Here is a 72,089-nt window from a genome sequence, read left to right on the forward strand (position 1 = left end):
GTCTGAAAGTCTCGCGCCCGGACTTGAGTTTACTCCAGGGCTTCGGGTTGCGCAGGAGATCCGACAGAGTTCCCTGGGACCGACACAAGATCCTCTGCGCGAAGATGGCTTGAGGTATGCTGTATCGCTTGAGCTCGGCCGTGATCCTCTGCGCTACCTCTTTGGTGTTGATCTCGTCCACCTGCCCCGTGCCTCCGGCGTGCGCGCTCCCGCCGCCGCCGTGCCGCTCTCTGTCCGCCAGCATGGATCCGTTCCCCTGCGAGTGCAGGTGGCTGTGTGGGTGCATCCCGTTGAGATTAGAGATCATGCCGTGCCCGTGTCCGCCTAAACTCCGCGCGAGATGCTCCTCGCTCCGGGAAAGCATCGCCGCGTGCGACTCGAAGCCGCTTGGAGAGAGCATCTTGTCGTTGGGGAGGTGCGCGCCGGGCCCGTAGGCAGACAGCGCTTGTTGGGAGTTGTGCAGAGGACCGAGGCCGTTGGAGAGCGGGGTTAACGGCTGGCCCATGCCGGACATCTCTTTGGGATAGTGGCTGTATAAGTTGCTCATGGACGCCAGGCCGCGCTCGTCGCGCATGAGGGTGAAACTCCCGCTGACGTTCCCGGTGGCGAGGCGCTGGTGCGCGGCGTGGTGGTGATGCGGGTGCGTGTGCGGATGCGCGTGGTGGAACTTATCTGAGACTGTAGAGATCGGTGGCAGGTGCTGAAGCGGCGTGAGGGTGGTGTACGTATTGGACAAACTCATGCCCGACTCGCACATGGTCATAGCGGGATGCAGGTGGCCCGACAGCGCGGGGTCGCTCCGGTACTCACCGGCGCCCTCCAGGATCGAAGCCATGCTGGACACCATCGCCGAGCGCCCGTGGGACACCAAGCCCCGATGGGACGCCGACGAGGGTCTGCCGTGCGAGGAATTCATCATGTCCCCCGCGTGCGACGCAACGCCGTGCATGTTCTCCATCGTGAGTTCCATCGCGAGAGCTGCGCCAAAAGACCGTGTTTTCCCCAAAACGATTTCAAAACCAATCCATCGATCTCAAAGCTGGTCTCTCCAACATGACGCGCCGAAGCTTCTGTCCTGGTTAAATCGCGTCCAGCTCGCTCGCAGCACAACAGCGCTTCTACCGAGAGGCGGGACTCGAGTCTGTCTTTGAACTAGAGAGAGCGTGTGTGTGTGTGTGTGTGTGTGTGTGAGAGAGAGAGAGAGAGAGAGAGAGAGTGTGTGTGTGTGTGTGTGAGAGAGAGCGTGTGTGTGTGTGTGTGTGAGAGAGAGAGAGAGAGAGACGTGCGCTGTCCGCGGTGCTGAAGTCTCGTCTGTTCTGTCATTGTATGTGAGTGTTTTCGCTTTCTCTCTATAGAAAGAAAACAACTAAATGAGAACAAATATCTGCCACATTTATAGCATGTTTAATTATTTTAGTTTAGGATATACTTAGCCTATGAATACTATTATATATACTTAAAAAAATAATAATATTGTATGATAAAATATCGGATTAATAATATATATATCTGTATGCGTGTGTGTTCATGTGACCCTGGACCACAAAACCAGTCATAAGGGTGTTATTTATTTATTTTTTATTTATTTATTTTTTATACATCATCTGAAAGATTAATAAATAACAGGACAATATTTGCCCGAGGTATAACTATTTGAAAATCTGGAATCTGATGGTGCAAAATAATAATAATAATAATAATAAAGAAATTCGCTTTTAAAGTTGTCCAAATTATGTTCTTAGCAATGTAATTTACTAATCAAATATAAAGTTTTAATATAGTAACCATACATTATATCCTAATGATTTTTGGCATAAAAGAAAAATGTATAATTTTGCCCCATACTATGTATTGTTGTCTATTTCTACAAATACACCTGTGATGTATATGACTGCTTTTGTGCTGCATAATTCAATTCCCGTTTATTTGTTACTCCTTTCGTGATCCAAATCGTTGTAAAGCAGCTTCACAGAAAAGGATAGACTACTGTGAAAGTCGTCTTATATTTAGGAGCATCTTATCAGTGGTCACTCTGTGAGGTGAGGACTATACCGCGTAAATGTAGAGTCAAAATCATGTATTTAACACTATCAACAGCAATGATTGGATGTTGCGATCGGATTTATGGCAAAATTTGGTAGTTTTGTATGTTGGTTGAATGTTTTTTTTTTATTTATTATTTGTATTATTAACTGCAGGACAATATGCTTGTACATTACCAGAGTATTACCCAAACAGAGTGTGGCCTCTTTCATAATATAATATTACTACAACAGCAAATATGTGGCCTGCTATCCTCTCATATATGTTAATAACCATAAATATAGGCTTGCATAATTGCCTACCTCTCTAACAAGAATTGTTTTATTCTTTTTGAAAATGCAAATATCTTGATGCTTGATTATTGTATTGAAAACTCTCGCGTGACCATATACAAACATATAATTGGTCAAAATATATTTTTTATTTAAAATATCATATTAAATTGATATTTTCTATTATAATTGTCCATGCAAACTAAAGCATGTTTTAGATTTATAACATAAGTGGTGATGCTCATGTCGCGTAACTGTTCAGCTCTCCTGCGTTGGCACGAAATGCATGTAGTTCCTTTTGGGTGGTCATTGATAAATCGGATCGATATATCGACTGACACTGATTAATTATGTTTTCTGACCCGGGGTGAGGGGGGGGCACATAGGTCAGAAAGTTTTGGTGCAGAGAAGAATGAACGCAAAGCGAGCAGCAGCAGGTTCGGCGAGACGCAGTCGACGCTTTCCTAAAAACACAGGTATTTTCTGTAATAATTACAAATAAAATAATTATGATATCATATAAAAATAATATTGCTGTAAAAATCTTGTTACTTGCAGGAACTGCAGAAATATTCTTCGGTGTGTAGCCTATTAATATTTTTGTTATTAGCTTTTTACTTGATTTTACAATAGCTTGTTTAATTTTAATTTCTCCTAATATAAGCTTAATATTTTGGATATCTAAAATTCCCCGAATTGCTTAATTATGGGCCTTCGGTAATTTATCATGCTGTAAAAATTTGCAATTTATTTTAAGCGGTTATTTCTTCCTGATATGGCTTTTTAGTATTTTTCAACATTATGCATAAGGTTAATTAATATGAAATAATATTTGATATATGATTTTATTTAGATGTAACCAAACGAAACACATTTTTTTAACTTGCATGAATAAACATGAAATAATACCAATAATATTAGATAAACATCATGATAGTTGCCTCGTTTTCGAAAGTTGCGGTAGTTAGATTATTATTAATTATTTTAATTCTTATCATCGGTGTTGTTGTGTTTAGGATGCTTCTAATGTGAGCACATCTTTGAGAGAGGTCTGCAGAAGTAATGGCCTCACTTTAGACTGTCTTAGTCAACGTTACACAAATGAGCTCTGTGTCTTCTCGCTTTAATGTCCCTCTATTGATGAGCACTTCTATTGGAAATGAATTAGGCTTCTGCAGCCGGCAGTGAATGTGTTTCTGTGCGCGCGCTGCGGCTCTGGAGCTTCAGTATCGGCTGCCTGTGCACCGGCGTGATGGATGCGCGAGCGCTCGCCGGTAATTCACCCGTGCACCGGCACAGACTCTGACAGGACACCCGTGTGTGACTCTCTTATGCACTGCAGCTATGTGCAATTTGTTTGAATTTACAAATGTATAAAATGTTAAATGCATAAAATGTGTATGCCAAAACAGTAAAGCGTCTTTATCTGCACGAGTGTGTAAAACTTCACTAGTTTTTCATGCATTTAAATGCATGTGGTTTTTTGATCCAGTAAAAAGTCAAAATGTCCTAAGTTTATTATTTGCTGAAGATTTATTTGATATGACCACAATTAGCCTATTATTATAAACCTATAATGTGCAAATCATCAGCATCAATCTGTAACCTATTTTATGTAGTCTGTTGTTAGTAGTTAATTACTTACAATATGATTTTCAGCCTTTGCTATTATATTTTGTAGAAATGTAGCCTGATGTAAAGCATGTTTCGGATATTTTTTCTTTTGCATTTTACAGATTTACTCCATTAGTAAATGATTAACATTAACACCCAGTTTTATTTTCTTTTAATATTTGTTTTTAAATGTAAAGCGACGTGGCTTTAAATTGCGTCGCACTATTTCTGCTCATTTAATCTTGTGTGGTTTAAATGTTACACCTAATGGTTTATTTATCAAATAAACGTTTGAGTTAACCGAGAAAAGTTATGTTAGACCCAAATTTCCTGCAGTTTGTCTTTTCCTTTATCGGATCTTTGTTGCAAATCTTGTTTGAAGGGAACTTTGTCTATTTTTATGTGATAAAAGAGAGTTTATCCCGGTTATTGATGAAATTGATCAGACATCAGCGGGAGACACACACAACCAGAGAAAGTCAAAGAATGACATTCACAGTCTTATTTCAATCGCTCAAAACGGAATTATGTGTAAACATCGAGTAATTATTATTAGCCTATATTATATTGTAAAAAATAGCAATGCTAAATATTGGTTTCATTATTATTAATAAAAAACTATTTTAATAGGGCCGTCGGATGAACATGATTATTTCATTTAAAACATTATTATTATTTTTTTATTCATGATTTACATTTTAAAAACGTTTTACGAAGTTTTTGACATTGACCAAAATATATATTTTTCGAGTTTGAACACGTGAAAAAAATATTAAATCAAAGCTTTAAAATACTACGGGAAGTTATTGTCAGATGTTTATAACAATATTTGATTAATGCCTATTTCAGCTTCTGTTAAATTAATTCACATTTATTTTCAAGTAATTGTTTTTTTGTTTTTTTGTGGAAGTTAATATTTCCGGCGATATGCTTTTGATAAAGTTTTATTTTCATGTTGTCGCATTCCACTTTTTTCTCTCTGTCAGAATCGCGCGCCGCAGATGTGCGTGTTTTCAGATCTTCTGTGTGCAAGTATCGATGTGATCGGAAATCAATAGTCTTTAGATCAATGGAAATACACAGATTTGGGTCTTTTTGGGTCTACGCTGCAAATGCAGCTCTTGAAACACGAAATCAGGCGAAAGCTGCTCGACGCGAGCGCGCGCTTCTCTCGGAAACACAAGATAAAGGACATTTATCACTCTCCTGTAACTCATTAGCATTGATGTGTGAACGCTAATCTAAACAGATGCCATCTCTAATTTAGTTTTTCACGAAGAACGCTTTAAAACCATCCTTGCATGTAAACATTTGCAAAACATATACTATAAACCTACAGGCCTATATATATTATTGGAGAATAAAGGAAAATGAACAGGCGTAATTCCTTTTAGATAATTACGTTTTATTTGTTATAAAATATTTAGGCTATAAAAATAGCTGGTTTGTGCTGCACGTAGGCTACGGAGGAGTCCTGTGCTCATGCTACGATTTTCATTAAAAGGCTATTCTTTAACTATTTTAATTGAACTCCAATCGAAATATTTCTATTGGCCTAGTAGAACTCTCAAAGAGGACTTCATGAAATCCAATAATTGATATTAAAACTAAGTTAGTTTCAGCAGATCGAATTCGGGAATGTGTAATAATACTAACAGGCCTAATAATAGTAGGTACTTATTATCATTTATCTAAAAAAAAAAATCAAATATACATTATTAATAGGCCTACTTTTTATTTTATATTCGTCAAAATATTAGGTTTGCATTTAAATGCAATTTATTTGCATGCTTGCTTTTTTGCATGTTCCGTGCATTTGAGAATGTGATTTTATTTTATGTCAAGGCCTGATGAATTTTATAAGCTGTAAATAAAATGCAAAGTGTTTTCCACTGTATGCGAATCTTGTGCTTTCGTAATGAAAACAGCATCATGTGTCTTCAGGCCTAAAGACGAATCTGCATCTGGATAAATTCATAATTCAAACACGACTGTGGCAGCAATCGATGAGACAAATGCCTTCAACTCTCACAGGAGCTGTACCTGCAGGATATATGCACATGACATGCATCAGAATACTTCATTATGAATGAGCTCAGGAATTATTATTTCCACGCAGTATGCTAAAAGTATATTGCTGCATTTGAAAAGATACATGCACGCGTTTACACACACCAAATATATATATATATAACGGATCCAGTATAAATACATAAATATGCCTATGTGTTTTTGTTTGTTTGTTTTGATTTGTGTTATTGTCGCATGCTCAATGCATGCATGCAACGTGATTGTTATGTATTTTTATATGATTTTACATTTTCGGTCATGATGCTCTTCAGTAGTGTGACATCTGTCGAACAGGTGCTGATGAAGAACGACACTGGATAGCTTTTCCTCTGCAGATGATGACGTATGTTTGGGGATCGATGACTTTGTCCTGAACTGCACCTAAAGCTGCTGCACAGAAGTCCAAACATGCTCCGTTTATAATTATCACCAGATCAACTCTAACACATGCAGGACGCATCTTTTATAAAAATATATATAAATAAATGAAATAATAAAACATCTCGGGCCTTAAATTCATTGGAGCACCGGTTGCTAGGAAACAGACAGAGAGATGGATTGAAAAGGAGAAGTCGATAAATTCTACACAGAGAGAGAGAGAGAGAGAGAGAGAGAGTGGCATTTTTAGCATTTTTCCCCTTTTCGTTTCTTTCTTTCTTTTTTCAAAGTGTGTGTGTGTGTGTGTATACATACGTATAAAATATGAGCTATATATATTTGCATGAATATTATTTAAGCGAAGAGATTCACACTTTTTCATTATGCATCTACTAATTAAACATTAATATTTATGCTTTTATGGGCTGTATATTTCCTTACACACACACACACATCCCCACAATATTTTCATTTAAATAGTCTATACACAGCATCATCCCCAAAAAGATAAAGATATTTATCTGAATCCGATAGAAATGAAGTAAAGTATAATAAAAATGAAATGTTATTGTCTATTGTTTGTGCAAACTAGCCTATAGTTATGTGAGCATGTAGTGGGTCAACATTTATGATTCAGATTCAGGATACAGGATATATTTTTAATTCTGTCTTAAATCATAAATCATGAATTTGACCTCTCATGTGCCAACACAACTACTAGTTTGCACAAAACAACACCAAAATAAAACACACACACACACACACACACATACATTGTGTTATGGCTGTGCAGAGCATATTAAGAACAGATATTGATCTCCTCGTGCAGTCAGCTCGGTCTCATCTCTATTCTGTGCTGGACTCTACAGTAGCGCTGAATGCCAAACTCTCTGTTTTTCTCTTCCTCCAGCAGAGGAGATGCGTTTCGATCATTGACAGAGGAGAGAAGGAATTTGTTAAGACAAAGAAATCTGAAATCTCTCTGGGAACACAATGAAGTCAGAAGCTCTGGCCCAGTTTCACACAGAGCAGCATCTTTCTGCACATGCAGGGTTTATGATGTATCAATACAGCACTCTGTGAATACTGTATCCCACAATGCAATGCACTTGACTTGACCTTACCTTGTTTTGCAACACAAAGTAAGATGTTTTCTGAGAATGTGTGAGACTTTTGATTCATTAGCCGCTAAAGGCAAGCACTCAGCTAACAGAGAATGTTCTGGCAACGTTCTCCCAACGTTATGAACCAACATTCCTCCAGTATTGTTAAAAAACATTTGTTCAAAGTTCTCTGGTCTTTAATAATGTTCTAAAACACAAAATACTATTTATACATCACTCAAGGAATGTTTTTATTCTAAAACATTTTGATGTTTGTCTAACTTTTTAAAAAATGTTACTTTTTGTTTCAGAACGTTCAGAGAACATTCAAAAGTAACGTTCCCACAATGTCTGCTAAATGACACAACAGAATGTTCCCAAGAAACAGTTTTAAAGCATACCGTTAAACGCATGTTTGTAGAGTGTTATCTGGACTTTAATAATGTTCTCAAAATGTTATTGATACATCGCTCATGGAACATTTTGCTTTTAAAATGTTTTAGTTGGATGTTCACTGTAACATTTTTTTTTTTAAATGTTACTTGTTTCAGAACTTCCAGGGAACATTTAAAAGTAACATTCCCGTGTGTGTAAGATGGAATGTTCATATAACCAAGAAAAGGTTAATAGACATTTTGAACTTTACTACATGATCTAATGAATAGTGATGAATGCACTAATGAAATGTCAACATTCATTCAACTCTCCCTTTTCATTATTTAAGAACTGAAAAAAGAAAAAACCCAGTTGAGCTTTTTTAAACAGGAACTAAGTATAAAAACTTGAATCATCTTTTCTGAAGTTTGAGCAGGTGAATGTTAAAGTCTGCTGAGGTCGAGGGTCACTCAGTGTCCACTGCAGGCCCGAGGCTGATTTGATCGGGTCGGGTCGGTCCGGTCAGTTTGAGGGATGATACGGTGCTCTTATCTTGTGTTGACAGAGCTGTACGTAATCAGAGCTGGATTACTGCGGGGATTAATTGATCGCTTAATATCAGCTGATTAACCCTGAATGTGGACCAATGAGAGGCTCTCATCACACACCGCCAGCCAATGGGAGCAGAGAACAGAGGAGCGAGGAGGCAGTGAGTCAATCAGAATAACATTAGTCAAGAGTTCAGGAGCTTCATCCTTATCTGGTAAAAATGCTTTCTGTTCAGTTCAGGTGCTTAGATGCAGCAAAGTAAATCTTTGCATTACTACAGTGAACCCACTGGCATACTAACATCCTATTTCTGCTGTATGTGAATTTAAATATATTTTATGTGTGTGTATTCAGCAATTGTATTTAATCAGATATTTTAAAATGTTTTATCTTATTATTAATATTTTATTTAATTTTTTAAATATTTTTCTGAGTAGCTTTTGTTTGCATATTTTAAATATTCATATTAAAATATTTAACTTTTTTGCATGTTATTTTAATAAAAATAAGCATTCACAATTTTCAGTACAACAGCGCTCTTGCTTTTGCAATATTACTTTAATTAAGAGAGCTCAGTGTCATGAAAGAAGAACTATGATTAATTGTTGCCACAGACAAAATATTGTATAAAATATTTCATTTATTTCTATTTTATGCCACAATGACGTTGACATGGGTGAATTTCATTGCATTTTGTTTTATGTGGCAGATTAACTTCTGCACCTGAAAATCTATTAAAACATTTTTATACTAAATATATTTAATTGTGAATAATATTGTAGTTAGTGATCATCGCGCATGTCCTCAATATCTTTATGCATCCGAATAGACATTTGTACAATTCTTTTACCCAAAGGAAGTCATTTCTATAATCAGGAAGTGGAAATCGGCACCACGAAAATCAACAATGATCTGATGAATTCTGTATTTAAAGCATATTAATTTAGCATATTAAACTGGATGCTTGCATTCAAAGATGCCCTAGTTCTTCTCATCTGCACCTGGATCCTTTCAAACCTCCGATCATAACCAGAGGAGAAATATGGCAGCCTCATTTTTCCCCTTCCACAGGAATATTGATTTTGCGAGGGAACAAAGGAGGATGGAAAACGCTGGAGATAGAGTGTGAGGAAAGCATGTCATTTATTCTGGAAACGGAGATTCTGCTTCACAATAAGCAAATCGAGATGAAAACAGCACACTGGATGCATCTATAATAAATCTTATGCATAACGTTTAACATTAAATGAGCATAGTAGCATTATGAGACTTCAGATTGCACACTGAGCATGCAAAGAAGAAGAAAGTGCGTGATGAAGTGTGTGTGATGCTGAGTGTGTGTGTGTTGCTCAGGTTTACTGTATGTGAGAGTGTTGAGCTTGTGTTTGGGTGATTAGTCTGGTTGGCCAGCGATAGAGAGAGTTGATCAATACTGCATCGATCGAAGCCGCAGAGCATCAGGGGGATTGAGAGAGAGAGAGAGAGAAGGGCTGCAGGTTGACTTTTAAAAATCCTTTACTCTGGAGATGACAAATAATCCTCGGAATTGGAAGCAACATGAAAACACTCTGATTTCCAGTGAGACAGTGAAGCTGGTTTTCACATGTTCAGGTGGTTTATAGAGACTTGTGAATGATGTTACACTCTCAAAACAAAACAGACAACAACATCAAATCTACAAAAGCCGTCACTGGGGCAGTGTTGCTAAATATGGAAGGCAAACAGGGCCAAAAGTGTTCAAACTAAACATGTAAAATTTAACATGGCCAGAATGTGCTTGTCTACACATACAAAACAAACGTGTTCAAAACTGATGCATTAATGTGGACAAACAGTGCGTGATGACAGGGTAAAAGTTCACACGTTCGGTTTAAACACTTTTGGCCCTGTCCACCTTCCATAGTCAAAGCCTGTCGCTAAACGTCATTAGATGATGTCACATCCTAATTAGCATATCAGTTTCCTCATATCAGTTTCCTTTTTATACAGCCTATTGCTTTTTTAATACAGCCAAATTACCAATACAGCTGCTCTCGTTTGCATTATCTTTCTATTTCTGTTGTCAATAAACTATTTTAGAAACCACAGATATTTTTTTATTATTATTTTGGTTTTAAATCACACAAAAAATAGGTAAATGTAAACTATTTAAGTATTGCAAAAGCATTACTAAAAGTTCCAGCAACAATAAGAAAATCGCTAAATTGCTAACAATGAGGCATTTGCCTTTCAAAAGGGACTCTTTTGTACCTTGTTTACCCTCAAAGGGTGCAACCCTAAAGTGTACATATTAGTTCAGTAATGATGCATATTTGTGCTGTTAGAAAAGGTACCAGCCCAGAGATGGACAGGAATACTATTCAACTCATTGTTTTGAATGCAACACATGCTTTTTTCCTCGTACAGACTCGTCAGGTTTTCTGCATTTGTTGCTTGCAGGCATTTTGCACTGAAGTGCATTAGAAATCTTCATTGTGTTTCGTCACGGCTTGCGGCGCCGATGCGACGAGTGCAATCAGGCTTTATAAAAACACACCGTGGATGAGAGTTGAGAAACTGATTGGAGAGCCCTTACAGAAGAGAGGGTGTGTGTGTGTGTGTGTGTGTGTGTGTGTGTGTGTGTGTGCTCGCAGCCCCTGAACGCTGCAACGCTGCATTGTTATTAGTATTGATCCATATCCTTGACTTAGGTGGTAAAAATGTGCTCTATTATTAGGCCTGTGTGCTTTGTTTTCACTATTTGAGAGCTGTCCTCTCCGGGATGAGATGTGTGGAAGCCTCTAAATCTTGTCTCAAATACACAATGAAGACCTTTTAAAGGTCAGGTTACCTTAATATGGACCGCGGGTCTAATGGAAATTGCATATTGTTATTGGTTTTTCCGAATATTGTGAAAAAAAATAAAAAAATAAAGACTAAATTAATGCATATGACATGCAAACAAACTGTTTTACATGATTTACTAATTTTATTATAATTGAGATATGATTCTAGAGTATATATATATATAATTATATATATATTTTTTTTCTTTTTAATTTAAGCAATTAGTAATTTATTTAATGTTTGGGTTGTTTTTAGTTTATCATGTTAAACTAAATGTAAATGAGAAAAGTTGTTTTTGTAAGTTTTCATTTTTATTTCAGTTCATTTATTTATTTCAGGGTAATATTTTAGTTTAAATAATGGATATGTTTTTAGTGATTTTCACTTACCATTGAGATATTGTTATTGTTTTTATAAATATTTTGAATAGGTTTTTATATTTATTCTTAACATTTTCATTTCAGTTAATGTTTTAGTTAATTTATGTTTTGTAATAGCAATTATTATTATTTTTAAACATCTATGGTTTTATATATTTGTTTGTTTTATATATTCTATGTTTATTTCAGTTAAAATGTATTCATTTAAATAATTTTATTTCAAGTAATATTTTTATGGTTTTAGTTTAGTTAATTATAATACCCCTGGTTTTCTTAAACAATACATTTACTAGCTTCTTTGTATACAATCTATCTTTATCATACAATACATGCATATAAAACGTGTTTATGTGTTTTTTACAGGAGGACGTCAGTGTGTCTTTATGTCAGGTCAAATTTTACTGAGCACATTTTTAGTGCACTTTGTTGCCATATGTCAGAGGTCAAAGGTCAGCAGAGGTGACCCCTCATGTGCAGTAGCTCTGATCACCATAATCAGATCTATAAAGGCACTTGAGTGACCAGAAACATTTACTGAGATGCAAAACAATGTTGCATGTTTGCAAATGATTTAGCATCTGCGGCAGGTTTTATGGGTGCATGAATATCTACAGAAGATTTTATTGGACAATTTTTTGGACAAGTCTTACCCATATTTAATGCAGTGAAGGAGTCCGTTTGTTCGTCTGGTTTTCCTGTCCTGCTTTTCTCTTCCACAAACAGACATCAGAGCATTAAAAAAGATTGACTTATTAAAAATCTAAAGAGACTTTTCACTAAATCAATGGCTGAACTGAACCAGTTCACTTTCAGCCTCCTTCAGAAAGGTTCAGGGGGTTCAGAGAAGGTCAAAGGTCAGCTGTTTGTGTTAATTCTCCAGGAGAGATGTTATGTAACGGGGCACCGTTTATGACGTGTCACGTGGTGGAAACGTTTAATTGGCATTCAAAGGAAGAAGCTCAGAGGTCAAGAGAGTTCAGATGCCATTAACCGCCTTTAAAATAACAGGTGCTTATCAAGAACTCTCATGTGCTTCATGTCTAGTGCTTAAAATGCATGAGAGTTTCACAGCAAAATCAGCCGGACTCCACCAGATATACAGAGAACTCAAAGCACCTGACTGGAAAACTGACCACTTACAAATAGAGAGTCTCCTCTGTTCACCCAGCCTTAGTGAGCAGAAGAGAAAAAAATCTTTATCAAATAGAAAAGTGAAGAATATGGAGGTCATGGCAGGTCTGTTTTATATGGTAACAATATTACAAATATCATTGTGAGCGAAGGGAATGGGATTGTAGCTTTTTCATAACCTGGTGTTTCTCATTACAGATCATTGATGTAAAACTCTGCAGCTTTATTGTCAATGCTTTACTGTTGTTCAGTTTAATCAGACTGAATCCTCCCCTGATAGCTTTACATTTTCATTTGATCTGCAGGAGATTCTTTATTTCTCACTGTAATCTCTGCTAGTGTTTCTCCTTTCTTTGCCCTTGTTCTCTTGCAGCGACCCCAGGACTCTAACAAACAGCTGTCCTGATCGTGCCGCTGCTTCTAAATTAATATATTGATATTGACAAGCCATCTGCTGCAGGGCATAAATTATTGGGAGAAAGAAGACTTTGATCACGTGTCATGAAGACATATACACCCCCTCTGGGAGGAACGCCTCTGGTGCCATTTTGAAATGTGTTCAATAGCAGGCGCGTTAACAATCTACATTTACATTAGTACATTTCGCACATGCTTTTATGCAAAGTGACTTGAATTTATGCAAGTAACACTGTGATCGTAAATTTTACACTGAAAAAAATATTTAAATTCTATATAAAGATTAAAAGATTACGTTTTACAAAAAACACTACTTCAGGCTACATATCACAAATTTCTAGCAGTTTCTGAGTAAAAATCTTTGAAATCCTACACCAATGTTTTTTAGTTTCTGCAAACCGTTTCAGGTTAGACTTCACTTAAACATCAAAAGAAACTATACTAGACTATATTACACTAAGGACTATACTTTACCATGGGACTAAACTGTACTGTATACTGTATTGTACTGTACTATTCTATAATATACCATGCTATGCCATAGGAATATACTGTACTATACTATACTGTACAAATCTATATTATAGGACTATTCTGTACTATACTATACCATAGGACTATACGGTACTGTACCATACTATACTATACCTTAGGACTCTCCTGTGCTATACTATAACATAGGACTATACTATACTACAATATAACATAGGACTCTAATCTACTATACTATACTATATTAAATTATATTATAGGACTATACTGTATTGTACTGTACTATACTATACCATGACATAGGACTATAATTTACTGTACTATACTTTACTAATTCATATTATAGGACTATACTGTACTATACTATACCATAGGACTATACTGTACCTTACTATACTATAACATCGGAATATAATGTACTATACTATAACCTAGGATTATACTGTACTATACTATACCATAGGACTATACTGTACTGTACCATACTATACTATAACATGGGACTCTAATGTACTATACTATACTATATTAAATTATATTATAGGACTATACTGAACTGTACCGTACTATACTATACCTTGGGACTATACTGTCCTATACTATACTATAACATAGGACTATACTGTATTGTACTGTACTATACTATACCATGACATAGGACTATACTTTACTGTACTATACTATACTAATTCATATTATAGGACCATACAGTACTATACTATACCATAGGACTATCCTGTACTATACTATACTATACTATAACATCGGACTATAATGTACTATACTATAACCTAGGATTATACTGTACTATACTATACCATAGGACTATACTGTACTGTACCATACTATTCTATACTAAAACATAGGACTATACTATAAGACTATACTTTACTATTCTATATGGTACTATACAGTACTATACCGTAGGACTATACTGTACTATACTATAATATAGGACTATACTGTACTATACTAATCTATATTATAGGACTATACTGTATTATATTATACTATAACATAGGACTATACTGTATTATAATTTACTATACCATAGGACTAGACTGTTCTATACTGTAGGACTATACTATACTATAACATAGAACTATACTATATTATAACATAAGACTATACTGTATTATACTAATCTATATTATAGGACTATACTGTACTATACTATACCATACTATAACATAGGACTATACTGTATTATAATATACTATACCATAAGACTATACTATGCTATACAATGCTATACTACATTATAGGACTATACTGTACTCTACTTCAATATACTATACTATATGGTTAGGCTATACTATACTTTACTTAATAAAATATGACTATACTATGCCAGAAATATAAAAACATAGTTATTGTTACTGAAATGTAAAAAAGGGGAAAAACAATAATATATTATTTAAATTGTAAAGTATTTGCACATAATGGTGCTTATGTACGAATCAGTGTTTTACTGTTTTTATGCTGATTTAATAAAAAAACACTATACTACGTCTACATGCAATATTCACTGTACAAAAAATACTATACAGTACCTAACTAATGAGACTAAATCATTATTAATAATTGAATGAATGTCATAATAACACGTGATATAATATAAAAATAAATAAAACAATACTAAGCACAAATTATATATTAGAATTAGAATTTGAGAGAAAATTTTCTTAATTTTTGTGCATTGCAATCTTTTTTCAGTAGGAACTATTTTAAACCAATTAACCTAGAACCTGTTTCAATATTTTTAGATATATATTATTATAATCTATATGTATTTTTGTATGTACTATAGTTCCCTGTGATGTACATGTCCAGCTGATTGGTCAATATTCTAATCATCCTGATGAAGGTTGTGTTGGTTAAAAGGACGCCCAATCAGTGTGAGTGCTGTCCAGCCCTCCGGCCACTGCTGACCACCCGACCCCCTGAGTGACCCTCAGGTCAAAGGTCAGCTCCTAAGGTCAACCATCTCCGGCCACTGCACTGGACAGAGTCGTCTCCTTGGAAACGCAGGCCATAGAGAGACAGTGGGAGTCATGGAGACGACCCCTGGTTCCTGAGAAGTCCTTCCACTCCCTCTGCTGGAGCTCAACAAACAGACGCTGTCATCTCCAATGCAAGAAAAACAAGTCAAGTGAATGAATGTCTTTGTGTTTTCCTTCAGAGTTTTCTGCTCAGCTGAGATCTGCAGTGTTCAGATTCATCATCGTGGTGAGTTATGGCCCTCTAGTGATGTAACAGTATACAACACTTCATCCTAATCTTCTGCTCATGCACAATGGTATATTTTTATTTTAATATATTAAGTTATTTAATTTTAAAATGCAGTAAAATAGTGAAATATAAATTATAACAATTTAAAATAAATGTAAATATCTTTTAAAGTGTAATGTATTTCTGTGATGCGCAGCTGTATTTTCAGCATCATTCCTCCAGTCTTCAGTGTCACATGATCTTCAGAAATCATTCTAATATGATAATTAACTGCTCAATTATTATTATTATTATTATTATTGAAATGATCATTATTATTGAATACAGTTTTAATGCCAAAATGTTTTTGTGGAAACCTTTATTTGAACCCTGGGGCAAGTTCAAGGTCAAACAGGTGTGCAGCGTTGTGCTACAGTTTCCGTTTTGAACGACATGTTTCCTGGAAACAGTGTGCAACGGGGTTTGAGATGAGTTTTCTCTTGTTTGGTGACTGTGTCAAACATGTCAGCACAATCAGCAGCAACATGTATATAAACCATGTGGTATTAAAGAGACAGCTCGCTCAGAAAGTGACACTTTCATTAACTTTTATTACATAATGGAAAATATTATAAATCATAGCACAACAACAGTGATCAGCAATAATGATAAGCCTAATACTCACAATAAAAATAATAAGGTCATTCATACCACAGTGCGAGGGGAAAAGTGGACAATCCTTCATCTGAAATGTTTGTCTTTTCATCCTGAAATGCGAGGCAAGTGTTGTATAACAATAATTAGGAACCACAGTTTCCATCAATCCCTTCACTTGATTAAGATGTTCTCTTTTATTCTGGACACAAGGGCAGAGACTGTAACATCGAGCATATTTTGCAGTATTACACATGTATTTATAAAGATATCATCACGCTCCAAAAATTCTTCCAAAGAACACAAAGAATGGCCTTCTCAGCTGCCATAGTCTTAACTCTTGCGTCATCAAAACAGGGTTTCAACGCACCACCATTTCCGTTTAAAAAACATTTCGCACAGTTTTTGTTGGGGCTGAACACAGGCCTGTGTCTGGTCATGTGACTCTTTGATTTGATGATGACGTATGATCACAGCTGAGAGGGTTATCAAAGGCTTGTCACTGTATTCAGGCGTTTCTGTGAACTTTACTCTAAACATGTTATTTATGTTTGTTGATTCTGCGTGATTATGTCCTCAGATGTTATGGCAGCCACAGTAAGTTTAATTAGTAAGATTAATTTTCCTCTTTATATTGAGGTGACTGTATTGTTGGTCGTTGTTACATTTTGCTGCTGTGTTTGGTAAAAGACTGGAAACATTAAAATTCACTTATATAATCTTATATAATAATATTTTATACACTATAAAAAAAAAGTAAAAATGCTACAGTACAAACTTGTTAAAGCGGTAATTTCCTGTAAAATTTACAAGGAAAACCCGTTTACTGACGTTCCCAGAATTCTCTGCATTGCTTTACAAATTTTGTTTGAATTTGATGTTTTTTTTTCCTTTGAAATAACTTTCTTCTTTTTTTCTTATGTTATGTTTATTAGGGTTGTATGTTATATAGCATGTTGTTTAGTGTTTAATGTAGTTTAATGAGTCTCACCATGATGGTGTTTAGTGCTTGTGTGAATCACACTGTGCACCTTCTCTGAATGTTGTTATTTAAAAGCTGTATGTGATTTTTTCATCACATTTGTGACTTTCTCATCACCTGCTGCCGTTGGTGGTTATCCGTGTATTAACAAAGTACAAAACAGAGTAAAGTACTTCAATAGGTTGTAAAATTATATCAGTTAATGCAGTTGCAGTATTTAACTGTAAATTAAAGGTAAAACCGTAAAAACCTTAAATGTTGTTACTGTATTTTTTACGGTAGAATTCTGGCAACCACAGCTGCCGTTTTCTTACTGTAAATTTAGCGGATTTGTTTTAACCGTGTAAAAATCATAATAATTAAATCAGACTGCCGTATTGGCCTGGTCAGAGTCCAGATTTAAAGAGAACATTTTGTCTTGCATTAAATTCGAACTAGATCAGGAGATTGCATTTATTTGGCCACATACGTTATTGTGGATGTCTTCTTAATTGTTGGTATAGGCATGATTACTGTAAATTCTTTCTTTGCAATGATGATTACTTTTATGAAATGCAACCTCTGTAGAGCATATAGCCTTCTAAATAGATTGCATCTTGATGGATTAAATGGGATTAAACACTAAAAAGTAAAAAAAAAAAACTATATAATCCTCATCTTCATATAAATAAGATTTCATTAAGATTAATGAATATCACTAGAGACGACAATAGTGTAATTGTTTAGTCAGTTCGAATCAACTTGAGTTGATTAAGTTCAATAACAGTGTTGATGTTGAGTTTATGAATGGATAACAAGAAACATTTCCATTCACACCTTAATTTTTGTAGTTTTAGTAGTTAATATCACAGGCTCACATTAAACAACTAGAAATGTGATTTTTACACCTGGATTTTAATGTGGTCGAGCAATCTGTGATTCGATTTAAATCATTAATACCAGGCGTGTTCTGTATGTGATCTGTAATAAGGCAAACAATGCACTTGAAAGAATTTAAATCTAATGTTTATTCAGAATCATGAAATACATTTGTTACATCTTAAGTGTCTAGGGATTTAAAGGTAACGTAACCATATTAAGGTTTAGGAAGAGCATTTGCCCAAGCACCTGCCACAGCATAACAACAACTACAACGAGAACGCTTTAACAGGTTTTATTAACAGCTCTGAGAATATACATAATTCTCCAACAAAAGAATGTAAAATTGGTGTAGCTGGAAAGGGCAATCAGCCAGAGTGGGAGGAGCCAGAGAGAGAGAGAGAGAGAGAGAGAGACATACCACAATACACAATAGAGGTAACACAAAAGTGATTACGCCACTGGACCTCCAACACATTGGAGTGTTATTTTATATCATAAGTGAAATAAGACATGCAATAATATTTAGTCCTTAATGTTAGGCATAACAGTCATAATAAAGTGGCAAAATAATCTTACTCAGAAACTTCCAGACCTGTACTGCATGTAATTAATAGCTGAATATAAAAAGCCAGAGATGACTCGTTTACTGCAGTTTTTAACACGTATGTGACCCTGGAGCACAAAACCAGTCTTAAGTCGCTGGGGCATGTTTGTAGCAATAGCCAAATATATATATATTGTATTGGTCAAAATTATTGGATATAAATCATTAGGATATTAAGATCATGTTCCATGAAGATATTTTCTAAATATCCTATTGCTAATATATAAAACGTAATTATTGGTTAGTAATATGCATTGCAAAGAACTTCATTTGAACAACTTTAAAGATGATTTTCTCAATATTTAGATTTTTTTGCTCCCTCAGATTCCATGATATTAAAATATTGTCCTCTTAAGAAACCATACATCAACTTATTTATTCAACTTCCAGATGATTTATAAATCTAAATTTCGACAAATTTACCCTTATGACTGGTTTGTGGTCCAGGGTCAAGTATTTTGTATAAATTTTAATCATTATTGCTAATAACAATGAGATAAGAAAAAGATCCTCTCGAAGTTTCAAATAAGTGAAAACATTTCCATTGTTTTCAAAAGCAAAAATTAAAATGTTATGTATTAATAAAGAAGTTACTTGCATATAATAAAGTGGGGTTAAGTTAAAGGGGGGGTGAAATGCTATTTCATGCATACTGAGTTTTTTAAAGTTGTACGTTTGAGGGAGTATTTCTGTTCCAAAAATACTCCTTCCAGTTTGTCACAAGTTTCTGAAAGTTTTTTTCGAGTATGGCTCTGTGTGACGTTAGATGGAGCAGAATTTCCTTATATGGGTCCTGAAAAATCGGTACAGACTATCTTTCTCTTATGAATATAATAAAACTAAAGACTTTTTGGAGTTATGAAGGATGCAGTACTACTCTATAGGTACTCAAGATGAACAGGATATTGATTGAAAACGAGCATTTCACCCCCCCCTTTAAACTTTTATATTACAGAGTATATAGTTCAAACTTGTTAGCTTTCATGACCTAAAACTAACAGTCAAGATTTTCTGGAACTAAACTATTATTCATAAGACTAAAAAGAATCATTAATTTGTTTATTATGCTTGTTCAGAAGTATTTGTCCAAACTCTCAATAGCGTCCTGTTTTGTGTGGTTTCTCCATTCATTCGGGATCTCACCCCGATCCTGAAACTTCATCTCGTAGTATTCTTCCAGCTCTTCCTGGAATCTGCAGACAAACCACTTCCAGTACGACAGCTCGGAGAGGTCAGGGGTGATGCTCCATTCAGCATGAACACCTCCAGCTGATCTGTAATCTTTATATGGAATGGATTCTTCTCCAGATTTATGAGATGAGTGAAAACTCTTAGTACTTGCCACTAGAGTTGTGCAAAAGTCTGGAGTGAGAGTTTGTGTTCCTCTATAATGCCACCCACTCAGTCCATCAGGACGATGGAAAGGGACGATGTGTTTTGTGTCGTGGTCTTCTGCTGTGTTGGTGCAGATGGCTTTACAGAACGGACACTGAACCCAACAACATGTACAGAGGTGTTCATATAGAATCTCATTGGGCCTGTTTTTATATTCCAGCTTCTTTAGAAAAGATTTTGTACTGAATTCACTGCTAATGTCAGATATTATAGAAGGAAGTTGTTTTGTTATGACATCTGCTAGGAGTTTTACATCGACATCATCACGACTCACTCCTCTAAGGTCATTTTCAGAGAATATCAGCACATCTGATAAACTCTGTGTGAATTTCTTCAACCACAGATCAGAATCTCCTCTGTTTTCATCGACTTCTTCAGATGCTCGGTTCACTGCTGCTATGATCTGATTCTCTTTCTGTCTTAAATCATCTTTCATCTTGGGCAGGACACTGATGTTGAAGATATTTATGTACCATCTGATTTCATCTCTGATGAAACTCTTGAAGTGTTTTTTGGGATCATGAATGTAGGTTATGAATGCCTTAAAGTCCTCCTTTTGGGCCAGTCTCTTCAGGATGTGTTTCTCAAGTTTGGATCTGTTTCCATTCAGTGATTCACAGTTTGATCTCATGTCATCTGCCAAATCCCGGGCAGTTTTTTTGTAGACGCTCTGCTGAATGGGATCTTTGAGTTTGTTACAGATGATCTCTCCTATAATGGTTGCTGATGTTGCCCCCTGACAGTATTTCTGGAAAATTCTGTAATATTCTTCTCTCTTTCTTGCAAGATACAGAACAGGGTCATTGGCTTCCTTGAAAATGTTGTGTTGTTTCACAAAAGTCTTTTGTTCTTTATTAAATATGGCAAATACCAAATCACTAAAGAAGTGTTTCTTGAACGTATACCTCGTAGTTTCTTTTTCCTCATGGTCTGCTATCTTTGCTCTGATGAAACCAGTGAGTTCTTGAATGTAAGTTTTATTGTAGCCCATCTTTGCAATGTTATATGACATTATCATTTTATATACTTGCTCAACAATGTCTGTAATGAGTTTGTAGATTTGGGCATCATATTCGTTAGAATAACCAAAAATTTGAAATACTTTTTCAACTATATAAAGCTGAATATACTCTGAAAAGCTTGACAATTTTAAAATATTGCACTTTTTGCTTTTTGTCTCGAGGTCTGAAAAACATTCATTGTCACTGAGGACCTCCTTCATGTCTTTTAAGATGTCAATGTCTTGGACTCGAGGTGTGTCTTTGGTAATCTCACTGACACAACGATTCCAAAATGAATCAAACTCTGTTTGCAGAATTTGATCATCATTTGCTTTGTCTTTGAGAGTTAAGGCAAGATCTTTGGCTTTCTCAAGGAGAGTGTTTTCATTTTGTGTCTTCTGAGCGTCAATCTTTTTCTTCAGGTCTCGCTGCTGAAGCACCACATTCAGTTTCTTCAGCGCTTCTCTAACAATGTGTTCCTGTATGTGTGAAACCTTTATTTCGAACGATGTTTTCCACTGAATCAGTATATTGGCATTGGTGTCTCTCTCAAAGAATTCTGTCATTGATTTTTTAACTTCTGCACTTTTTACATTTAGTTTTTCTTGAAGATCTGTTTCCTCAACCTCACTGATTGCTTCATTTTCTATTTGGTTCTGTAGTGTGTTTTCAATTTCCAGCATGGTCTTCCGAAGACTCCAGGTCCACTTACTGTATTCTGTCTCCAGTTTCCTGTATGTGGCGATCTCCAGGGCATTTTTGAAGCTGAACACAAAGCGCTCCTTCAGCAAAGCCTCCCAGAGATTTGTAATGTGACTCTTTATGTCTGTCAGCATCATGCCATTTGTTTCTGAGACATGAGAGAGAATAGTTTTCTTGAAGTCTTGAATGTTTTCACAATATGAAGGGTTTGGTGGTGCCATTGGTGGACTGCCTTCCCAGAGTTTCACATCTTTCTGTACATCGAATGCAATGACGTCACTAAATCGCTCAGCATCACAGACTTCATTTTCAGCAGCGAGTTTTGTCATCTTATCCAGTGTCTCCTCCAGTCGTCTCCTTCCCTCCATGTTTTTCTCTCCAGCTGTGACGTCTGAAACGTTCTGATGCACAAACACACAGCTGGGAGTCAGTCTGACCTCCTTCATCCTCAGGAAGGCCTGAACCACAATCTGGAGAATGTCCTGCATCTCAGATGGGTTTTCTCCAAAGATGTTGACTAATGTCAGATTTCCAAGACCAACAACAAATGTAGCCAATTCATTGTCATGATCTCTTGTTGATTCTCCAGACAGTTCTAGAGCACGAAGACCTTCAGTATCAACGACCAGAATGTATTCAATGTCCTTCTGTGTTTTCATCTCGTCTGACCCACTGTTTATCGGTGCTTTCATCTCATCTGACACTTTGACCAGCTGCATGAAAGCTCCTCTGGTTGTTCTTCCAGCACTGAAGGCAAACTGGAGTCCAAACATGGCATTCATCATGGTGGATTTCCCAGAGCTCTGGAGCCCTAAAACCGACAGCACAAAGACTCTCTGGTCTCCCAGTATCTTGATGAGTTGATCTAGAACAGCAGAGATCCAGACCAGAGGAACATGAGCAGCATCTCCATCCATCAGCTCCAGTGGAAATCCAGAGATCATCATCTCTGCTGCGAGACTCGGGAGAGAAGAGAAGTGAATCTGCAGGTCTTTCTTGTTCTTCTTCACAGATGAACATGATTCATAGATCTGACCGATCTCCCTCATGATGTGCTCCAAACCAAAGGTTGCATCTTGAAGTTTCTTAGATAAATCCAAAAGTTCTGTTTGTTTAGGCAACAGTTCCACAGATTTATTACTGCTACTGCTCTTACTTAGTTTAGAGACTTCTGTCCATGTTTTATTGTAGTCGTGAAGTAGATCAGAAAGATCGGCTGAGGTATGTTCATCCAGGAGGATTCTGAGCCACTTGAGGAAAAACATTGACTTATTTGTAACATGTGAGTTCATTTCTTTCATGAATACATTTATAAACTCACTGATGGGAGCTTCATGCTGCTCTTCACGGATTTTCATCATCTCATCTTTTTTTTTACTAATTTCCATTTCTGGGTGATCTCCTTGAGGTCGATTTAGCTCTTTATTCATCTTACACCACTGATGCCACAGTTTGCCCTGATGAGGCAGTAAGGATTCTTTGATTTCTGTCAGATCTTTCTTCTCTAGTAAACCGATCATTTGTTGTGCTGCATCCTTCGCTGTCCTGCAGTCATCATCATCTTCCTCATCTACTCTAATGTCTGAGTGTTTGGACACATCTTCAAGTCTGAAAGTGGAAGATGATTCTGAGAGACAATTTGTAATAGTTTCTCTGAGATCTTCAGACACCTCTGCATCACCTCTGTCTTTCAAACCAATTCTATATTTTCCGCTTCCCATCTCGGTGAGAGCTGAATCATTCTCAGGAAGAAGGCAAATCAGTGGCTTTGGATCCTTGTAGAGGTTTTGGATTTTTGTCATTCTTTTGTCATTCCTGTCCAGTGTTGGTAAAACAACCACATTGACTGACGCCATGTTAGTCATTATATCCAGCTGTTTCTCATGTTCTCCTGCATCACCGTGTAGATTACAGAAGGCAACACGGTTGGTGAATTTATCATCTTGTGTCCCAGAAGGACAGAACCAGGCGATCTCCACCACTCCGTCCATCAGGACTCTGGTTCTGCTGCTGCCAGGGCTGTGTCTGTGGAAGAACGTGTGGTGTTTCTCATTGATCAGATTGTTGATCAGCTGAGACTTGGATGAGGACACAGAGCCAAACCTGAAGAGGAACACCATTGGAGTTTCTGCCTTCCAGACCGGTTGGTTTTGACTGATGGTCTCGTTGTTGTTTTTTATCTTCCAGCTCTGGTTAATGTCTCTGAATGTCCAGAGAGGAAACTCAATCTGTTGTGTGAATGGATCAGGAACAAGCAAAGGCAGAGCGTATCTGCACTGAGATAGTTTAGTGACCATCAACTGCTTCAGGAAACCATCAGCACAATGAAACACAGCCATCTGAACATCCATCGGGTGAATCGGGTCTGTGCTGCTCTTTCTTTCTTCAGACAAAGATGGACAATCAAAAAGTTCACTAAACACATCAGCATTTTCCGCAGATGATTGTTTGGATTTTTGTTGATTCTTTTTGTGATGCTCACTAGTCTTTGTAACAGTGATACTTCTTGCTTTATAGTTCATCATCAGTAGCTTCTGTAAGAACATATGTACCAGCTGATCCTCAGCACAAGACCCATAGGACTGTAATGAATGTGCAGTTATCTGAAGAACATCAGAAGCTCTCAGTTTATTGTTGAACTTGGCTTCAAGTTGAAGTCTGTGAAAAAGTTCCTCTACTTCTGTTTTCATTTCTTTTCCTCTTGTTCCAAGGACTGTGGCTGTTTTGGCCTGTAAAATAAGCTAACAGTCATTTGTCTAACAGGACATTTTATGCAAACAGAATACCAGACACCATATATCTTTATCCTTCAGTAAGAAATGATCAAGAACTTACACTTGGATACTTTTTTAAAATAACTTAAATTTAGAGGTGTAGATGTGCATCAGTATTTCCTGTAATTTGTTCTTCCTCTGGGCAATGAATTTGTTCCCATTAGTTTATCATAAAACTGATGAGTATAGTGAGAATAAAATATTTTTATAGAATTCAACTGTTATATGTGCTGGAGTGTAAATATAGCGCACATTGAAGGAGATAACAAATAAGGCTTTTTAAAATACACGGGAGAAAAACAGCACATCCAAGCATAAATCCAAATCGGGTTGTCATACAACAATAGCGGACAAACAGGAACTAAACAGACAGGGTATTTAAACAAATGAAAAGTAATCTGAAGAATGGGAACAGGTGGGGTCAATTAACTAAACTAGGAAGGTGACCAAATAGGGAAAACACAAAAGGAACAGAAGTCCATGAATTTGACAGTTCGCCCCCTCCCAGAACTGTGTGTCCTCACCATGAGATATAGTCCAGGAGGTAGGGTGGGGCAGACAAGGGGCAGGCAATGGAGAAGAAGCATGGAGCATAATACCAGGGTGGAGCCCAGAGCAGGAGGAGCCAGATGGTGCTCCAGATGCCAGCCAGGATGTTGACCCACGGATGTCGACGGAGAGATAAGCCATGGTGGAGGAGCTGACAACACCAGGGGGGTGACTGACGAAGACTGCGCCAGTGGATGAGGAGCCCAAGATGGAGCAGAGCAGCCGCAGGGCCAGGGTGATGCTGAGGATCCAGAGGGCCAAGGCGGAGCAGAAGGCTCAGGCCACCAAGGTGGAGGCGGGCACCGGAAGACAGCTGCGGAGCCAGAGTGACTGAGGATGGAGGTGGAGCCAGAGGGAAGGAGGAGTCTGACAGAGCCGGAGGGATGTACAGGGCGAAGGCAGAGGAATGGAGTCCTGAGGCGGCAGATGGTCAATGACTGACAAAGGTGGAGCCGGAGGGACAAGGATACCCGGTGATGCTGGTGGGATGGTGGAGACGAGGGAGCTAAGAGCCAAGGCGGAGTTGATGGGTCGGAGATCTGAGGTGGAGTCCTGGGCTCACAGGCTGGAAGCGGAGACAGGGGATCCTCACGCCAAGGTGGAGCTGAAGACTGGAAGTCCCGAGGAGGACCAGACCGCCCAGATGGCACTGACTGAGGGTGAGCCAAAGGGCTAACAGGCACCAGCAGAGATGGAGCAGAGGAACTGACTGGTCTAGGAGGAGGCAGGAGATGGAGGCTGGGAGGGAACACAGGAGGATTAGGGGTGACACAGGAGATTCAGGACTAAATGTCCATTAATTCTTCCATATAATTTCCAGAAACCAGTTGCAGCTCACCCTCAGTCACAGGAGTGTGGGCAGGGCTTTTCTCCATGCCCTCGATCTCCACCAGTACTCCCACAATGCACGGTGTTGTCAGCTCACACACCTGGGCAGTCGCGCTCTCCAGTCCAAGCTCAGGGGCGATGATTGGCTCTGTCGCTTTGAAAAGCACTGGCTCTTTAATCATGGCCGGCTTGGGCTGCGGTGCAGCTGCGATGGGGTCTGGCATTTGCTCTGGGCAGCGGGATGACAGCTAGCTGGTCTCTGGTTCGGGAGTGGGGCTGGAGATATCCTCTTCAGCAGGGGCAATGGTGAATGGAGATCCATTTTTCTCCAGCACCCACTCCATGAAAGCAGCAAAATCCTCTCTGGGACCGTTCGCTGGCAGGCGTCTCTTACACCGCTCGATCTGTGCATTTTTTATCACTGCCTGAGCGAGAGGTGTGAGAAGTAGGTAAGGCATGCCAGATCGAAAAAGTCCCTAGTGTGGTCCTCCAGCGAACGGTCCGCTGATTCTGTAATACGATTCTGTATGATTCTGTAACTCACTTTTTCGGTCCGATATTCTGTAATACGTGCTGGAGTGTAAATCAAGCCCACAACAAAGGAGATAACAAATAAGACTTTTTAATAATACACAGGAGAAAAAGGGCACATCCAAACACAAATCCAAATCGGGGTGTCATACATCAATAGCGGAAAACCGGGAACTAAACAGACAGGGTATTTAAACACAAGGAAAGTAATGAGAAAAATGGGAACAGGTGGGGATTAATCAATTAATGGAACATGACCAAAAAGGGAAAACACAAAAGGAACAGAAGTCCATGAATGTAACATCAACAGACTTTTGAATGACCACTATTTTCAACGTCTGCACCCTTCATCCCTTTGTCATTATGGGGTTTGTACTGTAGGTTGGTTTGAACAAAATATTTAGCATTAGCTTGCAACAATTTAAAAAAAAGATTCCCACCAATCACACTTATAGCTATATATCCCATATAACCAAGTGTTTTCAGTTACTCTGGTTGGTTTACACTTCACACAGAACTTACCCCGTCTCTCTCTCTGTTTTCTTTTGTGATTGTGTTGTCCATGTTGTCTTCAACAGTTCTGGTTTGATCTAGTAGGAAAAAAGAAAAAAGTGAATGGTCATTCTACATTATTATTGCAGAGTTGGTAGACTTTGTGTTGGTTAGTTTGTAATCACCTTTACCTTTATCAGTTTTTATCTGCTATTTACAGAGCTATTCATATGGCATAATGAATATTAAATGACTCCTTTAATGGACAAAATTAATTGACTACTATATTATTTACATTTATTTTATTTTTTATTTTTTTGCTTTTGTTAATTGTATATTAAATGAAAAGAAAACCTTAGAATAGATTAGAACCTTGGAATGTTTTTTTTTTTTAAAGAATAGAAGTAGAATAGTGAGTGTTAAAGTTAGAGGGTCAAATAAAGATGGAAGAGATGGGTTTTAAGCTGATTCTTGAAGATGGCTAAGGACTCAGCTGCTCGGATTGAGTTGGGGAGTTCATTCCACCAGGAGGGAACATTTAATTTAAAAGTCTGTAAAAGTGACTTTGTGCTTCTTTGGGATGGGACAATCAAGCGACGTTCACTTGCAGAACGCAAGCTTCTAGAGGCACATGAGTCTGAAGTCATACATTTAGGTAAATGGGTGCAGAGCCAGTGGTAGTTTTGTAGGCAAACATCAATGCCTTGAATTTTATGCGAGCAGCTATTGGAAGCCAGTGCAAATTGATAAACAGAGCTGTGATGTGTATTCTTTTCAGCTCATTAAAAATTAATCTTGCTGCCACGTTCTGGATTAACTGTAAAGGTTTGATAGAATTGGCTGGAAGACCTGTCAAGAGGGCATTGCAATAGTCCAGCCACAGAACAAGAGCTTGAACAAGGAGTTGTGCAGCGTGTTCCTAAAGAAAGGGCTTGATCTTCTTGATGTTGAATAAAGCAAATCTGCAGGATCGGACAGTTTTAGCAATGTGGTCTGAGAAAGTCAGCTGATCATCAATCATAACTCCAAGGCTTCTAGCTGTTTTTAAAGGAGTTTTGGTTGATGTGTCTAACTTGATGGTGAAATTGTGATGAAACGATGGGTTTGCTGGAATCACAAGCAGTTCTGTCTTGGCAAGGTTGAGTTGAAGGTGATGGTCCATCATCCAGGAAGAAATGTCAAAGTAAATAACAGCATTCACCATCACCCAAACACCTGAGTGTCTCATCTGAGATACATGTTAAGTGTTGCTGAAGGATGGAGTACACATTCAAGAATCCAGTAAAGAACCTGAAAACGACTGAAATAATAATTCTTTAGGGTAGGTTAAGATGAAATGTAAAATTGTGCCCCCCTAAAAGCACAAGTGGCCCCTGTCTCAAGTTATATGGTCTAGAACCGCCCCTGATTAAAAAAAAAAAAAAAAAAAAAAACAGTGTAAATAGCTGCTGCCAGGCCTTTAATAGGCCATTAAATATCCATTTTCAACCACTTCCTGTCACCAATTCAACCGTATCAGGTCTCCACCTTCTTACATCAAATTAAGGAGCTCTCTGTCTGAATCTCCTTTTGACCCTCTCTTCATCGATGACTCTTACCACCCCGTTACAGGTTTTTAGCTCCAAAAGAACTATTCCTCACTCAATCAGGCAAACCTCCAGAACAATATTCCAGCCACTCCTTTCACATCTGAAAACAGCCTTCAAGAGCTACATCAGGTTTACACTGTAAAAAATAGATTGAGCTATCTGCTTAAAAAAATTATGGTAACAATATAACATGATATTTTATGTTAATTTTTAAATGGAATCTACCTGAATAAATCATGTAAAATCTCCAAAATTAATTAATCTATGACATAATGAATTTAATATAATTAGTGAAATGTACTCTTGAAATAAATAAGTAGCCTTCTTTCCTTGAATTCAGTTTAATCAGTTCCTCAATTCAAGCCATAAAACTGCTTAAATTTCCTTTTAAAACCACATCTCTTGGTTTTATTAGTGAAAAATCCTCAATATTTTCTATACAACACTGTACCACAATTTCTTTCATGAAATATGCTCTACATACTATTTTTAATTATGCCCTTAACTTTTTTTAAATGAAAACTAGCTACCAGACCCATGATTAATTTTTTACAGGTTAGGCTAATCATTTCCGTATAAACCCATCTAGTCCTGATCAGCTGACTGATTTAATAATAATAAATAAATAAAAACTTTAATTGTACCTCCTTCTGATGTTTGTGTGAGTTCATCCATCATTTCCATTGGCACTGTTATTCAGCTTCTGGAGCAGTGAGCGGCCGCTCCTTCCGTCTCAGTGTCCTCTCTCTCTCTCTCTGGAGATTTGAGTTCAGCTGTTACGTCTGTTTCACACGGACTCCATCTAAAGTGCGTATTGTTCTACATCCATGGCACGGGTGCGGTCCAGCAGTGATTCAGCAGCCAGTAGCGCCGCTCCCTTTGAAGTACGCAGAGTACGCAGTTTGCGTAGGGCACCAACTCCCAGGCGGGAACCATCCCAGCTGTTAAAAAAAAAAAAAGTAATAAAAAAAAAAACCTTACCATGTTCGCAAACGCTCGTAACTAAACTTTGCAGGTGCAATGCTCATAATTGATGAATGGACATCTGTGACCATGGAAAAGACATAAAAACAAACAAACAAACAAACAAACAAACACTTGCTTGATGTTGCGCGTTCGATTTTCGCAAATTAAGGGACCGTCTCTAAAGTTACATGCAATACTGGTATACACTTTTCTATAGTCAATAGCATTTGAGGAGAATGATTAACTGTGATAAAACAACTGTAAACTGTTCATCTAGGTGTCAACTATAATGCACACCTTTTACATGTTTTATATTTATTAAAATAAACTGTAAATCATATGTAAATGGATGCTACTTTTTCACAACCGAATGGGCTCAAACTTAAATTTAAAGCTCATTTGAGGAGAAAGACTTAAAGTCACAACTGTAATGTGGTCATTTCGGTGTTAACTGCACACCTTTTTAATTATAAACATTCATTCAAAAATACAGGTGTGACATATGCCAAAGAAAAGAGCCAGGGGTTCGAGGATGACCAAACAATAAACAGCAATTACAAATCAAAAAAGAAAGAGTAGAAAAATAAATAAATAAATAAATTAGAAAATAGATTACACAACAAAAAACATGTCTCAAAACATAAATAATTATCAGATAGAAATTATACAAAAACACCAAAAAGCAAGCATACATTCAAAGTTTTAGTAGATTTTTGTTACAGCAGGTAGAAAAAGAATTTATATACATTTTAATATATTCTATAAAGTAATAGAATTGGGGGATAACTTTCATAATCTTACATTTGTGGACAAAATACTTTGCAAGCAAAATAATTAAGTTGCAGATAAAATAAACATTTCCATACTATACTATAAAATTTTATTTAAATTGTAAAGTATTTGTACATAATAATAATTATGTACGAATACTTGTTTTACTGTTTTGCTGATTGAATAAAAAACACTATTACATGCAATAATCACTGTACAAAAAAAGTGGAATGGATTTCATAATTACATTTGATTAACATAAAAATAAATAAAATAATCATTTTTATACTTACCACAAATTATAGCCTATATTATGAGAATATGAGAGAATATATATATATATATATATATATATATATATATATATATATATATACATAGGCAAGCTGTAATATGTTTCTCTCAGCCTTAAGGGGAGCTGTGTTTTATGAGTATTTCATTGTGTGAGTGAGCCCTTCTTCACATGGGTGGAGCTGTTGTTTAATTCAGTTCTATTTTCCTTGTGAAAAGGTAAGGATGGTTTTCACTGTTCTCTGTTACATCCATTATATTTCTTTAATTATATTGGCCATCCATGTTATTTGAAGATATATATTGCTGTTAAAGATGTTAACTAAGATATATGTGCACTTATTTGTGAAAGATGGTTTTGTATTTCTGATATTATTTCATGGGTTGTACCTTCCATGTGGTGGGGTATATTTTTCTTTATATTGTATTGTGTTTAACATTTATCTGAGTATTTTGGGTTTTATTCTTTGTATTTGGGATGTATGTGGCATTCAACATTAATTGTGATATGTGGAAAGTTATTTTTCCAGTCTTTGAGAACCCCCCTGATTTAAGGTTTAAAAAAACAGCAGCTAGAACTAAATTGTTTTGTTTTATGATTTTATATGCATTTTTAGTTTTGATATTAGTAACTAACAGTTCTATTTTCCTTGTGAAAAGTGGCTGATGCAGATAAAGAGCCCAATAAATAAGCTTCACCGCTGTGACGACAACGATCTTTGTGTCCTCCTCATTCAGTCATCACCCAAACACAACGCAGAGCCATTTGGGGAGCACACAGACGAAAAGGGTTACACACACACACACACATATATATATATATATATATAAGAAATGTCACGATAGGTGTAGTGTGTTTTCTGAGTTCCCTGTGATGTACATGTCCAGCTGATTGGTCAATATTCTAATCATCCTGATGAAGGTTGTGCTGGTTAAAAGGACGCCCAATCAGTGTGAGTGCTGTCCAGCCCTCCGGCCACTGCTGACCCTGCGACCCCCTGAGTGACCCTCAGGTCAAAGGTCAGCTCCTAAGGTCAACCATCTCCGGCCACTGCACCGGACAGAGTCGTCTCCATGGAAACGCAGGCCACAGAGAGACAGTGGGAGTCATGGAGACGACCCCTGGTTCCTGAGAAGTCCTTCCACTCCCTCTGCTGGAGCTCAACAAACAGACGCTGTCATCTCCAATGCAAGAAAAACAAGTCAAGTGAATGAATGTCTTTGTGTTTTCCTTCAGAGTTTTCTGCTCAGCTGAGATCTGCAGTGTTCAGATTCATCATCGTGGTGAGTTATGGCCCTCTAGTGATGTAACAGTATACAACACTTCATCCTAATCTTCTGCTCATACACAATGGTATATTGGTAAATTGTAACTTTATTATATTTAATTATTTAATTTATGAATGCAGTAATTTAAAAATTCTGTGCGCACAGCTGTATTTTCAGCATCATTACTCCAGTCTTCAGTGTCACATGATCTTCAGAAATCATGATAATATGATGAATAACTGCTCATTTATTATTATTATTATTGAATACAGCTGTAATGCCAAAATGTTTTTGTGGAAACCGTTTATTTGAACCCTGGGGCAAGTTCAAGGTCAAACAGGTGTGCAGCGTTGTGCTACGGTTTCCGGTTTGAACGACATGTTTCCTGGAAACAGTGTGCAACGGGGTTTGAGATGAGTTTTCTCTTGTTTGGTGACTGTGTCAAACATCTCAGCACAATCCGCAGCAACATGTATATAAACCAGCCTGCACTATGTGATTAACGTCAAAATAAATTAAATTAAAGGAATAACTAAAATAATAATAGCTCAAGTATAGATCTTTATCACTGATTAATGTAACATAAAAATACTATACATATTTATTTTAAGTATTGTATTATTGAGTGTCACTATAAACTTAATAACTCAAATTCATAAACTTTTTTTTATATCCCTCTGATTATATAATGGAAAATCATTATATATTCAGATCATATGATATGATCAGCGATAATAAGCCTAATAAACCAGAAGTCCCCGTGCTGTGTGTGAGAGTCTCTAGAGCTCTGCAGCAGATCTCTCGCTGCTGTGTGTCTCTCTGCTCTCAAGTATGATTACAAATTTTACTGTGTTACACACATTGTGCCCACAGAGCACACTGTGTAGTTGTTTGTGCTACTGCATGTGCAAACAGGCACAGGTGAAGTGCTTTGCTATGCATTTTAGGCTGTGTCTTGTGTTAAATTATGATAACTGTTATATGTGTGACTATGTTGAATTTGTTTGTCTGCGTGGAACAATGTCTGCTCTGATTGGTCAAAAGCCCCAGTCTATTGTGATTGGTCTTCCGTACAGTGGTGTCGGAAACGATATGCCCATTGCTTATATATTGAACGCTCTGTAGAAAATATAAACATCTATTATTTATCTCTGTTATGGTAATCAGGAGGCTGGAATAACAGGAGAAAGTGGTTTATTATGGCACAAGCAGAGGAGCAGGTAGTGAAGATATGGTGCTGGAGGTAACACACACACACACACACACACACACAATGGAGATCTGGAGACCGCTGGAGAGAGGTAAGCAGCGAGATAGGTTAGTCGTTAGATTAAGAAGGCAGGAATGACCTTGTTGCAAACGAGACCAGACGGTTACTGGGTGTGGGTGTGGGTGTGGGTGTGGGGGTGGGGTGGGGGTGGGGGTGGGGGTGTGGGGGTGGGGGTGGGGGTGTGTGTGTGTGTGTGTGTGTGTGTGTGTGTGTGTGTGTGGTTTTTATGGGAGAGGATGATTGCCAGTGGATGAGGAGCAGGTGGGAGTGATTAGTGTTCAGGTGAGGGAGTGCGCTGTGATTGGTTGGTGTTGGAGCCTGCCGAGTCTTTTACAGAGAGCCCTTTTTTTTGGGAGACATTAACTTTATTTATCATGCACTTTCAGCTTTACAACTTCATAGATTGTTTACATCCACATACAGCTTCATTACACACTGTATGAAAGGCAATATCGGAAATGGCATAATAGGGGCACTTTAAGACTTCCAATTGTTGAAATAATCATTAAACAATCACCATATTTATTAGTATATTGATTGTAATTATTATCATGCATAATATATATATTTTTAAAACAATTTCACAACACATTCCCCCCTCTGAGACTTTACCAAGTCTCACTTCTAAACCCTTTACCCAGAGTGCAACACCATGATTCCACTCTTTCCTTCCATCTGTGAATCAATAATGGTCCTCCAGTACTTCTTAACAAATGGTTTCTTCATGATGTCACACTCTGGAGGAAGTCAGAGACAAACATCTCTCTCCACAGTTGACTAGAGAAGAGTTAAAGACTCTACTTCCCTACCTATACATTCTTGGGGGTCAAAACAATGAATCAAGAATAAATCATCAATGTGTATAAAAGCATGTGCGTGCAATGTGTCAGCCTTGCCCATGGTTGTCATGGTTATGTAGAGTACATAATTGATTAGTCAGATGATTAAACTGATTAAAATTCATATTTTGATAAAACAAAAAATGTGATTAAAGTGGGGTTTATCCCATGGTGCCAGAGGAACTCCAGACATTCCCGGTAGCCTGGAGCGCTATCTGGTGATGTTGTCCATCGCTGCCAGAGGAGCTTTCTGGAAGATCATATTGTCCTCCAGCTCTATCTGGTGTTGGAGTAGACAGCGGGTTTTTAAACCTCCGGTTGAATCTACTCAAGCACTGAGGTGCTCGTCGATCCTTTCTTCAGTGTTGACTTTCACAGTGTTAAAAGACACTAATTATATTCTAATAATGAAGATTAAATGATGATTACTTGTCAAATAATAAGTTGATATTTAGTCTGTCTTCATCTCGCTGGTATTTTTTGGCATTCTCTCATAACACAGACAGCGACCTGCTTAAAACCATCAACATCTTTCGTCTTTCCACAAAACAATCACATTTTATATTTGATTTATTGAAAATAATTAATGATTTTCAATATTAAGCTTTCAAGGTTATATGATAAAAGATTTCAGGAAAATATAACTTAAAGAATGCAACTACAGGAATAAATGACTTCAGGAAGGGGCATATGCCAAAATAATAAACATAACACCCTCTAACTTCCTGTATACTCTACCCATCACTACTCTACATCAGGGATCCTCAAATCTGGACCTCGAGATCCACTTTCCTGCAGAGTTTAGCTCTAACCCTAATCAAACACACCTGAGCATGCTAATCAGTGTCAATCACTGTCTTTGGGTCGAAAATCACAGGCAGGTGACTTTGATCAGGATTGGAGCTAAACTCTGCAGTGCATTGGACCTCCAGGGCAAGATTTCAGGAAGGGGGCTCTACATACTATATAAAAAAAAGAAAATACAATGAAAATACTAACTCCCTTTCTATCAAAATTAACAATAAAAGTAAAAAAAAAATAAAGAATGGAAACTAAGTCACCACTTTGTTTTAGTTGTTTTCTTCAGGAAGTGTTTTACAGAAATGAATCCAGCTCATCTAGCCCAGGGTCCACTGAGTACCTTTTTGTATACCCAATAAGCCCTTTCACACATATAGACTTTTCCAGAAAATTACCTGTAAGTTGCTGTAAAGAGATAATATGTGAACAGGATCTTTTAAAAAATACCGGTAAATTTGTTCCAACAATTTACCAGTATAGCCTCTTTCACAGTAATACCAGTGAACTGCCGTAAAATTACTGGAACAACTTTACGGGTAAATTCAAAAATACGCTGTTCACATAGTCAACAACATTCCGTCTTATTTCTGGAAAAGCACCATTCACACATCCATTTTAAAATACTGGTACATTCTGTGCCATCATTAACCTCTAAACAGCTGAGCTTGTATTTGTGAACATGAAGAGGTATATGCGGTCAATATTTTTGTTGATGTTTGATTTTTGTTCCAAACTTTCGCATTCATGCAACTTTTGTCACAGAGACATGAACAAACAATTGGAGTTTGCATTAACCTAGGTCCCAGACCGGGGTAGTTTACACCTCAAAGGAAACAGAAGGTAAATGGAAGACCCTGGAAAATGGCACTCCCATTACAGTAAGCAAAATATTGCTTAACTTGTAATATCTGTACTATCTTTTAATCAACATGTAAGATTGAGACCATTGTACAAGTCACCCTGAGACAATTCAAATGACATCAATCATGACTGCAAATATCACCTGCATTAATGTAGACCAGTATATTTTACTATTGACCATTCTGAGAGAGCTGGGTGAAGAGAAGGATGGGTGAGGGGAAGGAAGGGGATGAGGAGGAAACAGTGCATATGTGAGAGAGGCGTTTCCTGCATCTCCACTCTGTCGAAGATGCCAGTGTATGTTTGTATTTTCTGTTTCTCAGGAGATCAAAGTATCTGAGTTTCTTTTATCCATACAGTCTTAAATTAAATAATAAAAAGAACTGTTAATTTTCATCACTCATTATTCATTATTGTTTTTTGAAGTACTTGTCCAAACTCTCAATAGCATCCTGCTTTGTGTGTTTTCTCCATTCATCTGGGATCTCACCCTGATATTGAAATTTTTTTTGTAGTATTCTTCCAGCTCTTTCTGGAATCTGCACACAAACCACTTCCAGTACGACAGCTCGGAGAGGTCAGGGGTGATGTCCCATTTAGCATAAACACCTCCAGCTGATTTGTAATATCTATATGAATTGGGAAGTAGTCGATATTCATGAGTTGGGTAAAAATAACGAAAATAACTTTTCACTAGAGTTGTGCAAAAATTTGTACTAAGACATTGTGTTATTCTATAATGATTCCCATTCACTCCATGAGGTCGATGAAAAGGGACACTGTGTTTTGTGTCGTGGTCTTCTGCTGTGTTGGTGCAGATGGCTCCACAGAATGGACACTCAACCCAACAGCACTTACAGAGGTGTTCAATTAGGATCTCATCAGGCTTATCATTGGATTCCAGCTTCTGTAGAAATGATCCTTCACTGAAATCTTTGCGTATGTCAGATATTATAGAAGGAAGTTGTTTTCTTATGACCTCTGCTAGGTGTTTTACATCAACATCATCACGACTCACTCCTTCAAGATCCTTTTCAGAGAATATCAGCGCATCTGATAAACTCTGTGTGAATTTCTTCAACCACAGATCAGCATTTCTACTGTTTTCATCGACCTCTTCAGATGCTCTGTTCACTGCTGCTATGATCTGATTCTCTTTCTGTCTTAAATCATCTTTCATCTTGGGCAGAACACTGGTGTTGAAATTGTCATTTATGTACTGACTGACTTCATCTCTGATGAAACTCTTGAAGTGTTTTTTGGGATTATGAATGTAGGTTATGAATGCCTTAAAGTCCTCCTTTTGGGCCAGTTTCTTCAGGATGTTTCTTTCCAGTTCTGATCTATTTCCATTCAGTGATTCACACTTTGATCTCATGTCATCTGCCAAATCCCGGGCAGTGTTTTTGTAGACGCTCTGCTGAATGGGATCTTTGAGTTTGTTACAGATGATCTCTCCTATAATGGTTGCTGATGTTGCCCCCTGACAGTATTTCTGGAAAATTCTGTAATATTCTTCTCTTCTACTTGTAAAATAGAGAACAGGGTCATTGGCTTGCGTGAAGATTCTGTGTTGTTCAGTGAATGTATGTTTTTCTCTCTTGCATATAGAAAGTGCCAAATCACTTACGAAGTGATTCTTAAACACATATTTCTGTTGTTTTTGCTCATGGTCTGCTAAATTTTTATTGATTAAATCAAAAAAATTTTGAATGCAGATTTTGTTGTAGCCCATCTTTGCAATGTTATGTGACATGATCATTTTGTTTGTTTGTTGAGCAATATCTTCAAGCAAGTTTCTTATTTGGTTGTCATCGTCTTTAGAACACTCAGTCATTGTACCTGTAAATACTTTTGCAATTTGTTGTGTAATTTTCTGTTTTTTAACCTGTACATAGTTTGAATAGCTGGACAACTCCAAGACATCACATTCTGTGCTTTCTGTCCTGTGGTCTGGTACAGAGGAACTTTTATGGATGTCCCCGAGGAGATTTCTCAGATCTCCTAAAACGTCGATGTTTTGGGCTTGAGGTGTGTTTTTTTTTATCTCTTCTACCCAGTTTTTCCAAAACTCCTCAAACTTGTTTTGTAGGATCTTATCGTTTTTTGTGTTTTTTTTTAGATCCGATGCCAGATTTTTCGCTTTCTCAAGGAGAGCGTTTTCTTTTTGTGCCCTCTGAGCGTCAATGTTTTTCTTCAGAACTCTCTGTTGAAGCACCACATTCAGTTTCTTCAGTGTTTCTCTAACAATGTGTTCCTGTATGTGTGAAACTTTTATTTCGAACGATGTTTTCCACTGAATCAGTATACTGGCATCTGTGTCTCTCTCAAAGAATTCTGTCATAGATTTTTTTACTTCTGCACTTTTTACATTTAGTTTTTCTTGAAGATCTGTTTCCTCAACCTCATTGATTGCTCCATTTTCTATTTGGTTCTGTAGTTTGTTTTCAATTTCCAGCATGGCCTTCCGAAGACTCCAGGTCCACTTACTGTATTCTGTCTCCAATCTCCTGTATGTGGCGATCTCCAGGGCATTTTTGAAGCTGAACACAAAGCGCTCCTTCAGCAAAGCCTCCCAGAGATTTGTAATGTGACTCTTTATGTCTGTCAGCATCATGCCATTTGAGTTTGAGACATGAGAGAGAATAGTTTTCTTAAGGTCTTGAATGTTTTCACAATATGAAGGGTTTGGTGGTGCCATTGGTGGACTGCCCTCCCAGAGCTGAGCAAAATACTTCACATCTTTCTGTACATCGAATGCAATGACGTCACTGAAACATTCTGCATCACAGACTTCATCTTTAGCAGCGAGTTTTGTCATCTTATCTAGTGTCTCCTCCAGTCGTCTCCTTCCCTCAATGTTTTTCTCTCCAGCTGTGACGTCTGAAACGTTCTGATGAACAAACACACAGCTGGGATTCAGTCTGACCTCCTTCATCCTCAGGAAGGCTTGAACCACAATCTGGAGAATGTCCTGCATCTCAGATGGGTTTTCTCCAAAGATGTTGATCAGTGTCATATTTCCAAGACCAACAACAAATGTAGCCAATTCATTGTCATGATCTCTTGTTGAACCTCCAGCCAGTTCTAGAGCACGAAGACCTTCAGTATCAATGACCAGAATATAGTCAATGTCTTTCGGTGTTTTCATCTTGTCTGACCCACTGTTTATCGGTGTTTTCATCTCGTCTGACCCACTGTTTATCGGTGTTTTCATCTCGTCTGACCCACTGTTTATCGGTGTTTTCATCTCGTCTGACCCACTGTTTATCGGTGTTTTCATCTCGTCTGACCCACTGTTTATCGGTGTTTTCATCTCGACTGACCCACTGTTTATCGGTGTTTTCATCTCGACTGACCCACTGTTTATCGGTGTTTTCATCTCGTCTGACCCACTGTTTATCGGTGTTTTCATCTCGTCTGACCCACTGTTTATCTGTGTTTTCATCTCGTCTGACCCACTGTTTATCGGTGTTTCATCTCGTCTGACCCACTGTTTATCGGTGTTTTCATCTCGTCTGACCCACTGTTTATCGGTGTTTTCATCTCGTCTGACCCACTGTTTATCGGTGTTATCATCTCGTCTGACCCACTGTTTATCGGTGTTTTCATCTCGTCTGACCCACTGTTTATCGGTGTTTTCATCTCGTCCGACCCACTGTTTATCGGTGTTTTCATCTCGTCTGACCCACTGTTTATCGGTGTTTTCATCTCGTCCGACCCACTGTTTATCGGTGTTTTCATCTCGACTGACCCACTGTTTATCGGTGTTTTCATCTCGTCCGACCCACTGTTTATCGGTGCTTTCATCTCGTCTGACCCACTGTTTATCGGTGTTTTCATCTCGTCCGACCCACTGTTTATCGGTGTTTTCATCTCGTCCGACCCACTGTTTATCGGTGTTTTCATCTCGTCTGACCCACTGTTTATCGGTGTTTTCATCTCGTCCGACCCACTGTTTATCGGTGTTTTCATCTCGTCCGACCCACTGTTTATCGGTGTTTTCATCTCGTCCGACCCACTGTTTATCGGTGTTTTCATCTCGTCTGACCCACTGTTTATCGGTGTTTTCATCTCGTCTGACCCACTGTTTATCGGTGTTTTCATCTCGTCTGACCCACTGTTTATCGGTGTTTTCATCTCGTCTGACCCACTGTTTATCGGTGTTTTCATCTCGTCTGACCCACTGTTTATCGGTGTTTTCATCTCCACTGACCCACTGTTTATCGGTGTTTTCATCTCGTCTGACCCACTGTTTATCAGTGTTTTCATCTCTTCTGAGACTTTGACCAGCTGCATGAAAGCTCCTCTGGTTGTTCTTCCAGCACTGACCGCAAACTGGAGTCCAAACAAGGCGTTCAGCATGGTGGATTTCCCAGAGCTCTGGAGCCCTAAGACTGACAGCACAAAGACTCTCTGGTCTCCCAGTTTCTTGATGAGTTGATCTAGAACAGCAGAGATCCAGACCAGAGGAACATGAGCAGCATCTCCATCCATCAGCTCCAGTGGAAATCCAGAGATCATCATCTCTGCTGCGAGACTCGGGAGAGAAGAGAAGTGAATCTGCAGGTCTTTCTTGTTCTTCTTCACAGATGAACATGATTCATAGATCTGACCGATCTCCCTCATGATGTGCTCCAAACCAAAGGTTGCATCTTGAAGTTTCTTTGATAAATCCACAAGTTCTGTTTGTTTAGGCAACAGTTCCACAGATTTATTACTGCTACTGCTCTTATTTAGTTTAGAGACTTCTGTCCATGTTTTATTATAGTCTTGAAGTAGATCAGAAAGATTATCTGAGGTATGTTCATCCAGGAGGATTCTGAGCCACTTGAGGAAAAACATTGACTTATTTGTAACATGTGAGTTCATTTCTTTCATGAATAAATTTATGAATTCACTGATGGGAGCTTCATGCTGCTCTTCACGGATTTTCATCATCTCATCTTTTTTTTTACTAATTTCCATTTCTGGGTGATCTCCTTGAGGTCGATTTAGCTCTTTATTCATTTTACCCCACTGATGCCACAGTTTGCCCTGACAAGGCAGAAATGACTCTTTGAATTTTGACAGATCCTTCTTCTCTAGTAAAGCTATCATTTGTTGTGCTGAATCCTTCCCTTTCTTGCAGTCATTATCATCTTCCTCATCAACTCTAATGTCTGAGTGTTTGGACACATCTTCAAGTCTGAAAGTGGAAGATGATTCTGAGAGACAATTTGTGATAGCTTTTCTGAGATCTTCAGACACCTCTGCATCACCTCTGTCTTTCAAACCAATTTTATATTTTCCATTCCTCTGCTCAGTGAGAGCTGAATCATTCTCAGGAAGAAGGCAAATCAGTGGCTTTGGATCCTTGTAGAGGTTTTGGATTTTTGTCATTCTTTTGTCATTCCTGTCCAGTGTTGGTAAAACAACCACATTGACTGACGCCATTTCATTCATTATATCCAGCTGTTTCTCATGTTCTCCTGCATCACCGTGTAGATTACAGAAGGCAACACGGTTGGTGAATTTATCATCTTGTGTCCCAGAAGGACAGAACCAGGCGATCTCCACCACTCCGTCCATCAGGACTCTGGTTCTGCTGCTGCCAGGGCAGTGTCTGTGGAAGAACGTCTGGTGTTTCTCATTGATCAGATTGTTGATCAGCTGAGACTTGGATGAGGACACTGAGCCAAACCTGAAGAAGAACACCATTGGAGTTTCTGCCTTCCAGACCGGTTGGTTTTGACTGATGGTCTCGTTGTTGCTTTTTATCTTCCAGCTCTGGTTAATTTCTCTGAATGTCCAGAGAGGAAACTCAATCTGTTGTGTGAATGGATCAGGAACAAGCAGAGGTAGAGCATACTGACACTGAGATAGTTTAGTGACCATCAGCTGCTTCAGGAAACCATCAGCACAATGAAACACAGCCATCTGAACATCCATCGGGTGAATCGGGTCTGTGCTGCTCTTTCTTTCTTCAGACAAAGACGGTTCTTCAAAAAGTTCACTAAACACATCAACATTGTCTGCAGATGATTTTTTGGATTTTTGTTGTTCTTCATTGTGATCCTTACTAGTCTTTGTGACAGTGATACTTCTTGCTTTGTAGTTCATCATCAGTAGTTTTTGTAAGAACATATGAACCAGCTGATCCTCAGCACAAGACCCATGGGACTGTAATGAATGTGCAACCGGTTTATAGTTGCACTTGGTTTCAAGTTGAAGTCTGTGATAAAGTTCCTCCACCTCTTCTTGCATTTTTTTTTCTTTCATTCCAAGGTCTTTGGCTGTTTTGATCTGTAAAATAAGTAACACCACTAAGTGGAAACAGTAATTTTGAAAACAAGAAGAAAATCTTGTTAGATCCATTCAGCTTGATCTACTGGCTGTTTTGCAAAGCTTCCGGCTTTGCTACCGTTCGGACGTTCTAGCTTACTGCTCTGCGCTTTGCTTCTTATTTCTGTACTTTTCTCTGATTTTTCTAAGATTTTTACTTCAGCAGATCAGCACAGTGCTCAAACAACAGATTTTTGGCACAAACGCTAAAACTAAAAACATTGGGACTGGAATAATACTACAAAAAGAAGACTTTGTCTCCCACTGTGAACAGCTTACATTCCGGTGACGGGATAACAACTGCCTACATTCAAACAGAAGAGAGAGAAAATGCCTCCTGTTGGATCTACTTGTTGCATAAACTGCTGCAAACTTCTACAAAGGATTGTGATTCTTGAAACATTACTTTCTGGACTTCCAAAACAGACGGAACACTCAACAGACCATCGTCATGGACCCCCTCAGCAAACAGCCTGTGAGTACCATGAATCTTCTGAATCTCAACAGTTTATACCAAGTGTAGAGGAACAAGCCGAAACTGATTGCCACACTAATCGTTGGCACAAACAGGGAGCGAGACCCAAAGGAACACGAGAAATCAGATTGTCACAAGTTTCTCGTATTGCTGCCATAGCTTCCTCTACTTGACTGCTTGACTGCTTAAAGGCAGATCTCTTAGAAGTGGTGAATGCATCACTTCTTTCTGGGACATTTCCAAACTCCCTAAAAACTGCAGTTGTAAAGCCCCTCCTGAAAAACACCAATCTTGATAACACAATTTTGAGCAATTTTAGACCAATATCTAATCTTCCTTTTATAGGCAAAATTATAGAAAAGGTAGTTTTTAATCAGCTGAACAAATACCTAAACTCAAATTGATACCTGGACAATTTTCAATCTGGTTTTCGACCGCATCACAGCACAGAGACAGCACTCATTAAGATAACAAATGATATTCGCTTAAATTACTTAAATTGCTTAAAATATCGGTGCTGGTATTGCTAGATCTCAGTGCTGCGTTTGACACTGTCGATCATAACATACTACTAGAGAGACTGGAAAACTGGGTCGGGCTTTCTGGGATGGTACTCAAATGGTTTAGATCATACTTAGAGATGGGAGAGGCTATTATGTGAGTCTAGGAGAGCATAAGTCTAAGTGGACGTCCATGACATGCGGAGTCCCACAAGGCTCAATTCTTGCACCGCTCTTGTTTTGCCTGTATATGCTTCCACTGAGTCAAATAATGAGAAAGAACCAAATTGCCTACCACAGCTATGCTGATGATACCCAGATTTACCTAGCCTTATCTCCAAATGACTACAGCTCCACTGACTCCCTCTGCCAATGCATTGATGAAATTAATAGTTGGATGTGCCAGAACTTTCTTCAGTTAAACAAGGAAAAAACTGAAGTCATTGCATTTGGAAACAAAGATGAAGTGTTCAAGGTGAATGCATACCTTGACTCTAGGGGTCAAACAACTAAAAATCAAGTCAGGAATCTTGGTGTGATTCTGGAGACAGACCTTAGTTTCAGTAGTCATGTCAAAGCAGTAACTAAATCAGCATACTATCATTTAAAAAACATTGCAAGAATTAGATGTTTTGTTTCCAGTCAAGACTTGGAGAAACTTGTTCATGCTTTATCACCAGCAGGGTGGACTATTGTAATGGGCTCCTCACTGGCCTTCCCAAAAAGACCATTAGACAGCTGCAGCTCATCCAGAACACTGCTGCCAGGATTCTGACTAGAACCAGAAAATCTGAGCATATCACACCAGTCCTCAGGTCCTTACACTGGCTTCCAGTTACATTTAGGATTGATTTTAAAGTACTTTTACTCATCTATAAGTCACTAAATGCCCTAGGACCGAAATGTATTGCAGATATGTTCACTGAATATAAACCTAACAGACCACTCAGATCATTAGGATCGAGTCAGTTAGAAATACCAAGGGTTCACACAAAACAAGGGGAGTCCGCCTTTAGTTACTATGCTGCCCACAGCTGGAATCAGCTTCCAGAAGAGATCAGATGTGCTAAAACACTAGTCACATTTAAATCTAGACTTAAAACTCATCTGTTTAGCTGTGCATTTATTGAATGAGCACTGTGCTATGTACGAACTGACTGCACTATATTTTCAGGGTTTTTTTATTTTATTTTATGTAAAATCATTTTCTAACTGTTTTAAATTACATTTTTGAATAATTATTTTTTTTTTACAATTGCTTGTTTTATTCTTGTTATTATTTTTCTTCATTATTATTTTAATTTCTTTTATGTAAAGCACTTTGAATTACCATTGTGTACGAAATGTGCTATATAAATAAAGTGTCCATTCTCACATCTGCAGCTGTCACAAAAAAATGTCCCTGTTTTGTTTTTATCCACAAATGATGGAAGATCATTTACTCCCTGAGACAGGATAGCGCTGATGTGCCTAAAAATTTTCCACCACCCATGGATGAAGAAGGAGAAATGGCTACACAATTTCCCCGTAGGGACATGTTGTGTGCATTATCAGTTTTTGCAATAAGTACATAGTTTGTTTTCAGTTTACTTATTTTATGAAAATAAAGAAGTTTACTACAACTCTTTCTGTAAGGTTTCTGTGGCTCAGTTATTAGAGCATTTTATTAACTGTGAAAAAGGTTGCGAGTTCAATTCCCAGAGAACACGCTGATATGTATAGCCTGAATGCACTGTAAGTCGCCTGTCTGACAAATACCAAAAATAAATTTTAAACTATTGTATACTACTTTTATACTATTACACTCCAGTCAGCTCACAGCAATGTGAATGCGAGATAAAAATTACTACACTGGCTCTCAATTGAGGCTTGTGGATTATCAGGTAAAAATATAAATAAAATGTGAATAAAATGAGTATATATGGTTTATTCAGGGAACATATATGGTTTATTTATATTATATTATAATAAGCATTTGTTGATGCTATTGGACAATTCTCTTTCAATTCAACATATGTAATTATATACAACTATTATATTAAATGTTTGGAATTTAACTGTGTTATGCCTGTTCAGAGATTGTTTGTATAGTTATCTTAAATACATAGAACACTATTATAACTCCTCTATCTCTCCCTAATTTTACTTAATAGAGACTTGATAAACCTTGTCCCTCATGCTGGCCTTTACAATACCGGTAAGTAAACCAGCATCTAAGCTACACTGTTCTACATGTCCAGATTTATAGTGGTTCTCTCCTCGATCTATGGTTTTTCTATCGTCTAAGAAAAAGGACATAAGATTGGAAATTGGAAAAAAAATCTCAGAGGCACGCATAAACAAAACAAGTTTTTTATCTTTGGAAAAAAACGAATGGACAATACTTCTTCTGAAAATGTGGATAAGTGTTCATACACAGCGCAGATAATAATGAGCGAGCGTGTTTTTAAATAAAATTTGAGGAAGCTTGATGATGACTTTGATCCGCGACCAGTGCTTTAAGTGGCCCAAAGGAGGTGCCGGTACTCTATTATAGCCTATACATATATATATATATACACACACATATATACATACACACACACACATATATAGACTCCTCTCATCCTGAGGTAACAACAACTATATCGAAGGGGTTTTATATACAGCAGTCAACAGACGACCTTATGAAAAATTATAAATCCTTTTATTCGTATGTGGACTTGCTTGAGCTAGAAAGAGCTACTGAACATAAATAAAATGTGCAAAAGGATTTTGAAAAAATACCCTTAGAAAGAGCTGCTGCATTACTTCATTAGCTTGCGTCTGACCTCCAGCGATATCATTCTGGCTTGGTGGGGTGTCAGCTAGCGAGTCAGCTGATTCTGACCGTGTTCTTTTAGTACTCAGAGTCTGAAGCCAGGAGAGCATATTAAGTGTTGTTCACTGTATTTGTATTTTTACCGAGCCGAGCCGTTTCACACACCTTCTCCGGCCACATTGAGTTGTTACTAACAGCGGCAAAAGCGATGCATGCGCTTTTCACTTGTAAAACTCAAGGGTGTATGGGTCATGTAGTCTCTGCTCTGGGTGGGATGATTTAGGAAGCGTGCATTGTGAAGGGCGCTCTGAAAAGTGGCAGTGCAGGCAAAGGATTAAAACCTCTATTAAAACAGATGTCCAAATGAGCGTACCGGTATGCTAAAAGCACGTTCTGGGCGCACGGAGAGGTGGTGGTACACTCAAAAGCTATATTACAGAATGTTACAGAAATGTTGGGAATTGCGGAAATGTTTCGGTCACAACGCATCGTGTTAAACACGTTTTTATGAGTTAATGCAAACTCGTCTGCCAGTACGGCAGCAGCAGACATTTCCGTCACCTTTTGTTCATTTAAATACAAAACAATGCGTTCAGGCAAGCACTTCTTAAAATCTTCAAGAAGCATTAGTTCACGCAAGGAAGAAAAATCATTAACATTACTTGAAGTGCTCCACATATCAAACAATGCTCCTTTTTCACGTACAAACTCAACAAAAGTTTGATTACCACCCTTCCTGTGATTCCGAAACCTCTGTCGGTAAGCTTCTGGCACTAGTTCATATGCACGCAAGATAGATGCTTTCACGGTCTCATACTTCATACTATCTTCAATAAACAATAGACTTTTCCCACAAGCCTACACTGTAACAGCAACGTCCATACTTCCTTTGGCCAATTTAATGATATAGCAATTCTCTCAAATGCACCAAAATAACTGTCCACTTCCAGCTCCCTAAATAGCGGCACCAATGAAATGTTTTTACTTGCATCAAAAGCCGTGGTAAGCAAACCACGCTCTGTTGGATCTTTGCAAAATGAATCTGAAGTAAACGGGCCAGTGGACCTAGAAGACAGCTTCCCCTCCTCTAACTCCAACCGGCGTAAATTCACTTCCTTTTCAGCCTGAACCTCCAGCCGCCGGATTTCAAGTCGTAGATCAAATTCAGCTCGTCGAGCTTGCGCTCTATCTTCCGCTTCCATGCGGAGTCGAGCTATACGGATCTTTACGTTCGCGCTCTCTCTAGAACCCGGTGTAGGTGGAGAAAAAGGCTCAAATGGGGGTAAACCTGTTTTCGCCTCTACGTCCGCCTCCACAAGCTTAATCTCCTCATCATCAGCCTCTACCCCTTCACAAGTTGTCATTTTCTCACTAACTTGATCTGCTTCTTTAACCGACTCAGGCAACTTCAAAACATTTAATTTCGAAAGACCATCCAACACAACAGTTTTGATCGTTCTCTTCAAGGACTGCCGACTTAATGTAATTTTGAAGTGTTCAGCTATTACCAACAGATCATCCTTACGACATTTTTCAAAAAGATCTAATGTCAGATTCTCAATAAACCTACGTACATTTGAGGACATCACAAAGGTTACAAAAAAAATAAAAAATCTAAATACTTACTATAGTCACTTGATTCATTCCACCACACACATCCCCAGAGCAAAACAAAAAGTTATGCAAACAACCGGAACTTCATGTAAACATGAAGTTGTAACAGGCTTCTTCTATTGAACAAGCTGACGTGCCATTATCAGTCGAGGTAGGGCATCTGGTAGGTGCTCACAAAGAACGGTACTGTATTTGGAGAAGTTGGAGATCGCAGGATTGGATACCGATCCTTACCTTTTTCCTCCGTTTTCACAGACCTCATTAAATCGCAGAGTCTACCCGACTTCATTACACATGATCTGTACCACTATGTGGTAAACGGTATCCCCATACACTGGTGCTGATGTCAAAGCTTTTAAAAGTCTGGATGCTTAACGTTACCAGTTCTTTAGAGCTGGCTGGGTTACAGGTAAGCGATGCTCACGGTACGGGGAGGTACCTCATAATAGCAAAGGTAAGACGTCAATCTAGGGTATATTATTAATATCTATTCTTTACTTAAGTAAAGATTTATATAACACGTAACCTGTTTTTAGAGGACCTGGTCGTTTGTGGCTACCCACTTAAGTTAATGTTGTTCACTGGGTGTGCCAATGCAACTTTCTAATGCAAATGATCTATAACTTTTTATACCAAGTAATAAATAACAAATAATAATTATTACACGAACGAACTCGTACTCGTTTGGCTTGCCGTCCGTCCTACAGCATAGCTCTTACACAGCTTAGCTCTACACTTAAGAAAAGAACACAAAAACTTTTATTTCTTTACTGTCATACATTAAATCAGAGTAAACTTTTTCTGTTTTAGATCAATAAATATTAACATATTTTTTGCATTTGTTAAATGTCAGAATTGAGTGAGGGAGTACTTTTATGTATTTTTTTTATCACTTTCATCAAAATCAGAAGTATACATACACTAAGTTTAATGTGTCTTTAAACAAAAAAGAAAACTCCGGATAATACCATTCTGAGCTTAAGAACCTTCTGATAGGTTAATTGATTCAATTTGAGTTAATTGGTGGCACACCTGTGGATGCATATAAAGGCACACCTTAAACACAGAGCCTCTTTCTTTGACATCATGGGAAAATCAAGAGAAATCAACCAAGACATCAGGAAAAGAATTGTGGACCTCCACAAGTGTGGCTCATCCTTAGGTGCAATTTCCAGATGCCTGAAGGTCCCACGTTCATCTGTTCAGACAATAATACGCAAGTATAAAAAACATGGGAATGTACAACCATCATACCTCTCAGGAAGGAGATGGATTCTGAGTCCCAGAGAGGAACGTTTTTTGGTGCGAACTGTGCGAATCAACCCCAGGACAACATCAAAAGACCTTGTAAAGATGATAGCTGAAACTGGTAAGACCGTGTCATTATCCACAGTAAAACGAGTCCTGTACCACCATGAGCTAAACGGTTACTCTGGGAGGAGAAAAACATTACTTAAAAACAACCATAAAAAAGCCAGACTACAGTTTGCCACTGCACATGGGTCTGATGAAACAAAAATTGAACTGTTCGGCCATAATGATAAACGGTATATTTGGAGGAAAAAGGGTGAAGCTTTGAAGCCTCAGAACACCATCCCAAACGTGAAGTATTGGGGTGGTAGTATAATGTTGTGGGGATGCTTTGCTGCAGAAGGAACTGGTGCACTTCACAAAATAGATGGCATCATGAGAAAAGACAATTTTGTGGATATATTGAAGCAACATCTGAAGACATCAGCCAGGAAGTTAAAGCTTGGGCACAAATGGGTCTTCCAAAGGACAATGACCCCAAGCATACCTCCAAATATGTTACAAAGTGGCTTAAGGACAACAAAGTCAAGGTATTGAAATGGCCATCACAAAGCCCTGATCTCAATCCCATAGAAATTTTGTGGGCGGCACTGAAAAGGCAAGTGCGAGCAAGAAGGCCTACAAACCTGACCCAGTTGCACCAGTTCTGTTAAGAGGAGTGGGCCAAAATTCCAGCAAACTTTAGTAGAAAGCTTGTGGAAGGATACCCAAAACGTTTGGCCCAAGTGAAACAGTTTTGGGGCAATTCTACCAAATACTAAGGAAGTGTATGTATACTTCTGACTTTGATGAAAGTGATAAAAAATTATCCCTCGCTCGATTCTGACATTTAACAAATGCAAAAAATTTGTTAATATTTATTGATCAAAAACAGAATAAGTTTACTCTGATTTAATGTATGACAGTAAAAATTTGTATTTTGTTCTGAAGTGTATGTAAATATCTGGTTTCAACTGTGTATATATATATGTGTGTGTGTGTGTGTGTATATATATATATATATATATATATATATATATATATATTTGCAGACAATCTTCTTTGAAACACAAGGGATAACAGCACCAAGGCTTGTCATCTATATACGCATTGCACTTTAATCTAACACAATCAACCCTTCCACCTGAGGAAATTACTTACCTGTGATGAAGGATGATTTCAGTCCTGTGTTTCTTGGGAATATCCCACACAAGACTCCCAGATTTGTTAGACTAATTAATTAACAGACAATTTATAGTCTTAATACTATCGCTCATCATTTGTGACATGGTGAACCAGCCCCTGTGGCATAGAGCAGCAGCACAGAAAGACTGTTCATATTTATACAACACCATGTCATACAGCTACATACAGGAAGTCCCGGGGCATCCAATCAAAGTACTCCGAAGTCAGACATTACCTTATATGGATATTAAGAAATATAATGAATAGTAAGGTGTGTGCCCACACCTCATTAGAGCCATTTTAACACCACTTACTTACAAATATGACACAATACAGAAATAAAAATAAAAATTATATTTTTTTCATTTCATTCTTTCATTTTCTTGCCTTTCATTTGCTTGACAGTTTTTTCTATATGTTGAAAAAAATGATGATTTAAAAAAATAGTAAAACTGTTAAATATATAAAATTACAATTTAGAATCGCTGTTTTCTATGCAAATATATAGGGAAAAATGTTTTATCAAAGCTGAATTTTCAGCAACATCAAAAATAATAATAATACTTATTTTCAACAAGGTTGCATTCAATTAATTTAGTTGACAGCAAATATATACTTATTATAAATTATTTATGTACAGTATATATAAATTACTTTAACATGCCACCTGTATCAGACGTTGTTCACATACAGTACACGTTGAAAACGTGTTATCCGATTAGGGCGTTCTGGTCCAGATCCAGGTCACAAAAAAAAAAAAAAAAAAATTATAAAATAAAATTTAGGCCTAAACATTTAACAATTAAAACATTACATTTAAAATATCTTTTGCATAAAAATAGACCTAATTTATGGCACTTCGATCAGCTCACACAGTATGGTCTATAGCCTAACAAAATGATTGTGAATGCAAGTGATCTTCACAGTCATGTTTGGTATTATTTGTATTGTCTTGCATAGAGGCGTCTGGTACAATGGTCTCAATCTAACAATAAGTGACCTGAAAGGAAATTCATATCCTAAGATTTTAGAGATATTTTTTCACTGTAGAGGGTGTGCCATTTCTCTGTCTCTTTCATGCACCATCTGCCTCAAATGGGTGTAAACATGTGAACCAGCCCCTGTGGCATAGAGCAGCAGCACAGAAAGACTGTTCATATTTATACAACACCATGTCATACAGCTACATACAGGAAGTCCCGGGGCATCCAATCAAAGTACTCAGAAGTCAGACATTACCTTATATGGATATTAAAGAGCCACACAGGTGGGAAATCAAAAATTACCTGTATTACAGTGTATGATGTAGCTGTCCATCTGTGTAAACAATGTGCAAATAATTCAACCAAAAAGTACACGATTTATTAAGTTATTGGCTTCTAAAGTAGGGAGTCGACTCTGAATCGCTGAAACGAGTCGTTATAGATTTCAAATCTTTTTCCCATCTCTATGTACGTCACTAGGAACACTTTGCATAATAATCTCCGCCCACTGTCTTGACCTGCCCCCCCAAAAAAAACGTTTTTTAGTTCAGAGGCATAAAACGTCTCCGGTTACTATCGTAACCTCGGTTCCCTGAGAGGCGGGAACGAGACATTACGTCAGCTAAGACGTATATGGGAACTCTTCCCTTCTCCACTTTCACTGAAATCTTATTTTCGACTTATTTCGACGCGAAGCATGCAAATACTGGCGGGTCAGCGGGCAGTATAAAATGCATGGGCGCGAAAATTACGTCAGAATCACGACTGAACGCTAGCACAGCTGATCAAACAGCGACCACGGCGGCTAACGTAATGTCTCGTTCCCGCCTCTCAGGGAACCGAGGTTACGATAGTAACCGGAGACGTTCCCTCTCGAGGCAGTAACTCAACATTACGTCAGCTAAGACGTATATGGGAACTGTATAAAATCCCGCCATGAGAGCAGTGAAGATAAGCCCTGAACGGAGTCAATCACCCTCACACAAGCAGTACAGTTCTAGCCAATGGCCGTGTCGCTAAGAGTGCTTGCATCTGATAGGCGGAACTAGGCCAATGAGACATCTGCTCCGACCCTAACAAAATTTGCATAACTTCAAGCAATATATCGAAATCTGCACTAACCAGGGCAGACACAAAGCAATAAGCACTCAAGCATGAGAGTTAAACAGAGTCGACGGCGTTTGCGGTGACTGCTGCATAAACCATTTAAACCATAACACAGAGTTAGCAGCCATGGTAACTACTGTATAGCTGGTTATAACAGCTTTACTGAATAAAACTTAACTCACCGAAAATACATGTGACGCTACAGAGGGTACATCCAGCTTGTAAAACCTGGCGATTGTGTTCTGGGAAGACCAGCCAGCAGCAAAACATAAATACTGGACAGACATACCTCTAGACCAGGCCCATCAGGAAGCATTTATAATGTCCTCGCAGAATGAGCTCTGATGTTGAGGGGGTAATCCTTCCCCTGGCATTTGATAGCGTCCACGATCCAGTGAGAAAGTCAGAAACAGCACGTCTCTTATTACATCCACCAAGCACACGAACAGCTGGTCCGACTGACGAAAGGCGGCCAAGCGATTCATATACATCCGTAAAACCAGGGTCCTGGCGCTCTGAGTATCAGCGTCACGCGAGGCTGACGGCTCAACAGATCAGGCGGGCAGGGGAACAAAACGGTGTATTGAGTGACTTCGAAACGAAACCCGGTCTCGGCCGGAGAGTGACATTACAGTCGCCAGGCCCGAAACCAATGCAATATCGTTCACCAAACACTCACGAAATTCTCCAAGGCACTTCGCTGAGGCGAGAGCAAGAGGCAAGGCAGTCTTCAGGGAAGCTCCTTAACCGCAAACGAGGTTAATGGCTCGAACGGTAGTAAGAGACAGAGCCCTCAAAACTAGAGCGAAATCCCACAGCGGCACGGAGAGCGGCCATGAAGTACACAATCTACTTGCTCCCCTGAGAAAACTGAATACCAGAGCGTGCTTACCGATCGTTTACCCGTAACCGGGGAACGAAAGCGGCAATAGCGGTCACATACACCTTCAGCGTGGATGGTTTCAAACTCCCGCTATCCAACTGTGCTGTAGAAAGCGCAAAACATCCGACACGGAACAGGTCCCCGGGTCAATATAAATGTTCTCGCACCATTTTGTGAAAACTCACCACTTCTGCGCGTAGCAGCGAATGTTTGATGATGCTGGCGTTTCAGTAAGTGTGTTTAGCACTCGTCAGTGCAGAGTGTCCCGCTCATTAGGGTCCCCGCAGCGGCCACACATGAAGGTTCCACAGCTCGGGGCTGGGGTGCTATATTGTGCCATTCGCCTGAGACAGCAGGTCCTGCTTGAGGGGGATTCGCCATGGGGGAGCCATCAGTAACTCTCTCAGGTCCGCGAACCAGGGCTGATTCGGCCAGTTCGGGGCCACGAGTATAACTGATGCTTTCTCCTCCCTGATTTTGCACAACACAGGCAAAATCTTCACAGGAGGGAATGTGTAAGCCTGGCTTCCGGCCAGCGCGATGTCAGAGCATCTCCCAGCAGGGGGGGTGAGATAGCAAACGTGTTCTCGCTCGTGGCAAACAATCCACTTCCTCCCTCCCAAATCATTAGATCTGATCTTGGGTGAAGCCAACATCTCCTTGAGGAATCCCGTTCCTCAAAAGCATGCTCACTCCACGGTTCAAAAGTACCGGGGATGTGCGACGCTCCTATGGAGATTAAGTGTCGGTCCGCCCACAACAGGAAACCCGCTGCCTGTTTGAATAGAGCTCTGGAGTGCACGCCGCCCTGGCGATTTATGTACGAGACCACAGACGTGTTGTCGGTTTGAATCAGTACATGTTTCCGCTCCAATTTCGACCGAAAGGCTTGCAGGGATATTAGGACACCGCTTCCATTATTCCAAACGGTTTTGTGTCACCTTGAACCACTAAAGAGACATCAGAGCCATCAGAGCCAGCGGCAAATGTCAGAAGGTCTAGCCGAGCCGAGGCTGCTCTCGTCGGATACATGATGACGGAGCTTCCGCTGGTCGCATGGAGCTCATCTCCGAGATCGACGAAACACATTTTTTAAAATAGACCCTGTCATTATAAATAAACCGCATATTTGAGTTTAAAACAACTACATTCTCGCCTGAAATACTTTTAAAACTACATTTCATGACACAGTAACAGTAATATTTTGAAAATTATCCGAATAAAAATGGCGGTTGAAAATGCTGCGTGAACTCAGCTGGCAGAAGCCCCCCCATGACGCGAATTCGCGTCTGTTGTGAAGTTAATTCCACGCGCGAATGAAGCGAATGATCTCAAAATGGTCAAGCGGCAAACTAGACGCGGTAGACGCGAATTTGACGCTCTATTCGCGTTTGGTGTGAACACAGCATAAGAGGAAGTAAAGCTCTTTTGTTGATTGTAACATGCTTTTATTGTGGAACTCACACAAACAGCATTCAAACAGACATAGCAATCATCGCCCGAAGAAACATGGGGGACATGATGCATCTGAACATTGAGGGTGACACCGTGTTGGCACTCTCGCGAGGCCAGTATAATCATGGGTTGTGGCTCTGCACTGTTCTGAGACAGGGCGAGTGACACAGAGATGAGTGTAAGAGGCAGTAAAGCTCATTCGCTGATTGTATACCTGCTTTTATTGTGGAACTCACACAAACAGCATTCGAACAGACATAGCAATCGTCGCCCGAAGGAAATGGGGGACATGATGCATATGAACATGGCGCTTGGGGGCGGGGCCTCCCGCTCACTCACTCTTTCACCGTCAGGAAGACGGCTCGTATGGCGCGCTGGCTCTCTCGCGGCGCGGGGTCCTCAACTGACCCTGACATTGCCTTCCAGGCTCTTACCACTGCTGGTTTCGGCAGAAATGAGCGTCCGGTTCAGAGCAGGGTGCTACTGCGGTTTATTTTAGCTGGTTTAAGAGCCTGGCCAGGTGCATAAGAATCTCGCAGAAGAAGACTGGGGTGAGCGACGGGGTATCACATGGCTCATTACTTGGCGCACTTTCTGCGTCTCTGAGAATGGCTCCATGACGTCACCAAAGAGGCCGGAGGGAGCAACTGGAACGTTTAGGAGCGGCCTACGGTCCGCGTCTTTCAGGACAGCTAGAGTATGCCATAGGTGCCTGTAAAGATGACTATGAGCTCCATGAAACAGCTGAGCAGAGCGCTCATCTCTGTGTCACTCGCCCTGTCTCAGAACACTGCAGAGCCACAACCTATTATTATAATGGCCTCGCGAAGGAGCGAGAGTGCCAACACCACAAAGACACATGCATCATGTCCCCCACATCACTATGGGTGACGATTGCTATATGTGTTTAAATGATGTTTTTGTGAGTAAAAATTGTACTAAAGAAGCATATATACAAATTCTTGCACCCAACGTTGTGTCACTCGCCCTCTCTCAAACTGCGCAGAGCCACAGTCCATGATTATAATGGCCTCATGATAGCGCAAGAGTGTCACACCATTTCGCGACTCTCCCGCCAGTGCTTCCAGCCTCGCGGGGGCGGGGCCCTGATTAAAATAAGCCATCAGTGGCTGTAGACGTAACCAGGGCCGTCGCTAGAACAAACCAAATGGGGGGGCATTTAATTTTCATAGGGGGGCACACTTTTTTTAATGATCTGAGACAGACCATAACATAAACCCATATTAGGCTATAACTAAAATAGACCACACTAGTTTTGTTTTGTTGAATTATTCAAATAAAATACTTCACCGTTTGATCTCAACGTCTCTGTTTATTGTTAACATTAAACAGAGACAGAGATGTTAACAGAGTTAACATTTCCAAAACCGCCAAAAATGTATTCTGAGATCGCATGCAACGCGCAGCTCAGCTGCGCAAAGGAATTGCGTATAAACAATACAATACTGTATGCTTAACTAAATGAATTACATGATTACATGATGTGTGAATATGCAGAAGAGCGTGTTTTTACGAGTCAAAGAAATTCATAAAGGATTGAAAAAACATGAGAGCGAGTATATGATGACAGAATTTATTTTAAAGTAGAGTATCCTTTAATTCAGAAGACAATCAGGAACACTATTAAGCATGAACTCGAACAAGATCAATTAGTATTTTCAAAGCATTTTGGAACTCTTCTTGTTGGAAATTGACAACAGGTTCAAAAAGAGATGCAATGTCAGGACACTGCATAGAGAACTGCCTCTACACAGCAACCTGGTCCTCTGGTGACAGAAATGGATTCTGCCCAAAAGAAATTCATTGAAACTCGTGTCAATGAAGATCTTGCTTCACGGCCATACCAGCCTGCAGCCTCCACTGCATTTGGCAAAAGATCCACAGACACTCTCTTTTGGCATCCTCCATGAGCCAAAACATTAGGAACCCCCTTTTCTAAAAATAATAATAATAATAATAATTAGACAAAAGAACATGTATCTTATCAACATAATTTCAGTAATTTGATAAGGAAAGGGACTTTTAACAGATGATAGAAGGTAATTTACAAAATCGGAGGCATTCTTGACTCTGACACAGTCACGGCCTGTGGCATTTACATTGGCAGTCGATTGATTCAATTACATATGCCTGTACTCTGTAAGATTTACTGCGATAATTAACCGGGGCTATCATGAAATAATATTTGCCAAAAGTGTTAGATTTTCCTGAATGCGCTGTAGAATAATTTACATCCAAAGATTTTCAACATTACAATATTTAGAGGAAACGTTCTTGAACTAAAAATAGCAAAAGGGAGACAGACACATTAACTGTCATAAATGGTTGATAAAAAGGGTCAACTCCAGATACATCTAATTGGGTGTCAACTCTGTGTCTGCTTAGAATTTTCATCTTACTGGCTCTTTAAGAAATAATGAATAGTAAGTTTGGGGCTCACACCTCATTAGAGCCATTTTAACACCACTTACTTACAAATATGACACAATACAGAAATAAAAATAAAAATAATTTTTTTTCTTGTGCCTTTCATTTGCTTGACAGTTTTTTTATATGATGAAAAAAAGATGATTTAAAAAAACAGTAAAACTGTTAAATATATAAAATTACAATTTAGAATTGCTGTTTTCTATGCAAATATATAGGGGAAAATGTTTTATCAAAGCTGAATTTTCAGCAACATCAAAAATAATAATAATACTTATTTTCAACAAGGTTGCATTCAATTAATTTAGTTGACAGCAAATATATACTTATTATAAATTATTTATGTACAGTATATATAAATGACTTTAACATGCCACCTGTATCAGACGTTGTTCACATACAGTACACGTTGAAAAGAAGTCTAAACACACCTCTGAATGGAATGTTATCCGATTAAGGCGTTCTGGTCCAGATCCAGGTCACAAAAAAAAAAGAAATTATAAAATGAAATTTAGGCCTAAACATTTAACAATTAACATTACATTACATTTAAAATATATTTTGCATAAAAATAGACCTAATTTATGGCACTTCGATCAGCTCACACAGTATGGTCTATAGCGTAACAAAATGATCATGAATGCAAGTGATCTTCACAGTCATGTTTGGTATTATTTGTATTGTCTTGCATAGAGGCGTCTGGTACAATGGTCTCAATCTAACAAGAAGTGACCTGAAAGGAAATTCATATCCTAAGATTTTAGAGATATTTTTTCACTGTAGAGGGTGTGCCATTTCTCTGTCTCTTTCACATTTAACTACCCTAGCCAACCCAGAACTGGTTTGTCCACCTTGCTGCACCCAACACCCAACACAAAAAACCTGGCTAAAATCAAATTACAACTAAATAACTAAACATAGAAAGCTTTAGCCTACATCAAAACATGTTGGAAATGTTTGTGTACATTGAACATCTTGTTACAATCTAGTGTTTATGAAACAGTGGCAGTTAATTACTTTTTAATTTTGGTCAAGAAGTGTCTGCTAAACTCAATGTAATTACAACACACTAAAACGCATGTGAAGAAACTTACTTTGGCCAGTTCAACGCAGTTTTCACCACCTGGGGGCTTTGTAGATGGACCCAGCCACAACAGAAAGCCTAGTAACTTTCCAAAGACTTGTGGCTTTTAAACTCCTGCATTGTGTAGTAACTTACACCAAAAACAAGATAATTCACAATATCCATATATGTGCATGGAGGTAAATGGTCCGGGTCTCTGTGCTGCTGCAGGGAGCTCGTATGGGTCGATATTTTGGATGCTTGAGAGTTTCTCCTAATAACACTGTTTTGCTCTTGGTCTGAGATTGTCCCTGTAAGGTCCCTTTTCTTTCGCCTTATCTTTTTGCATTGCTTTACTTTCTTCCTTTTCTTTCTCGTATTCATAGATACGTCTCTGTCCCGCCAAAATAATAAATGCCCAAATATTAAAAAGCTCTGGAATGTTTAGTTGCGCCTCTGTGTAGTTCTAAAGGCGTTGCCCCTGGCAGCTGATAGCATCTCCTACCATCATGGCCAACCAGCTCAGACCTCGCCCAAATCAACCCAAATCGGCACCTGACTCCTCACTCTCAATTGGTTAGAAAGGATGCCACTCAAGGCTGACAGTCATGCACATGCTCTGGAACATACTATTGGAGTACTAGTAAGCATGTTGAATGCATACTTCATAGTACTAGCCATAACCACTGGTTATTGTCTCGACTTTATTCAAGTTGTTATATGGGGTTAAATATAAACACTACTGAAGTATTAACATATTTCATAGTGCTATTCATAACCTCTGATTATTGTTTGAGCTTTAACTTAATAGGTTATAATAAGTTAATTGTTGACTGTATGGGGAGTAAGGATAAGAGAAACTCAGATACTTTGTTCTAGGGGAAGTCGTGACCTAATGGTTAGAGAGTCGGACTCGCAATCGAAAGGTTGTGAGTTCGAGTCTCGGGCCGGCAGGAATTGTGGGTGGGGGGAGTGCATGTACAGTTCTCTCTCCACCTTCAATACCACGACTTAGGTGCCCTTGAGCAAGGCACCGAACCCCCAACAGCTCCCCGGGCACCGCAGCATAAATGGCTGCCCACTGCTCCGGGTGTGTGTTCACAGTGTGTGTGTGTTCACTGCTCTGTGTGTGAGAACTTTGGATGGGTTAAAAGCAGAGCACGAATTCTGAGTATGGGTCACTTCTGAGAAACAGACAATACAAACATAAACTGACATCTTTGAGACACTCTCACATATGCACTGGTTCCTCCTCATCCCCTTCCTTCCCTTCACCCAATTGTAGAATATAATACATTAATCTACATTAATGCAAGTGATATTTACAATCATGTTTGGTGTCATATTGATATGTGATAGGGCGACTGGTAAAATGGTCTCAATTTTACAAAAGTAGATCAATGGTAGTACAGATTATAAGAGTTATTTTGCTTACTTTAATGGGAGTGCCCTTTTCCAGGGCCACTGGATACCATCCTTGGAATGAGTGATCTCCCTACTTAGATGAGTGACTTCTTTCCAGCGTGAATTTCAGTTTGATTCACACTGAGGATATGAGGTTTGAGCTTCTTCTTCCCTGTCTACAACTGCTGTGGTAAGTTTGTTCCTTTTTCTTATTAGTGTTGAGGGACAGCAGTTAAGGTCACAGTTAAGGGACAGCGGCAGTGCAGATCAGGAGATCTTACAGACTGCTGTGATAATGCAGGTTTCCCAGTCAAGTGAAGTCAAGTCACCTTTATTTATATAGCGCTTTAAACAAAATACATTGCGTCAAAGCAACTGAACAACATTCTTTAGGAAAACAGTGTGTCAATAATGCAAAATGATAGTTAAAGGCAGTTCATCATTGAATTCAGTGATGTCATTTCTGTTCAGTTAAATAGTGTCTGTGCATTTATTTGCAATCAAGTCAATGATATCACTGTAGATGAAGTGACCCCAACTAAGCAAGCCAAAGGAGACAGCGGCAAGGAACCGAAACTCCATCGGTGACAGAATGGAGAAAAAAACCTTGGGAGAATCAGGATCAGTTGGGGGGGCCAGTTCTCCTCTGACCAGACGAAACTAGTAGTTCAATTCCAGACTGCAGCAAAGTCAGATTGTGCAGAAGAATCATCTGTTTCCTGTGGTCTTGTCCTGGTGGTCCTCTGAGACAAGGTCTTTACAGGGGATCTGTATCTGGGGCTTTAGTTGTCCTGGTCTCCGCTGTTTTTCAGGGCAGTAGAGGTCCTTTCTAGGTGCTGATGTGGTGGTCACAAAAGATAAAATAATAGGTGAAATGTTATGTGTGTCAAGATGAGAGAAAGTCTTTCTAAAATGTACTTTACACTGTTTATTACATTGACGATTGATGTTCCCTGCTCAATCGATCGGTGTATGATTGTTTTTCCCTTTGGGAGTGTTCGCTTGTTTGGAGAGGGGGTGCGCGCGCTGCTCAATATACACAGACTCTGATGATTGAAGCAGCAGCAGCTCCGTGTCCTGTGTATTATTTATGCTTTTATCTCCCCTCATCAGGCGGTGAGGATACTACATTTTGGAGGCACCGCTGGGATGAAATGCAGTGAAGGTCGGCGTCCACAGATGATGGTCTACCTCCAGTGTCATTCATTCTGACTTGCGGCTGAGGAGAACAGAGTGAGAGCGTCTGGCGTCCACGTTGAGTTCGGAAGAACAGTGCATGCAATCTGAGGTTGATCGTTGATAGCTGGTTGGAAAATGGCAATGTTCCAGGTAAGACTGCTTTTCTGCATCACACTGCACACACCCAAAGCCCAAGTGAACCATGGATCAGTTAGAGGACTTAAAACTTGAAGTGATAGGAGCATTGTGTTCACTGTCAAGAGAAAACCTTGTAAAATTGTGTAACTTTTTGAATATTGAAGGGAGTGAACAGGTTATCAACAAGAGCCGAACATTTGTCATTTCTGTCCTTGTGAGACATCTTGAGAGGGAGGGGTTAACAGAACTGGAAGATGAGGGCATGCCCAAACTTTTGTGTGTGAGAGACAAAATTTGTGAACTTCAGCAGGCTAGTGAAAATATCTCAGGGCAGCCAGCACAGGTGCTTCAGGGAGTTACTGTAGACTCAGTAGTACAGATCAAAGGGCAAGAAAAGCTATAAAAAGAGATTGACACACTGCAATTAGCGTAGCAAAAACTAATTGAGCAGAAAAATAACACTGTTACAAGCACACAGCAGACTGTTAGTACACTACCCCACACAAACGTAAATCTAAACTATGACAACCAGCAAAACACAAAAACTTCCAACCTTAATTGGCACTCAGAGTCAACATGACCAGTCATGTCAACATGGAGCAGAGAGTTCAAAATATCTGGCCAGATAGGTGAACCTGGGCAAAAAGACAAACTCTCCTTCTCAAGTCTAGCTCACCAAATTGAACATGGACGGAGAAGAGGTTTCTCTGAGCTTGAAATTGTTGATGCTGTCATAAGAGCAATTGCACCAGGCATGCAGATTCGTAGCAACCTGGAGGGTAAGAAAAACCTTACACTGCCCACATTAAGACGGATACTCAGAGCTCATTTTCAAGAAAAGGGTGCAACTGAGCTGTATAAACAACTTTCCTCAGAGGTACAGAGCAGCAAAGAGACCCCACAAAGCTTTCTTGTCCGTTGTCTGGATTTAAGACAAAAGATTCTGTTTGCATCACAAGAAGCCGAATCCAGTTTGAAGTACGACCCAAAGCTAGTCCAAAGCATGTTCCTCCACACTATCCTGACGGGACTACAGAACGACAGTGTTAGAGGTGACCTGCGACCCTATTTGACACAAACGGATGTGAGTGACGAACTACTCTTTGACAAAGTCAATCTGGCATTCTCCCACGAAACTGAGCGCCAAAGTAAAAAGAAATTCGTCCAGCCAAGTGCCACTAAAGTACACACAGTTCAGTCCAGTGATATCGCCTTAGAGAAAAAAGGAAAACCACCATCTCAGCACAATCCAGAGAAGGCCGAACTTGAGATCATAAGTGAGCTGAGGGAAATGCGATCAGGCATGGCACTGTTGAAAGACCTCAGTGCAGAAGTATCCCAAATTAAAGAATCAATGAAGCAACCACAGGTTATGTCCACTCAGTGTCCTCCTCTACCCACTGTGTCCCCACCACAGACTCAGTACCCACCTCAGTGGATTAGATGTTTACTGTAGCCACTGTTACAAGTGTGGTGGTAGTGACCATTTCTCAGCTGGCTGTCGAGCACGGATGCCCATGACACATGGAGATGGTTCTTTAAACGAGGCCAGGTCACGGCCGCGGGACAGGCAGTGACCAGAGCTATGGAAGGGTCCCCTCAAAGCTGTGCATATTGTGGTAACACTCGCCCTTACTTATCATTGAGACACTGTGTGACTTGTAAGCAAATGTTATATTGCTCCAAAGCATGCCAAGCAGATCATTAGACCGATCATAGAAAACAGTGTAGATCATATTCAAGAACAAATGTGAAACCTGTCTCGACTACAAAACCGTTGAAGTCAAACAAACCCACTTGTGCCGCACTTGTAGGAAAACAGTGCCTTGTGCAATGCTACATTCATGGTTTGCTCGTATATGCACTATGGGACACAGGCTCTCAAAAGTGTGCATTGTCAGTGAGATGTGGAAAGATTATCACCTGCCAAATGTGAGATATTTCAGAGGCAATCGAGGCACCAGAAGAGCTCCGTCTCGTAGCTGCAAATGGTCAGGATATAACGTACATAGGATGGATAGAAGTCACTTTTGGACTAGTGTCCGATAAAACGAAGGACAGTGAGCTCAACATACCTGTGCTAGTGATGAGAGGCAGACAGTTGTGCCATCCCATCATCGGGTACAATGTGATTGAGCAGATAGCAAACAGGACCAGATTGACCCCGCCTAATGCCAGTGAGTTGGTGGTTACAGCCACTCCTAATGTTGAAGGAAATAAGATTCAAGCATTCATTGAGCGAGTCCAGGCAGAAATGTCATGTGAATACATCCTCAAAACCACAAAGGAAAGAGTCAATGTGCCTAAACACACATCAGTTCAAGTTGAATGTAGAGTACAGACACTTCCACCAAAGGAAGAGACAGTGCTACTCTTTGAGCCTGATGTGAACCCTACCTGGGCTGAGGGATTGGAGTTCTGTGAAACCCTTGTGAAATTGCAGCGACAGACCTCACCATATGTCATTGTCAACGTTCAAAACCCCACCGACCATGACATAATGTTAGATAGCAAGACTGTTATTGGTACAGTGCATCCAGTACAGGACTTAAGCCATCTTAGCGAGTCTAGAAGACAAATTGTAAGACAGATGGTGAGAGAGGAAGCAGCTTCCTTCTCGAGATCCGATGATGACATTGGCTGCATAGATGGGTTGAAATTGGCCATCTTGCTAAAAGACTATGTCCCAGTCACGCGTACTTACCAGTCGGTACCCCGCCCCCTTTACAAAGAGATGAAAGGATTAGCTACATGATCTTATTGCCCAAGGATGGGTTCAAAAGTCAAACTCTCCGTATTCCTCACCTGTGGTCTGCGTACACAAAAAGGATGGTAGTTTACGGTTGTGTATCGACTACAGAGAACTAAATTGGAAAACAAACCCAGACCGACAGCCCATTCCACGTGTTCAAAGTATCATGGATAGTCTGGGAGGAAACAGCTGGTTCTCTTTACTCGACTAAGGGAAAGCATACCATCAGGGTTTCATGGCCAAAGAGAGTAGGCCCATGACAGCTTTTGTAACACCATGGGGGTTATACGAATGGATTCGTATCCCTTTTGGCCTGATGAACGTTCCTGCGGCTTTTCAACGCTGCATGGAAGAGTGCCTGGAAGATCTCAGAGACAATTGCTGTGTCCCCTACCTTGATGACACGCTAGTGTTCAGCAAATCCTTTGAATGCCATGTCAATGATGTGAGAAGTGTCCTGCAGCATTTAAGACGATATGGGTTTAAATTAAAGCCTAGTAAATGTGAGATGTTCAAGTGGGAAGTTCGTTATCTGGGGAGGATTGTGTCCACGGAAGGAAGTAAAATTGACCCTGTTGACACTGAGGCTGTAAGAGCCCTGGGAGAGAAAAGACCCAGCACTGTGGGACAGTTGAGAGCAGTAGTTGTCCTGTTGAGTTATTATAGGCAGTACATCAAAGATTTCTCCAAAATCACTGGGCAGCTCTATGACTTGCTGAACGGAGAAGGGGAGACAAAGGAGGAAGAACACAATGAAATCACAACCAAGTGTACAAAAAGCAAAAAGAAAGGAGTGCTTTCCCAGAAGCCCATTTTATGGACAGAAAAACATCAGCAGAGATTGGAGACACTAATAGACTGCTTGGTGGAGCCCCCGGTCCTTGGATTTCCTGATTTCTCACAGCTGTTTATACTCCATATGGACGCCTCAAACCAGGGACTGGGTGCTGTTCTGTACCAAAGGCAAGAGGGGAAACTTAGAGTCATTGCTTATGGATCCCACACACTGACTGCTGCTGAAAGAAACTATCATCATGGACTTTTTAGCCTTGAAGTGGTCCATCACAGAGAAGTTTCGTGATTACCTGTATTATGCACCTACCTTCACAGTATACAGCGACAATAATTCGCTTACTTATGTACTGACCAATGCCAAGCTCAATGCGACTGGATGCAGATGGGTTGCAGAACTCGCAGACTTCCATTTCACCATAAAATACCGCCCTGGCAAAGAAAACATTGATGCAGATAGCCTATCCAGGATGCCACTGGACGTTGGAACAATGATGGAACAGTGTACAGAGGAACTGTCATCTGATTGTGTTGGAGCAACCATACAGGCATATGACCAAGATGGCGGCGCGAACACATCGCGAGGCTCAGCGTCTCTCCAGTTTTTGCAATTTTGCAGTATTATTCCTGCTCATCTCGGGTCTGTTCATACTGAACAGCTTTGCTTTAACATCATACACCCGACAGGAGCTTTTGGATATCGGTGAGGACTTTACCAGCAGTTTTATCACCAATATTCGACTCATCCCTGAGATCGCTAGAACACCCGAGGCTACGCACTCTACCCGGCCGGGCGGAAGTGCTCGCAGGCAGTGTCGAGATCGTAAACAAAGGCGGAGGAAGCACGGCGGTATAAGAGGCAAGCTAAAGCTAACACCACACCGGCTCTCTTTACTTAGCATTTTCCTTGCTAATGTGCGGTCATTGGTGAACAAAATGGATGAGTTACGACTCCGCATCACCCACAGTAAGAGACTTTTGGACTGCAATGTCATGGTTTTCACAGAAACATGGCTACACAGCGACGTACCCAACAATGCTATTGAGCTAGCCGGATGCTACACGTTCCAGGCAGATAGAACGGCAGATGACTCTGGCAAGACGAGAGGTGGTGGATTGTGCATTTATGTCAACGAAGCTTGGTGTATGAACACTGATATTGTTGGGAGACACTGTTCAGCTAACCTAGAGTTTCTCATGGTTAAATGTAGACCTTTTTATCTGCCGCGGGAGTTCACTTCCACCATAATAACCGCAGTCTATATTCCACCAGATGCTAATGCCAAGCTTGCTTTGAACGAACTTCATGCAGCCATTAGTAAACAACAGACTGCTCACCCGGAGGCTGCTTTTATTGTCGCGGGTGATTTTAATCACTGCAAATTAAAAACAGTACTCCCCAAATTTCACCAGCATGTTTCTTGCCACACCAGAGGAGACAAAACTTTGGATCATGTTTATACAAACATTAATGGAGCTTACATCGCGACCCCTCTCCCCCACCTCGGACAGTCTGATCACCTTTCTTTGTTTCTCACCCCTAAGTATTCACCCCTAATCAACCGTGTGAAGCCATCAGTGAGGACCATCAAAGTGTGGCCAACTGGAGCAGAAAAAATTCAAAACAGGTTTCAACACACTGACTGGAGTATGTTTGCTTCTCAGGCTGCCTGTGGCTCTCACACGGACATTGATATCTAAACCTCCTCTGTACTGGATCACATCAACTCCACCATTAACAGTGTAACAACAGAAAAACAGATAACAACATACCCTAATCAGAAGCCATGGATTAACAAGGAGGTGCGACTCCTGCTGAAAGCCCGCAACACTGCCTTCAGGTCAGATGACACTCAGGCCTACAGTAAATCCAGGGCTAACCTGAAAAGGGGCATCAAAAAGGCCAAGTACTGCTACAAAAAAAGGCCAAGTACTGCTACAACACTTTTCCAACTCTGACCCCCGACGCATGTGGCAAGGCATACAGATCATCAGTGACTACAAGTCAAGCAACCCCACTCCAATGGTCACGGACGTCTCCTTCCTTAACGAGCTAAATCAATCAATCAATCAATCACCTTTATTTATATAGCGCTTTAAACAAAATACATTGCGTCAAAGCACTGAACAACATTTATTTGGAAAACAGTGTCTCAATAATGCAAAATGATAGTTAAAGGCAGTTCATCATTGAATTCAGTTATGTCATCTCGGTTCAGTTTAAATAGTGTCTGTGCATTTATTTGCAATCAAGTCAATGATGTCTCTGTAGATGAAGTTACCCCAACTAAGCAAGCCAGAGGCGACAGCGGCAAGGAACCAAAACTCCATCGGTGACAGAATGGAGAAAAAAACCTTGGGAGAAACCAGGCTCAGTTGGGGGGCCAGTTCTCCTCTGACCAGACGAAACTAGTAGTTCAATTCCAGAGAGCAGCACTGTGCATAAAGGACTTTTATGCTCGCTTCAACAGCGACAGCAAGGAGACGGGCACCAAACTGAAAAATGCTTGAAAATGAAGTGCTTCGAGCGACTGGTCCTAGCACACCTCAAAGACTGCCTCCCACCCACACTGGACCCACACCAATTTGCCTACCGCAGAAATAGGAGCACAGAGGATGCAGTATGCACAGTGCTGCTCTCTGCACTCACACACCTGGACCACAACAACATGTATGTTAGGATGTTGTTTGTTGACTTCAGTTCAGCATTTAACACCGTCATTCCCTCCAAGCTGACCACAAAACTTGGAGACCTGGACATTAACACCTCCCTCTGCAACTGGATTATGGACTTTCTGACCAACAGGCCTCAGCATGTTCGGTCAGGCCACACCCACTCCACCACCATCACACTTAACACTGGCATACCACAGGGCTGTGTGCTGAGCCCATTCCTCTACTTTCCCATTACCCCATTCTTTTACACCCACGACTGCAAGCCTGTGCATGGATCCAACTCCATCATTAAGTTTGCAGACGACACCACGCTGATTGGCCTCATCACAAACAACAATGAGACTGCCTACAGGGAAGAGGTACAGCACCTGGCCACATGGTGCGCTGACAATAACCTGCTCCTTAACACCAATAAGACTAAGGAGCTCATTGTGGACTTCAGGAAGAAGAAAGGAAGCACTCATGACCCCATCCACATTAACGGGATGGTTGTTGAACGTGTCTCCAGCTTCAAGTTCCTGGGAACCACCATCTCGGAGGAACTGTCCTGGGCCACAAACACCTCCAGCCTGGTCAAGAAGGCTCACCAGCGCCTTTTCTTCCTCAGGACACTGAAGAAGAAACAGCTGTCTTCATCCATCCTGTTGAAGTTTTACCGGTGTGCGATTGAGAACATCCTGACCAGCTGCATCACAGTCTGGTATGGGAACTGCTCAGTGGCTGACCGCAAGGCACTGCAGAGGGTGGTGAAAACTGCCCAACGCATCACAGGGACACCACTTCCTGCTCTTGAGGACATCCAGAGGAAACACTGTCTACGACGGGCTCGCAGCATTCTCAAGGACTCCTCTCCTGACCATGGACTGTTTAACCTTCTACCCTCCGGGAAGCGCTTCAGGAGCCTCCGGACAAGGACCACAAGATTCAGGAACAGCTTTTTCCCTAAAGCTGTCTCCTTGCTGAACTGTGCCCTCTGACACCCCTCAACACCCCCCCCCCCACCACACACATAAACTCCTCCCCCTCTTCAACACTCTGATTTATTTATATATTCACAACAAGCAAAAAACAGTAACTCGTTATTACTTGAACTACTGTCTGTTCATCCAGGAACACTGTATAATCCATTTGCACACTGAAATATTTTCGATGCACTTTACTGTCCATTGCAATACTGTAAATTATGTTCATAATTCTGCCTATAGTGTACATACACTTTTACATAATCCATATGTATAGTATGTTTATAGTACACCTATCTGTATATCATGCTAATAGTATTTAATATCTGTAAATTATGTCCATAATACTTATCTGTATAGTTATTGTACATATTATAGACCTAGAATCAAGTGAGTCTTATTCTACTGATGAGATACGACAAGCTCATAGAGGCGATGCCAACATCGGACCTGTGGCACAATGTAAGATGGCTGGCGAAAAACCCTCCATAAACGTATTGAAGACATTCAGTGCACAGAGTAAAAGTTTATTGCGCCACTGGGACAAGCTGTGCATAGGAGAAGATGGAATCCTCCGGAAAAAGACCGCTACCCGAACTCAGCTTGTGCTGCCGGTAAGATATAAACAAGATGTATTGCAGGAGTTACATAGTAAAATGGGGCATCAAGGAGTGGAGAGGACAACGTCATTGATTGGAGACAGATTCTTCTGGCCAAAGATGAAGAGTGAAATTGAACATTTTGTGACCAGGAGTTGTAGCTGTTTAAAACAGAAGAAACCAAGCAGAGAAACCAGAACGCCACTCACGAATATTGTCACCACTCACCCATTTGAACTCATTTCAATCGACTTTCTGCACTTGGACAGGAGCAAAGGGGGATATGAATATATTCCGGTGACAGTTGATCACTTCACAAGATTTTCCCAAGTTTACGCCACCACATCAAAATCTGCCAAAACTGTTGCTGATCGAATAATCAATCACTATGCTCTGAAATTTGGATTTCCCCAAAGGATTCATCATGACCAGGGAGCAGAATTCGAAAACCAGTTGCTGTCTCAGTTAAAAAAGAATTGTGGAATTGCAGGGTCGCGAACAACCCCATATCATCCGCAAGGAAATGGACAGGTTGAACATTTCAACCGGACATTACTTCAGTTGTTAAAGAATTTGACAGAAACACAGAATTCCAACTGGAAGGAGTCATTGAATAAACTTACCTTTGCTTACAACAGTACGCGATGTGAGGTGACTGGATTTTCACCATTCTATCTCCTGTTTGGTAGATCGCCAAGACTGCCCATTGACTTGATCTTTGGATTAGGAGGAAGGGACTAGCGACCATAAGGAATATGCAAAAAGATGGAGGCAAGGAATGCAGGAAGCGTTTGAGATTGCCAAAGAGAACAGCAAGAAAACAGCAGAAAGAAACAAAAGGAACCATGAAGGTAAAGTGAGGAGCTCAGTAATGCACCCAGGAGATCGTGTTTTGGTGCGAAATCTCACACCCAGAGGAGGTACAGGGAAGCTTTGCAACAACTGGGAAGACACTATACACAGTTATTCGTCGAGTGGGAGAAGAAGGCCCCGTTTATGAAGTCAAGCCGGAAGGAGGAAAGGGAAGATCAAGGGTTCTACACCGAAATCTCTTGTTACCGTGTGATTACCTGCCAATGGAAATGGAGCTCAGAACACAGCCAAGAACAAAGAGAAAAGTGGATAAACCTACCTCTGTAAGAAGGGATGATTCTAGCTCCGAGGAGGACGATGACGGATGTAGCCACTGGTACTTACCCGCAGTCCAGTCTCAGCTACCTGTGAAAGAAAACAGAGAGTTAACAAGTGGAAACTTACCAGTTATCCAGCCCAATGAAACTGAAAAGGAAAGGGACGAAATTGGTCAAGAGCTGGCAAAGGATCATGGAACAGAAGTTTGAATAGAAAATGAGGCGATACCTCAACAGTAGGGCTGGGACAACGCGTCGAGGTCATCGATGACGTCGATGACGTCGACGCAAAAAATACGTCGACGCAAAATATGCGCATCGATTCGTCTACCTGTTTTTATTTCTCTAAAAAACGTTTGCAAAACATTTACCTTATGTGCACTGAATATACGCGACGTTGACAGGGCGCGTACGAGAGAGAGCCCCGGGCTGCCGCGCGCACTCACAGTCTTCAAACAACACGAGCGCTTCTTGCTCTCTCTCTCCCTTTTGCATATTAATCAAAATCATTAAACACGATAGAAAAAAGGCGAAACACCAAAGTTTCACGCGCGCTCACGCACTCACAGTCGTCAAACTACACAAGCGCTGTCTTGCTCTCTCTCTCTCTCTCTCTGTCTCCCTCGTGCATATTAACCAAAATCATTAGAATCAAAAGGGCAGAACGCCAAAGTTTCACGTGGAGCATTCGGATATTAATTTTTTCTCCATGACAGGCTGCTAGCTCCCAGTGTTAATTTTTTTTTTTTTTTTTTTTTTTTGGAAAAGCACTCTCTGTATTAGCTTAAAGCCCTCAAGTATACATTGGTTACTGTATTCTTTCAATTGCTCTAAACAACTATTTTGGGTGACCTTTTTTATTGAATGCTATCAAGTTATTTTCATCTGAAAGAAGAACTTTTTTTCAGTAAGCTAGGCCCTATGTGTTCAGTAAGCTTGTTTCAGTAAGCCATGTGTTTTCAAGGCTTCAAGGTTTTATTGAATGCTATCTCTATACAAGTGCAAAGTAATGCATTCTTAGTCAGTCTTTTATTTTGTAATTTTAAGAGCAATAAACATATTGCAATGTTAAGGAATTCATGTTTTTTTCATTCAGATATGTAAATCAACATGTATAAATTGTTAGTAGTCAATTAATGGGGAGATAATCAAATCGAATCGGTAAGAAAAAATTAATCGTTAGATTAATCGATGCATCGAAAAAATAATCGCTAGATTAATCGTTTAAAAGATAATTGTTTATCCCAGCCCTACTCAACAGGAAGTTGATGTGATGGAAGAGGAACAACCTGGAGAAACATCTGACCATACAATAGATCATCTAGCTCTGTGGGAAAGTAATAGTGACAAAGGACAGGAGTGTAGATTGCCTAAGAGAGAAAGGAGACCACCAAAGACATTCACCTATGATTCCCTGGGTACCCCTGCATGCTATAGTGTTGAAGAGCATTCGAACACATTAGCATTTCAGCCCCTCCATATTTAGTGCAGAACATGACTCCATGGACAGTATCAGCCAGTATACTTTTACACGTACAAAGACAGTATTAGGACAAGAGACTAGGCAGTTCCCAACACATATTTTTATTGATGAACTGTAAATACAGTTAACCGACAGTACATACATAAATTAGAACTTAACATGTAACACAGCACCAGCTAAAGAAAAAGTGAAAACAAAGTAATGTCGGGACGACATTTATTTTCGAAGGGGAGAATGTGATGGTCACAAAATATAAAATTTATTAGTAAATAATAGGTGAAATGTTATGTGTGTCAAGATGAGAGAATGTCTTTCTAAAATGTATTTTACACTGTTTATTACATTGACGATTGATGTTCCCTGCTCAATCGATCGGTGTTTGATTGTTTTTCCCTTTGGGAGTGTTCGCCTGTTTGGGGAGGGGGCGCGCGCGCTGCTCAATATACACAGACTCTGATGATTGAAGCAGCAGCAGCTCCGTGTCCTGTGTATTATTTATGCTTTTATCTCCCCTCATCAGGCGGTGAGGGTACTACACTGATCCACCATCTGGTCTGGATCCGTGTGACTGCAGTGATCCTCTGATCTGGACACAGACTGGATCTGGTGGCTACGGTGACCTCGGAATAAGAGAGAAACAGACAAATATTAGCGTAGATGCCATTCTTCTAATGATGTAGCAAGTACATCGGGTGTTATGGGAAGTGTTCCCGGTTCCGGTTTACCTAATTAATGCAGCCTAAAAATCATTTAACAAATTTGGATATTAAAAGCATATTAGTATGTTATGTGTAAGCCAGGTTAAAGAGATGGGTCTTTAATCTAGATTTAGTGTGTCTGCCTCCCGAACAATGTTAGGTAGGTTATTCCAGAGTTTATGCGCCAAATAGGAAAAGGATCTGCCAGATGATTTTGATATTCTAGGTATTATCAAATTGCCTGAGTTTTGAGAACGT

At 39.5% G+C, this 72,089-nt stretch overlaps 3 protein-coding genes across 3 annotated transcripts in view; all 3 read right to left on the bottom strand.

The window, feature by feature from the left end:
* Positions 1–1,132, bottom strand: part of LOC113045213 (one cut domain family member 2-like) — a 21,814-nt gene extending 20,682 nt beyond the window's left edge. Inside the window, exon 1 of the mRNA XM_026205432.1 lies at positions 1–1,132. This exon is cut by the window's left edge and continues 60 nt beyond it. Coding sequence (XP_026061217.1) covers positions 1–970 — 970 coding nt within the window. The 5' untranslated portion in view covers positions 971–1,132.
* Positions 1,133–19,890: 18,758 nt separating this feature from the next.
* Positions 19,891–25,524, bottom strand: LOC113046245 (interferon-induced very large GTPase 1-like). Its single transcript, XM_026207189.1, has 2 exons — positions 25,359–25,524; positions 19,891–24,443 (listed from the first exon to the last, which is right to left on the bottom strand). The coding sequence occupies exons 1-2, from the start codon at positions 25,522–25,524 to the stop codon at positions 20,035–20,037; spliced, it is 4,575 nt and encodes a 1,524-aa protein (XP_026062974.1). The 3' UTR covers positions 19,891–20,034.
* Positions 25,525–35,166: 9,642 nt separating this feature from the next.
* On the bottom strand, positions 35,167–42,168 carry LOC113045214 (interferon-induced very large GTPase 1-like). Its single transcript, XM_026205433.1, is given in 3 exon segments — positions 35,167–36,399; positions 36,402–39,026; positions 40,145–42,168. Coding segments are annotated over 3 exon segments (4,731 nt in total). The 5' UTR covers positions 42,153–42,168; the 3' UTR covers positions 35,167–36,301.
* Positions 42,169–72,089: the final 29,921 nt, after the last annotated feature.

The sequence above is a fragment of the Carassius auratus genome, chromosome 27 (assembly GCF_003368295.1).
Source record: "Carassius auratus strain Wakin chromosome 27, ASM336829v1, whole genome shotgun sequence".
NCBI lineage: Eukaryota > Metazoa > Chordata > Actinopteri > Cypriniformes > Cyprinidae > Carassius > Carassius auratus.

Coding starts and splice junctions, on each gene's coding strand:
- LOC113046245 (XM_026207189.1), bottom strand. CDS start 25,524: ATGGCTTATCTCTCCGTCGACATCCGTGGGTCAACATCCTGGCTGGCA. Junction 24,444..25,358: donor CTCCTGGACTATATCTCATG/GTGAGGACACAC, acceptor CTTTGTCTGAAG/AAAGAAAGAGCAGCACAGAC.